Raw genomic sequence first — 61,684 nt, 5'->3', positions numbered from 1 at the left:
GCTGCTATCACTCGCCCTTGAGCTTCAAGTGCCCAGCTTTTGTTGCAGCCGCATGAGCTCAAACAACCCACTATCTATCCTACCTTAACAACTCAATCGCACATAGAAAGGACTTGTAGAGCCTTGCCTGAACACACCGGTCCGTGTGTGCTTTGTTGCGTCTAGGACCTATCGCCCCTATGTCGACACTTGCATGTCTTCTGTGCGCCTCGACCTCAACACCCCCTGAGCTGCCCAGTTTTCTACTTGCATCTCGTTTGGCGCAACCATTTGAGCCCCAGTAAGGCCGCCTCAACTCATCTATAACCACCCATTTGACTCAGTGGCCCATCGCCACATGATAGCTCCAGCCTCCAATGGCTACCCATTTCCCTCAAAACTTCCACCCCTTGTGCGAGCTCTAGATATGCACAATTCTGCATATTCACAAGGCTCCATTTGCCTAGCTTGTGTGGTACAAGAGAGACTTCGATTGGGTTCTGTGTGTGTGTGTGTGTGTGTGTGTGTGTGTGTGTGTGTGTGTGTGTGTGTGTGTCTGTATATCGATATGTTCTGCACAATGAGCCTGCAACCCCCTCTTTGTTCGCTTAAGCACAGAGTAATAGAGCGTGTCTCTTCAAGTGCCCCTTTTGTGTTGGCCTTCAACACTGTAGAGAGTTGGCAATCTACGGTGTGCTTGTCTGACAAAAGGTCACACAACAAAGGGGGTCCATGCAGAGGGAGGCGCAAGTGGGGGGCATGGAACCGGTAGGACTAGATTCCAAATTGGCACTGCATCATTTTCTCGACAACTTTCTTGCCATAGTGAGTGCCCACTAACTTATCCACCAATCAAAAAATTGTCTTTCTTTTCTAAAGAAATCTCTCTTTTTCATTAGCAAAAAGGGGAGGCATCACTAAGGCCTTACCCCTTTGGGCCAGTGTTAGAAAAAACCTGGGTACAATGTTTTTTAGCCGGTTGAAATTGTATAATGTCGGCTAGATTTTAAGCTTTTCCTTTAAGAAAACCAGGTAATCCAAACAAGTTTTAGTGTAGTTACTGGCAACAGCTTCTAATTTTAACATAGAAACCGGGAGAGTTTCAAGTTTGATCTTATTTTCACCGGTTTGGGAAAATGTTTTTTTCTAGCCCTGCTTTGGGAGCCCAAAAAGGGTACTCAAAAATGGCAAAAACTCTCTCTCAAATGCACACAATTGTGATGAAATTCGAAAGCAGCAATTACTGGAGACTCAAGAGTAATCGAGGACTGAGCTGTAAACATGGCTGCATCCGCCGCTCTCAGCTATGTCACCTCGCCTCAACATCATCGTGTTCAGAAGGGCTTCTTGCAGCATGTGGACGTGTATATACACGGGGGAAAGAAAAGCTCCATTCGGTATCACCAGCAGAATGCTCATTCAGGCAGCACCTTCAAGTGTAGAAGCATGCATGCAGAATCTGCAGATGCAAACGACAGTTCTGGTAGATGGGCCTCTGAAAAGGAGGCATGGAGTGCTCTCAAGAATCAAGTCGAGGCTTTTTGTGGTGAATTTCCACATGGAGCGGCTGCCACAGGACTCCAAGTTCTGGTGGACAAGCTCGAGGTTGCTGCTGATCCCACCAATCTGCAAATGCAAATTTTATTGGGGCAAGCCAAGCGATTCCTAAGATGCCCCCGCGCATCGCTTGTGCATTATTTAAATCTGGTTAGAAATGCCGAAAGCTCTGGACACCCTCAACTTGGGGCATGGTATTTGGAAACAGGGCTTGCTTGTAGAGAGGCAGGGGATCTTGAGGGTGCATTGCATTTCTGCTCCAAGGCCCTAGGGGCTTCCATCGAGGGCTTTGGTCCAAGCTCCCTCCGTGTTGCCCAGGCAAGAAGTGCATTATCAAAAGTGTACTTTAACCTTGCAAGGTACCAGGACTCTATTAGTCAAGGGGAGGTGGCTAGGCCTATCCTGAAGGAGTCAGGGGGTCCCGAGGAGGTGGTCTCATTAGAACTGACCATGGCAGATACACTGTTTCACCTTAAAAGATACGACGAGGTTGTGTCCATTCTCGAAAATGCTATCAATAGCACCAGTGGCTTAGTTCATGTCAACGCAAATATCACCACTGCAAGAGCATATGATGCAATGCGAAAGAATGCAGGTGCCAAAGCCCACTGCCAAAAAGCCTTTGATGCATTGGAATTGCTGGAAGCTTCGGCTCAAACTGCGGCACACTATGTAATGCTTGCCTCAGTGTATGAGGTGCAGCAAGACTTTGAGCAAACAGTGCGACTACTTGCAAAGAGCCTAAGAATGTACGAAAAGTTCCCTCAGAACAGCCCGCGGAATTTCATAACAGAGCTCGAAGGCAAGTTGGGGCGCTTACTGCTTCAACTCAGAAAGGCTGAAGAAGCTTTACCGTACTTTGAGAGACAGCTATCAAAGAAGAGAATTGCTGCTGGTCCTTTGTCAGAAGAGAAAAGCGGGGAGGCACAAGAACTTTTGCATGCTCACTACTACCTTGGAGCAGCTTATTCCCAATGTGAGAAGTTCCATAAAGCGTTGGAGCAGTTTGAGGCTTGCGTGGTGCTGCTATCAGATATCTGCAAAGGGGAGAACCCATCTTTTGCAATGACAGTCTACAACAATGCTGCAAGCATGCATTACCATCTTAACAGGTGAGGTGTTTCTTACAAAAGAAAAACCCTTTACGTTCCTGGGATTTCAAGTTGTGGGCAATTACATAGATCAGGGTCTTGTTGAAGGAGGTCAAAATTGGTGTTGTCATTTTCGGAAAAACCTTTTAGGTTTGTGGGATTTCAAGTTGTGGGCAAGTAGTGCTTATGCTTTGGTTTAACCTTCTGAAGCACACACTTCCAACTTCTGATTTTATCCATACAGAACTTCGATGGTATGGTTCTGCATTTTTACCAGAAATTTTTAAGGGCTAAAGCTGGCTGGCTGAAAACACATATAAGCAGGGCCAAATTCAGGCTGAAGTCGCCGCACACGAGCTCCTCCTTGCCGTCAAAGCGCAGCTGCACAAGGGGCCTCTTCCTGGCTGAAAAGAGAGCAGCACTTCTCGCCCACAAAAGAGCAATCGTCTGAGCATTGATCTACAGATAGTGATGAACAAAATAGACTGGAACTTTGCAACAGAACTCAAACCAACTAGAAGGACTACATCTGCACAAGACATAAGAGGGGTGGAGTTCCCCTCTAAGACATACTGACCCTGAGTAGGTGCTGCACCCCTCGGGGGTAGTTCGTTTTTTATTTGATGTGGAACAAGGAGTGCAATCAATCGGTGAGCCCACCACATACATGATTTGACTACAGTAGGCACTCTTGCCTTTAATTTATAGCTCTTGAATAGCTAAAAGCAGCTGTAAAGCAACTACTAAAAACATTGGATACAAAAAGAAACTTGTTATCCATAGACCACATTTGACTCAAAAGCATAGTGTACAGCCTTCCACATCAGCTCGGCGTCCGTCCCATGTATGGCCTGCCACATAAGCATTTGTACAGTTTGTATACCACGTCGTTAATCTATGGATTGTTGGGCACTGCCAGGTCATCACTTTGTGGCACTAACCTTACTCCCACTTTTCTGTGGCAAGGCAATGCAACACAAATGCTTACATATGCAAGACATAGGAACATAAAGTCGTTGATGAACACTCCCCCCGCAAATAACCATCCAAGTCCGGGCCATGAGCTGTTCAACGACTCCCTAATCACTCCTCCAGCATAACCTAAAAAGGTCCGGGCCGGGAGATATAGAGGCCTTTTACAACCAAACGCCCCCCCCCCCCCCCCGACCGCAGCCTACGTCGTTTGGAGGTTCAAGCATACAACCAAATGCTCCGTAGACATCCCGTCTGCGTCATTCAGAGGTTTTTCAGCATAGAGCGAAACGCTCCCCAGACTTCCCATCTGCGTCATTCCGAGGTTACCAAAACAACATTTCTCACTACTTCACCCGGGAGTAAATCACCAAGCATTGAAATTAGAATCAAACAATTCAAATCGGCACCAAGACCGGTTCAAAACCAATACCATCCATTTTAAACAAATTCCAAACAGGATCACCAAACAAGTTTCTCGAACAGATTCAAAAAAATTGCTAAATCAAATTGAAAAAGCATTCCTGACATCAATCGAGCTCGGAAAGACGATTGCTTTGCATCTTGAAATCTGCATTAAAATTAGGGTTAGATATCTTCCATAAGGTCGTAGCCGATTGCAACATGGTCCATAAGCTCTTAAATAGTCTGAACAGGCCTCTACAGACAGTGTTCCTGTGGCGGTGATGATAGCCCCCAGATATAGCAATCGCATTGGACCTCCAAGGTTATCAGCTTGAGAAGAGACACCTATTGCGAGATGTCGAGAAATTCAAGTTATAGTTTGCTACGGTTTTCGTGGCAAGCATTTCAGGATACCCCACTCTGCTAGAAGCTGCACTCCGAAGGAAGATGTCAGAATGCATGTAACTTCGGGCAAAAATTTTCTTGAAAGCTTGCCAAGTCCTTGGAGTGTGTGGCTTGGTAGCTAAAGACTTCCACCACTACATGACATTGCCTCTGAGAAAAACAGTGGCTTGAAAAATCTTTGATCCTTCTCTTGCAAGTGATCCTTATGGCTTATGCCCTGTAAGAGAGAGCGATGCAGACGGGAGCGCGCTCGATGCGTGATGAAGTAAGGGTAGGAGTGGCTAATAGGTTCGAACTTCGGGATCGGCCCATGAAGGCTCTTTAAGAAAAAAAACTTGGAAGCGCCAGTTTTCTCTGTCTGCTCTTTTATAGGACCTGTATGCTTTCAGAAAAGCACATGCTTGAAGCTCTGACACCAATGTCAGGAGGACGGGCTCCATGTGCCAACGAAAAAGAATAGATTGAACAACTTTAAGAACTTCAAATAACACTGAATTGAAAGAGATGCACGACACAAGACGAGGAGTGGCGGAGTTCCACCTCGAGAGAGCACTGGCCCCACGAGAGAGCACTGGCTCCAAACTTTTGGCGCCCCTTCCGGTATTTCTTTTTATTGCTTCACCTCAGTACATCACCGATACTCCATCCTCTGCACCTTCTCCTTGAAGCATGCCAGAGAATGAGCCCTTGGCCTATGAAAAGCAGTTACATGAAAAGCTATAAACTCAAAAGCATTTTGTCCAAAAGCGTTGAGCCCAAAAGCTGTGAGCGCGTTTCACGGAAATCTGTACCACCATGCCAGCAGCCCGTCAATGCGAATTGCGGGTGTTTGTATAGTGCCACGTTAGCATGCCAACGCAAATTGCGGGACGTCTGTAAAGCTGCCACGTCATCATACGCATGGAATTTTTTGTGTGTGGTCTTGTTGTACTTCTAGTGACTTGCGGACTGGGTCCCATAAGTTTGTGGGAACTCTTTAAAAATAGGCCGCTTGGCAAGACTTTGCAAGTTGGTAAAACTTCTTCTGCTGACTCTTCTACTGCTTCTAGGTTTTAGGCCCCTCGACCGAGATCTGCAGGTTGGCTCCGTTCTTCAATGGCTTGACATGTCAGCAGTTTGTGACAATTGTTACAGGCTTGGACACTCCAAGCGAGAAATCGATAGCAACACACGAACGAAAACTACAAAATCATTGATCTTGACGAGAGAGAGAGAGAGAAAGAGAGAGAGAGAGAGAGAGAGAGAGAGAGAGAGAGAGAGAGAGAGAGAGAGAGAGAGAGAGAGAGAGAGAGAGAGAGAGAGAGAGAGTGTATCGGCACAACACGGTGGATTTCTAAGCCAAGATGCACTGGCCCCAAGGACTGGGGTCCCTTTCGGTATTTTTTTGTAAGGTGCAGTGGAAGTGAATGTTGAACTTTGCTCAAGATGAGTGCTTCGAATTGTGTTCAAGGGTTCCTTTGACTTACGGAAGGGAGAGCCTTCCGTTCCTTTAGTGAGAGAGTGCAAATGATCACAAACAAAGTGGTAAACATTGTGAATGAAGGTGTTGAGACTGAGAGTGTTAGGTGCAATGGAATGATTATTTGCGCTTTGCTCAAGATGAGTGCTCCGAACTGTGCTCAAGGTTCCTTTTAGTTCTTATGGAAGGGAGAGCCTTCCGTTCTTAATGGAAAGTGCTACGATCACAAACAAAGTGAATGGACACTGTGCGTGCAAATGTATGAGACTGAGAGATAGAGAGAGAAGAGAGATACGACACCAGAGACGTTGTAAAACCCTCCTCCGAAGGCCCCACTCTTGTCGGCGAGAGTGGTCTACTTATGATTGCACAAACTGGTACAAATGGTATGCATGAGACTGATGCAAGTCTAGGCTATGTCGACGATGACGACGGTGATGACGAAGTCGACCTAAGGGTTGAAATCTGCAATCTTTCTACTGCTGTCCAAAAACGCTATGGGCTGAAATCTGCTAATCTTCTATCTACTGAATTCTGACTCTGTGTCGATGACAATGTCGATGGCGACCATGCGACGACGACGCGCTGAAAACGCAGATGCTGAAATCTGCGTTTTCCGGGCTGAAATTGTTAATCTTGCGGAAATTGACCGTGCGGCGAGGAACTGCTGCGAGAAGGTGAGATCTGCGAGGTTTGGGACTTGATCTGCGATGTCTAACTGCTGAAAACTGAAAACGCTGATGGTATGGCTGATCCTGTCGTGAAGATCTGCAAAAACGCTAAGGTTGATGTGCAAACCAAAAACGCTAGGGTTGGTTCTTGTCTTCTGTTGCTGTCGGTGGCCTGGCAATGCAGAACACTAGGCTGATCTGCTGTGGTCTTGTCGCCAGGGATCTGCAAATGCAAAACGCTGGCTGATCTGCTCTGTCTTGTCCAAAAACGCTAGCCAAGTTGCTGTGGAGCAAAAACGCTAGAAGTCCTTGGGGTCCTGCTGAGAAGGTGCCTGTTGAGCATGTACTCCTGCTGCCTCTTCTGTCAAATAATGCTAACTTGGGTTTGCTTATTTTTTTTCTTAGCAAAATTGCCCTACCTACTTTTGTTGGAAAGTCACTTAAATTAATAAGTGAAAAATGCCAAAAATAGGTAAAATAGGCTAAATGCACTGGAAAATTTCCATGATGGATTCTGATGAATTCTGATGGGAATACTGATGATCATGCTGTGTGCAACCAGAGGATATGCATCTACACTACGTGACTGGGCATGCACGGTCTACGAATAGACTCACAAAAGTGCCAGATCACTTCTAAATCTAGACTGACTGGCTGACTGAACCCTGATCATGCTGTAGCTTGTCCACAGACACATAGGGTTGGATGTGTCACGTGACAGAGAGATAGAGAGAGAAGAATACGACACCAGAATGTTGTCAAACCCTCCTCCAAGGGCCCCACTCTCTATGGCGAGAGAGGTCTATGCTACTGATTGCACAAATCTCCTACAATGGTCTATGAAACCGGCCTGTAGGGCGGTAGGCGTTGGCTTTCACCCGATATTCTTTACTTTAGACACACACACAGAGCACTTTGCAAAGGAGACCTGTAATGGGAATTAACACTTAATCACACACACGGCTCATAAGCTAGAATGCTCCGAGCAGACGCTGACAACCTGTAGGCCCCAAAATTGGCGCCCCTTTCGGTATTTCTTTATTCTTTAGGAGGGTAAATTACAAGGTAAGGTCCTGGGAATCCTTCACGTGTATCCACCTAGATACCATTTGATTTGGCCAAATTTCGGCAGCATAACAGCCCCAAAACTTGCGCGAAACCAATTCCCCTGCTAGAACTCACTTGCACTGGCGTATACCCTCTGATTCCTGCCCAAAAACAGTAAATTCAGCACGTTGTATTTATTGGTTTTTGCCCTGTTTTCAGCCCCAAACAGTCCCCTAGCTGTCCTCTGCTAGTGGGGCACGATTCCCAAGTGTCCTGGCATCCGTATGGCTGAAAAACAGTCAAATTACAGCGCATACACAGCGCTGATTTTGCACTTGTACTGTGAGGTTATAACCCTCACCGGTGCCTGCTTTGGAGTAGCAGTCAGCTACCCCTGTTCCTGCTCAAGGAGGCTCTTGCCTCAGCACAAAAGCATGAACCCAACAACTGTACATCAGTCAAATGAAGAGCCCTCTTGTGGGGCATCACATAACTGCACGTAGGGGAGAGAAAGAGCAGTGTGTAGTGTGCAGGGCATCACTCCTAGCACCACACTGTACATGAGAGGGAAAGGAAGCACTCCATAGCTCTTAACCTGTGACAAATTGCAAATGAAGCCTCTTCCTTCTCTAAATTCAGCGCCAATTCTTCTGGAAGAGGAAAGTCCATGAAAATGTGACACTTGGCGCATTTACAAGCATTTTCCTGTTTCGGGTGTTCGCCGCTTAAAAATATCCTGGCCGGTTGCCCAGTTGACTTAGCGGCAGAGTTGTAAAATGTTCCCCTAGTCATACCGGAGGTAATGACGCGAACACATTTCACGGCCCAAAGTAGCAGTTCCCTAAATTTTAGGAGATGCTTCCGTTGGGCTCCCATCGGTCTTCTGACCATCTATCCTCATTGGGACCGCATCCAAAAGTGCAATGTGGCCCAACTATCGGATACTTTTTGTTGGTAGTCCCACCTTGACTTTACGCCTTAATCGAGTTCACTTCCTAGTATCCACCAACTTGCTAAGTGCGATGGGGGGACCTATATGATCTTGCTCTGAGCCTAGACATCCTCTTACCATACGAATTCCAGTGCCGACCACTTCCCGTCTGCGGGTGAATCTACCGTTCACATTGGCCATACAATGTCCGACCGTTTGCTACTTCAAAAAGAGGGTCTCAAACAAAATAAAATAAACCCCATTGGAAAGAAACCAACAACCAAGGTTAGCTGTTGCCACATCTTTGTGACATGGTTAATAACTGCCACGTCCTCGTGACATACCCCCCTCTTGAAATCGCAAACGTCCTCGATTGCATACCATAAATACACGCCATTGATGATCTTGTGCTATTAACACTCTTTTATCATCGCATGTATCCGCAAGAAAGGTCGTAACATACATAGATACAAATGACTTAATGAGACCTTCATACTTTTGCCATTTCCATCTATGGCACTGAATTCATATGTACATTTGATGTACTAGCTCTATCATTACCCCTCCTTTGCACACGTTGGGTTGGGGCATAAGTAGACTGTAACCCAAAGGCTTCAAGATAAAGCTGCAATACATTTGGTGACTCTGACAGTTCATGCTCTTCCATCCACTTTGCATCCATAGGCAGATAGTTCTTGAACTTTACTAAATAGCGTCTTGCAACTTGTCCTTCAACTTTTCTGTCCTTATGTGCCAAAACTTGCTCAAGTACGAGGATCTCATCAAGTTCCTCAACTTTTGGCTGATCCTCTTCTGGCATATCTTCTGGCACATCACCCACGAAGGGTCTTAGAAGACTCACGTGAAACGCATTATGAATCTTCTATGCATCAGGAAATTTCAGCCTGTAAGCCACATCGCTGATCTTGTCAAGCACTTGAAAAGGCCCATAGTAACGCATGCTGAGCTTAGGAAACAGCCGTTCCTTGCCCTTCATCTTCTTTAACCTTGCCTTTTCGAACCTTAACATAACCCAATCACCAGGTGATAGTAGCAATTCACGACGGTGACGATCAGCAGCCTTTTTCTGCTTTGCCTGAGTCTTCTCCAAGGCAACTTTAATCTTCTTACATCTCATCCATGTTCTCAACATATCGATCTGCCTCAAAGATCTTGTCCCTTGTATGCAAAATGGGAGGAACCTTTTTGCCGCCTTCAACAATCTCAAAAGGTGCTTTGCCAGTAGACGAATGCACCGTATTATTGTACGTATACTCAAGCATAGGCAAATACTGTTCCCACTTGCCCTTATTATCTGACACGTAGCATTTCAGCAGATCTAAGACAGTAGAATTAGCCTCTTCTGACTGTCCATCAGTTTGTGGATGAAACGAAGACGAGAATTTGAGCGTAGTGCCCATGTTCTCAAACAATCCTCTCCAGAACAAACTGGTCATGCGAGGATCACGATCACTGATAATCGATTGTGGCATACCATGGTACTTAAACACATTGTACATGAACAAGCGTGCCATCTGATCAGATTTTATCTTCTTCCTGACAGGGATAAAATGGGCCTGCTTGTTGAACCTGCAGATAATGGTCCATATACCATCATTCCCTGTTGGCGTCCTTGGAAGATCAAAGATAAAGTCCATAGCAATGCTTTCCCATGGCTTATCCGGAATCGGCAGTGGTTGTAACAACCCTGGTGCCTTTTGCCTGTCAAACTTGACCTTTTGGCAAACTATGCATGCTCGCACAAAGGCATCCACATCTCTCCTCAAGGTAGGCCAATAGAAGAATGTCTCTACCGCCTTAACTGTTGCATCAATGCCACGATGCCCTGCATACGGTGGGACATGACTCTCTTCCATGACCTTATGTCGCAGTGGCCTAGTGACACAAAGTCTGCCATGCATCATCATAAAACCATCTCTGAGGAGGTAGTGCTCGTGATGTTGCCCCTCTTGTAACTGTTCAAAGATCCTTGCAAAATCTTCATCAACAGTATACTGTTCCTTGATGTCATCTAACTCATGATGATAAGGAATTGACACAGCTGAAATTTGTGGCTTTCTTGATAACGCATCAGCCACAACATTCTTCTTGCCTTCCACATGCATAATCTGGAAGTGGAACATGGAAAGAATGTTTGCCCATCGCATATGCTTTTCGGATAACTTTGACTGTGTCAAGAAGTATCGCAAGGTCTGGTGATCTGTTTGGACAACAAAATCAGCACCAAAGAGGTAGTGCTTCCAGCTAGGAAGCACATGAATCACGGCCAAGAGCTCTTTCTCATAGACTTGCATAGTCCTCTCTGGCCCTTGCAAAATTCGGCTTTCATAAGCTACCACCCGTCCGTCTTGCATTAGCACTGCTCCGATGCTACTGCCACACGCGTCACACTGGACCACAAATGACTTCCTGAGATCTGGCAAAACAATAACTGGATCTGGAGTCAACTTTTCCTTTAAGAGACTAAAAGTTGAAATCTCTTTTTGGGTCCATCTGAAAGTGACCTCTTTCTTTTGCAAAGCGTGAAGGGCCATGTCTTGATAGCTTCGACCTTTGCGGGATCCATTCTAACACCATCCTTTGAGACTATGTGGCCCAGAAAGTGGATCTCTTCGAGGAAGAATTCACTTTTCTTAGGATTGACAAGTAACCTGTGACTGCGCAGCTCTTCGAACACAATGGTCAAGTGACGCCTATGCTCCTCTTCATTCTTCGAATACACTATCATTTCATCGAAGAACGTTCCAACAAACTGTTGATGTGAGCGGAAAATCCGGTCCATCATTCTGTTGAACGTGGCAGGAGCATTTGTTAGCCCAAACGGCATCACTAGAAACTCATAAAGACCAAATGTCGTTCTAAACGCAGTCTTGTGCACATCCTCTAGCATTATACAAATCTGATGGTACCCACTCTTAAGGTCTATCCTGCTGAAAATTGCAGCACCCTCTAAACGATCGAGAATATCATCAATTCTAGGAATAGGGAATCTATTCTTGATGGTATTCTTATTCAACGCACGGTAATCAATACACATGCGCCATGAGCCATCCTTCTTCTGCACGAGGAGCACTGGGGAGCAAAAGGGTGAAGAACTAGGTTGAATCAGCCCCTTCTCTAATAACTCCTCAACCTGGCCCATAATCTCTTTCTGCTGCGTCACACTAACCCTATAGGGAGGTCTATTTGGTGGGCTACACCCTGGCACCAAATCTATCCGATGGTCCTCAGGTCTCTCTGGCGGCAATTGCGACGGTAATGAATCAGAAAAACAGTCACTAAATGTTAGGGAATAAAGGCCTAAGTGCCTTGTACTTATAACTTATAAGTTAAAAAGACTTATAAGTGAGGGGGCCCAAGTGTGAATGGCCCCCTAGTCACTTACTCATATACTCAAAGGTGAAGCCCAAATGAAAGTGCGTGGCTTTTTCCCAAAAATTCAACGAGCTCTCTCTCTCTCTCTCTCACGTTTTCTTTGCGTGAGCTTCTTCAGCGCCTCTCTTCTCTTCTCCTTCACTCTCATTGCATAGGACAGCAAGTGGGCTCTCTCTCCTGCTCCCCCACACATGGTATCAGAGCTTTAGGGTTTCCAAGAGAGCCATCTTCGCAACACAGATCAGAATTCTTTTTTTGCTCGCTGCGGGAAGGATATTCAACCGTTTTCGATCAACTCTGTCGCGAAGGGATCCTCTCACCGTGTAGAATCGACCTCCGGTGACAGTTTCCCCAAAATTAGGGTTTCAAAAATTGGCGAACAGCAGCCTATTTCTGCTGAAATTGACCAATTTCGGGGTCAATTTGATGCAATTTCATTAGGGCAAGGCTCACAAGTCAATCTTACAGGTGTTTCCACCAACGAGGTTCTGAAAATTCAGCAAAACAGGTGTTTACAGGTCTGATTTTTGCCCTAAAACAGGGAATTTCAGCAAGCAAATGATGTATACACCTTGTGGAAACCTTTGGTAAGGGTTTGGCAGTGAATGTACGCCGTTTTGGGGTGATTTCGCGTGAAATTTGCTCGCTGTTTTTCTGTAACAGCAAGCTGTTTTTTGCCCGATTGCGCACATTTGGGCGTGTTTAGGTCGGCAAAACAGGGTTTCAGTGTTTGCAATCACTCAGAATGGCTTCTAGCAGTGAAAGTGGCAATTTGTTGCACATTCGCAAGCTTGAAGGTGCCCATAACTTTGCTATATGGAAGAAGCAATGTTATAATGTGATGTTGCAGAAGAAACAGGCGAAACCTATTAAGTTACAGGGTGTGAAACCGGTTGATATGGAGGTTGAAGAATGGGAAGAAGTGGACGAGTTGGCTCGCTCTACGATCATGCTTTCGGTGTCTGACAATTTACTCTTCAATGTAGAGAATGAGCAGACAGCATGGGGCATGTGGAAGCGTTTAGACGAGTTGTATGCACAGCAGAGTGCTGCCAGTAAAGTGTATTGGCTTAAGAAGCTTATGGATCTCCGCATGAAGGAGGGTACGCACATGTCAGTGCACCTCAATGAATTCAATTCTATTTTCAGCCAACTGACAGAGCTGAAATTCACGATTGATGAGGAGTTCAAAGCTACTTTTCTGCTATGCACATTGCCCGAGAGTTGGGATGTATTCCGGACAGCTCTTAGTAACTCAAGTGCGTCACTTAAGTATGCAGATGTAGAGAGTTCTCTCTTGATGGAAGAGATGAACAGGAAGAACACCACAGGCGGGTCTTCTAATGCATTGCACTTGAGAGGCAGGTCCCAACAGAGGGAGAAATCTGACAGTAAGGACAGGGCACGCAGCAAATCTCGTAGGAAAGATGTTGTGTGTCATCATTGTGGAAAGAAAGGGCATTATAAACGGGAATGCTATGAGTGGAAGAAAGCGAAGAACAAGGGTGCTGAAATTGATGCAAAGGACAAGGGAAATGCCAAGAAGAGCACTGTGTTGATTGAGGAAATCAATGTTGCTAGTAGTTGTGACAGTGACAGCAGCACTGACGTACTCAATGCCTCTTCTGTGGATGCACATACCCTTGCTATGGGTTCTGATGTGGACATGCATACTTGGATTCTTGATTCAGGTGCCTCCTTTCATGTAACACCTCATAGGGATTGGTTTACACAGTACTCAGGTGAGGTGCAGGGCACTGTTTATTTGGGAGATAACTATGCATGTGACATTGCAGGTATTGGCAGTGTCCAGTTTTCTTTTGCTGATGGTATGACTTTTGTTTTGCACAAAGTGCGTCATGTGCCACAACTCAAGCAGAGTTTGATTAGTACAGGGCAGCTAGATGATGCAGGCTATCACACCACTTTTGGTGCTAGTAAGTGGAAAATTTGTAAAGGGGCCCGGATTGTAGCCAAGGGTTGTAAATCGGACACTTTGTATCCTTTGCATGTATCTAGTGTGCGTGACCATGTTGTCGCCGTAACCGAGCAGCCAAGTGTTTCTTTGTGGCATGGCCGGTTGGGACACATGAGTAAAAGAGGAATGGAAACTCTGTCTCGTTGTGGTTATTTGCCGTGTTTGAGGTATGCTGATTTTTCTCATTGTGAGCACTGTATTTACGGAAAGCACAGTCAAACACCGCACAAAAGGTCACTTTCTTTGAAGTCTAACAGGTTAGACTTAGTGCATTCCGATGTATGTGAAATGCCACAGTTGTCTTTAGGGGGAAAGAAATATTTTGTCTCGTTTATCGATGATGCTACACGTAAGGTGTGGGTGTATCCAATACGTGCTAAAAGCGATGTTTTGGATACTTTCAAGAAGTTTCTTGCGTTTGTTGAGAATCAAACTGACAAGAAGCTTAGGTCTTTGCGCTCAGACAATGGGGGGGAGTATGTATCAAAAGCATTTATTGACTTTTGTGCTACTAAAGGTATTAAAAGAGAGCTCACGGCTCCTTTTAATCCCTCTCAGAATGGAGTTGCAGAGAGATTGAACCGGACTATCCAAGAGAAAGTTCGGAGTATGCTGTCACATGCTGCATTACCTCATGGTTTTTGGGCAGAAGCTGTGCAAACAGCTATTCACTTGATTAATCGCTCACCTAGCAAGGCTTTGGGTGGAAAGGTGCTTGAGGAGGTGTGGTCTGGCAAGCCACCCTCATATGCACATTTAAGAGTGTTTGGTTGTGAGGCCTATGTTCACATCCGGAGTGAACTGCGCACCAAACTAGAACCAAAGTCTCATAAATGCATTTTCCTAGGATATAGTGAGGATGGTGAAATGGGGTATAGATTATGGGATCCCGCATTACGGAAAATCATACGCAGCAATGATGTCATCTTCAATGAGAATTGCATGCACAAACAGCCCACAAAGGTCGAGGAAGTGCGCCGGGTTGTTTTTCGTGAAGATGTTACATATGGACAGCCAAGAAGGCCCAATGTTCAGCAGCCTTTACATGCTGAAAATGGTGCTGAAAATCAGCCATTAGCTGCTGAAAATCAGCCCCAACAAGTTGCCATTGATGCACCACAGGTAGAGGAACAGGTTGATGCTCCTAGACCGCCCGTTGTTGCGATGCAACCGGCTGAACAGCCTGCTGTTTTTGATGGTTTACAGGCTGAAAATCCACCTGTTATGGATCATTGGGTGCGTAGGTCTACTCGGGTAACAAGGCCCCCCGATAGATATGAACCGTCTTTGGACTATGTCATGCTTACTGATTGTGGTGAGCCGTCTTGCTATAAAGAGGCTATGCAACGGGAAGACAGTAAGAAATGGTTCAAAGCAATGGTTTCGGAAATGCAGTCTTTGGAGAAAAACCATACATGGGACTTGGTTGATTTGCCTAAAGGGCATAAGGCTCTGCCATGTAAATGGGTTTACAAGACCAAGGTCACATCTGATGCTTCTTCTAAGTACAAGGCACGTTTGGTTGCTAAAGGGTACAAGCAAAAGCATGGTGTGGATTTTGATGAGATTTTTTCTCCTGTTGTAAAGCTTGCCACATTACGTCTTGTTTTAGGCCTGGTTGCTTCTGAAGATATGGAGTTAAAGCAAATGGATGTCAAAACAGCGTTTTTGCATGGCGATTTGCTTGAGATGATCTACATGATGCAGCCAGAAGGTTTTGTGTCAAAGGGGCAGGAGAAGAAAGTATGTAGACTCTTGAAGAGCTTGTATGGTTTGAAACAGTCTCCCCGTGCATGGTATCACAAGTTTGATACATTCATGAGGTCTCAAGGATACAAAAGAAGTAATTCTGATCACTGTTTGTATATAAAAACGGCAAGTGATGGATCTCTTCTATTGCTGATTTTGTATGTTGATGACATGCTTATTGCGGGTAACAATGTCACGGAGTTGGATGCATTACAACAAAGCTTAAAGAATCGCTTTGACATGAAGGATCTTGGTGATGCTAATCATATTTTGGGCATGCGTATCTCTCGAGATAGACCTAACAGGCGTCTGTATCTATCTCAACGAGATTATGTTAATAAGGTGCTACATCGTTTTCATATGGATGGGGGAAAGGCACTTGGTACTCCGCTGCCTCCATATGTAAAACTGACTGCACATGACTGCCCAAACACAGATGATATGCGGGCTGAAATGGCCAAGATTCCTTCTGCATCAGCCGTTGGCAGTTTGATGTATGCTATGGTTGCTACACGTCCGGACATTGCATTTGCGGTGGGAGTAGTAAGCAGGTACATGAGCAATCCTGGCAAAAAGCATTGGGAAGCAGTGAAGTGTATCTTGAGATACTTGAAAGGCACTAAAGACTTGTGCATTTGTTTTGGGAAGAGTGAGACATCTGTGCATGGCTTTACAGATGCAGATTTTGCTGGACATCCAGATTGCAGGAAGTCTACCTCTGGATATGTGTTTACTTTCACAGGAGGTGCAGTTTCTTGGATTTCCAGACTGCAAAAAATGTGTTGCTTTGTCTACCACTGAGGCTGAGTATGTGGCTGCCACTGAGGCATGCAAAGAAGCTTTGTGGCTCATGCGTTTGGTAGAAGAGCTTGGCATTAAGTCACCGGTTCCTGTGCTACACTGTGATAGTCAGAGTGCTATTATGCTTGCAAGGAATCCTGTTTTTCATGCCAAGACAAAGCACATAGAGGTGAAGTATCATTTTATCAGAAGTGTGCTTGATGACAAGAGCATTACACTTGTCAAGGTGCACACAGATGACAACCCTGCAGATCTTTTGACCAAGAGTCTTCCAGCAGAGCGGTTTGCATATTGCCGTCAGATGATGGGTGTTGGATGAGTAAGTGCATGATCAGCTGTTGTATCATAGTTAGCTGATTCTTTGATCTCCCAAGGTACATTGCCTTTAGGTGGGAGGTTGTTAGGGAATAAAGGCCTAAGTGCCTTGTACTTATAACTTATAAGTTAAAAAGACTTATAAGTGAGGGGGCCTAAGTGTGAATGGCCCCCTAGTCACTTACTCATATACTCAAAGGTGAAGCCCAAATGAAAGTGCGTGGCTTTTTCCCAAAAATTCAACGAGCGCTCTCTCTCTCTCTCACGTTTTCTCTGCGTGAGCTTCTTCAGCGCCTCTCTTCTCTTCTCCTTCACTCTCATTGCATAGGACAGCAAGTGGGCTCTCTCTCCTGCTCCCCCACACTAAACTCTTGCAAAAATGCTGACCTTTCTTTATCTAACACAGATAAATTTGACTGATCACTATCTGAGACATCACGTGCAAAAATCAAGTACACAAAAAGATGATTCTTTATTACATAAGTGATAGCAGAAGCAGATACAATAGGGACTGACTCTCCTTTAAGCTTTACATCCAAGATGTGAGTTTTGTCCCTATGCTGTACAATGATCTTTTTGTTGTAGGCATCCAAGACTCCATGTACTCGGAACATCCATGGGATCCCCAACAAGGCGTCACAACCTTCCAGCGGTATGATGTAAAACTCTTCAGTGTCCACATACGACTGAATATGCAGACGCAGGTTTCCAATGATGGGAGTAACACACTCTGAGTGGCTAGGACATGCCAACCCTGCCTCTGTTGTGTACCCCATCTCTTCAGCTCGGATGCCCAGCTTCACAGCTAACTCTGGTGAGATAAAGTTGGCTTTGGCACTTGGATCAAGGAAGATGAGTGCCGTGTGATCCCTAACTTTACCCCATGCCCTGCATAACTCACCGACATCTGTGCTGGGCCTGTCACCCACCATGTGTCGTGGGTTTTGGCTTCTTGCCTTTCTGGTCTTCTTTATCCTTTGAGCAGCCATGCCAAAATGACCCTGTGGCACCCCAAACTGGCCCTGGTTGCAGTGGAAACCTTGCTGCATGCCGATACTACCATACATGGGGTTTGGCATGATGCCTTGCATACCCCCGAACACTGTTCCTGGCATGTACGGCTGATTTCCAGGCGCATAACCAGCCATACTTTGGAACACTGATCCACCCCCGAAATACCCAAGATGTACCGTGGGTGGTGGAAAAACCGAGTGCATTGCCTGGTATCCAGCTCCCTGTCCATTCAAGACAGCATGCTGGCTCTGAAAGGTGGCGGGCTGAACTGGCATAACCTGTGGAATAGGCGTTCTAGCCACCTGTTCAAGCACGGGAGGAACCTGCTTTGGAGCCCTCGACTCCGCAACATGCGAGTGTTCCCTTTCCTCCTGCGCCACATGAAGTACCTGGGCTTGAGCATCAACAAGCTCCGTACGCGGCGTAGGTTGCCTATTTTGCTGTTACACTGGTGGCGCTTGCAAGAATTCCATAAACCTTGGATTCTGCACCGGCTGCGAAAAGATATTCACCGCGGCAACTAACTGAGTCTTGAACGCATCATCCTCAAGTTGCCGAGTCATAAAGCCGTGTACTATTGGAGGGACATTCACGTTGACAGGAGGTACAGACTGACGTGACCGTGAGCTCTCGCCAATCTCAAAAACCATAGGAATCTCCTGCCTGTCCTTTGAAGAGGAACCCTCTTCCATAATTCCCTTCCCCTTGTCGGCCATAGTGTAATCCCCGCGTTCCTGCACTCTGTGTCTTTATCCCAAACAATCCAGGCTCACTCTTTAAGGAAAAAGTGATTGATGTCCCGGCAACGGAACCATGAAACCGGCCTGTAGGGCGGTAGGCGTTGGCTTTCACCCGATATTCTTTACTTTAGACACACACACAGAGCACTTTGCAAAGGAGACCTGTAATGGGAATTAACACTTAATCACACACACGGCTCGGAAGCTAGAATGCTCCGAGCAGACGCTGACAACCTGTAGGCCCCAAAATTGGCGCCCCTTTCGGTATTTCTTTATTCTTTAGGAGGGTAAATTACAAGGTAAGGTCCTGGGAATCCTTCACGTGTATCCACCTAGATACCATTTGATTTGGCCAAATTTCGGCAGCATAACAGCCCCAAAACTTACGCGAAACCAATTCCCCTGCTAGAACTCACTTGCACTGGCATATACCCTCTGATTCCTGCCCAAAAACAGTAAATTCAGCACGTTGTATTTACTGGTTTTTGCCCTGTTTTCAGCCCCAAACAGTCCCCTAGCTGTCCTCTGCCAGTGGGGCACGATTCCCAAGTGTCCTGGCGTCCGTATGGCTGAAAAACAGTCAAATTACAGCGCATACACAGCGCTGATTTTGCTGTACGGTGAGGTTATAACCCTCACCGGTGCCTGCTTTGGAGTAGCAATCAGCTACCCCTGTTCCTGCTCAAGGAGGCTCTTGCCTCAGCACAAAAGCATGAACCCACACAACTGTACATCAGTCAAATGAAGAGCCCTCTTGTGGGGCATCACATAACTGCACGTAGGGGAGAGAGAGAGCAGTGTGTAGTGTGTAGGGCATCACTCCTAGCACCACACTGTACATGAGAGGGAAAGGAAGCACTCCATAGCTCTTAACCTATGACAAATTGCAAATGAAGCCTCTTCCTTCTCTAAATTCAGCGCCAATTCTTCTGCAAGAGGAAAGTCCATGAAAATGTGACACTTGGCGTATTTACAAGCATTTTCCCGTTTCGGGTTCGCCGCTTAAAAATATCCTGACCGGTTGCCCAGTTGACTTCGCGGCAGAGTTGTAAAATGTTCCCCTAGTCATACCGGAGGTAATGACGCGAACACATTTCACGGCCCAAAATAGCAGTTCCCTAAATTTTAGGAGATGCTTCCGTTGGGCTCCCATCGGTCTTCTGACCATCTATCCTCATTGGGACCGCATCCAAAAGTGCAATGTGGCCCAACTATCGGATACTTTTTGTTGGTAGTCCCACCTTGACTTTACGCCTTAATCGAGTTCACTTCCTAGTATCCACCAACTTGCTAAGTGTAATGGGGGGACCTATATGATCTTGCTCTGAGCCTAGACATCCTCTTACCATACGAATTCCAGTGCCGACCACTTCCCGTCTGCGGGTGAATCTACCGTTCACATTGGCCATACAATGTCCGACCGTTTGCTACTTCAAAAAGAGGGTCTCAAACAAAATAAAATAAACCCCATTGGAAAGAAACCAACAACCAAGGTTAGCAGTTGCCACATCTTTGTGACATGGTTAATAACTGCCACGTCCTCGTGACAGTCTAAATGCAATGGACTTGCCGATGATGTCGACGACGATGAGGACGGCGATGAGACGGGCTGAAATCTGAAAACGCTAAAGGCTGAAATCTGCAAATCTTATATTTGCTGAATTCTGAATCTATGCCGGTGACGACGGTGACGACGACGCGACGACGATGCCCTGCAAACTCACATGCTGAAATCTGCGCATAGCGGGCTGAATCAGCAAACGCTGGCTGATCTGACCGTGCGGCGAGGATCTGTTGCGGGAAGATGAGATGTGCGCGGCTTGGGGGTTGCGGTACGGAGTCTAAATGCTGAAAACTGAAAACGCTGATGCAATGAATGGTTCTGTCAGAATCGGCAAACGCTGATGGTAGTCTGCAAATGCAAAAACTCTAGGCTGATTTGCTGTTTGCTGCAAAAACCTGGGGATTATTGTAAAATGCTAACGCCAGGCTGATTTGCAATCTGCAAAACGCTGGGGCTGATCTGTAGTTGCTAAGAACACTAGGCTGTCTTGATGGATGAAAAACACTAGGTTGTCCTCTCGGGGGTCTTGCTGAGAAGGTGCACTGTCAGATAGTGGGTCCCTGCTGCCTCCTCTACCAGAAAGTGCTAGCGCTAGCTTTTCTTATGTATTGCCTTAGTCAATTTGCCCTATCCAGTTTCCCAACAAAGTAACTTATTAATAATAAGCGAAAAATGGCTAAAATAGGGAAAATGGGTCCTGTGCTATGCTCATGATGGCTACTGACTGAAATACTGATGATCATGCTCTGTGAAACCAGAGGAAATCCAACAACTCTAAGTGCCTGGACATGCACGGCCTGCGAATAGACTCACAAGGTGAGGTCTATGCTATTGATTGCACAAATCTCATACAATGGTCTAAATGCAATGGGCTTGTTGACGATGTCGATGATGATGAGGACGGCGACAAGACGGGCTGAAATCTGAAAATGCTAAGGGCTGAAATCTGCAAATTTTCCATCTGCTGACTTCTGACTCTATGCCGGTGACGATGGCGACGACGACCACACTATGACGATGCGCTAAAAACGTAGATGCTGAAATCTGTGAATAGCGGGCTGAATCCGCAAACGTTGGCTGATCTGACCGTGCGGCGAGGATCTGCTGCGGGAATGTGCGATCTGCGAGGTTTGGGGGTTGCGTTACGGAGTCTAATTGCTGAAAACTGAAAACGCTGATGCAATGAATGGTTCTGTCGCCGGGAATCTGCAAACACCGATGGTAGTCTGCAAATGCAAAAACGCTAGGCTGATTTGCTGTTTGTTGCAAAAACGTTGGGGACTCTGTTGCAAAATGCCAACGCTAGGCTGATTTGCAATCTGCAAAATGTTGGGGCTGATCTGCAGTTGTGGAAAACGCTAGGCTGTCTTGATGCTTGAAAAACGCTAGGTTGTCCTGCCGGGGGTCTTACTGAGAAGGTGCACTGCCAGACACTCGGTCCCTGCTGCCTCTTCTGCCAGAAAGTGCTAGCGCTACCTTTTCTTATATATTGCCTTAGTCAATTTACCCTAACCAGTTTCCCAACAGAGTCACTTTTTAATATTAATAATAAGTGAAAAATGGCTAAAATAGGGAAAATGGGTTGTGTGCACTATAAAATGCTCATGATGGCTACTGACTGTAATACTGATGATCATATGCTGTGTGCAACCAGAGGAAATGCAACTACTCTAAGTACCTGGACATGTACGGCCTACGAACAGACTCACAAGGTGCCATAACACTTCCTAAGAGAGGTCTATTCATTGATGCACAAATCTCGTACAATGGTCTAAATGCAATAGACTTGCCGACGGTGTCGACGACGATGAGGACTGTGACGAGACGGGCTGAAATCCGAAAACGCTAAGGGCTGAAATCTGGAAATCTTCTGTCTCTGACTCTATGCCATTGATGACGGCGACGATGACGACGCGACGACGATGCACTGAAAACGTAGATACTGAAATCTGCGAATAGCGGGTTGAATCTGCAAACGCTGGCTGATCTGATCGTGCGGCGAGGATCTGCTGTGGAAAGGTGAGATCTGCAAGGTTTGGGGGCTGCGGTACGGAGTCTAAATGCTGAAAACTGAAAACGTTGATGCAATGAATGGTTATGTTGCCGGGAATCTACAAACGCTGATGGTAGTCTGCAAATGCCAAAACGCTAGGCTGATCTACTGTCTGCTTTAAAAATGCTAGGGACTCTGCTGCAAAATGCTAACGCCACGTTGATCTGCAATCTGCAAAACATTGGGGTTGAACTGTAGTTGTTGAAAACGCTAGGCTGTCTTGATGGCTGAAAAGCGCTAGGTTGTCATGTCGAGGGTCTTGCTAAGAAGGTGCACCGCCAAACACTGGGTCCGTGCTGCATCTTCTACCAGAGAGTGCTAGCGCTAGCTTTTCTTATATATTGCTTTAGTCAATTTGCCCTACCCAGTTTCTCAACAAAGTCACTTATTAATAATAAGTGAAAAATGGCTAAGATAGGGAAATTGGGTCCTGTGCACTGTAAAATGCTAATGATGGCTACTGACTGAAATACTGATGATCATGCTCTGTGCAACCAGAGGAAATGCAACTACTCTAAGTGCCTGGACATGCACGGCCTGCGAACAGACTCACAAGGTGCAAGAACACTTCCTAAGAGAGGTCTATGCTATTGATTGCACAAATCTCGTACAATGGTCTAAATGCAACAGACTTGTCGACGATGTCAACGACGATGAAGACAGCGAGGAGACGAGCTGAAATCTAAAAATGCCAAGGGCTGAAATGTGCAAATCTTCTATCTGCTGAATTCTGACTCTTATGTCGGTGACGATGGCGATGACGACGACGCGACAACAATGCGCTGAGAACGTAGATGCTTAAATCTGCGAATAGCGGGCTGAATCTCCAAACGCTGGCTGATCTGACCGTGCAGCTAGGATCTTCTAACGGGAAGGTGAGATTTGCGAGCTTTTGGGGCTGCGGTACGGAGTCTAAATGCTGGAAACTGGAAACCTTGATGCAATGAATGGTTCTGTCACCGGGAATCTGCAAAAGCTGATGGTCATTTGCAAATATAAAAACGCTAGGCTGATTTGCTGTATGCTGCAGAAACGTTGGGGACTCTGTATGCTAACGCCAGGCTGATCTGCAATCTGCAAAACGCTGGGGCTGATGTGCAGTTGCTGAAAACGCTAGGCTGTCTAGATGGCTGAAAAACGCTAGGTTGTCTTGTCGGGGATCTTGCTGAGACCGCCAGACACTGGGTCCTTGCTGCATCTTCTGCCAGAAAGTGCTAGCTGAAACCGGCCTGTTCAATCCAAAAAGGGCGGTAGACTTTACGTCAAACCTTGATTTAGCTTTCACCCATTATTAGTCGTCTATTTTACCTGTACTTTCAAGACACAACAAAGGGGAGAGGGATACAGGCTGCTAGATTGCACCTGTATGAGTAGACGGACACCAGATTGGCCCCTAACTTAGGCGTCATCTGTCTGTGGTGGTCTTGAGGACTCACCCACTTCATGTGTCTGTTGACCCTGTGAAGAGGAGACCTCTTCAGTCACATCATCTGGTCTGTCAGCCATAATTGCAATTTCCTGTGTCTGGTCTATGATCCCCTGTGTCTTCAAGCCCAAAACTGACCAAGGCTCACTTCTATGGGAAAAAGTGATTTAATCCCGTCGATGGAACCATGAAACCGGCCTGTTCAATCCAAAAAGGGCGGTAGACTTTACGTCAAACCTTGATTTAGCTTTCACCCATTATTAGTCGTCTATTTTACCTGTACTTTCAAGACACAACAAAGGGGAGAGGGATACAGGCTGCTAGATTGCACCTGTATGAGTAGACGGACACTAGATTGGCCCCTAACTTAGGCGCCCCTTTCGGTATTTCTTTATTGTTAAAAAGAGGGAATAAACGTTGAGGTTCCCTACAAGCTGCCCCGCACAAACTCGGCTGAATTTCCACTGTTCCAGCCCGATTTCGGCAGCATAACTGTACTAGAACCCTTCACAGTCAGTATTCCCACGCATTGAATGACTTTCCCGACGCATACGGGCACTTTGCAAAACCTGGCGAGAATCTGCAGCACGCTGAATTCTCTGTTTTCAGCCCTGAAAATGCGCCAGATCCCCTGTACAGCGGTCCCCTTGCGTCCCCGAACCTCCTGGGGGTATTAGGGTCCGTTTAGGGCCAAAACCCTAAACCTGCAAAAATACACAGCAAGCTGTAATTCACTGTTTCGAGCTCCGTTTCGCGTGCCGGTCGCATCCGTAGCAAGCCCTCGAGCTCCCGCACCTGTAGGGCTACTTGCCCTTTGAATCGGACGAGATTTCTGGCGTGAAACCTCTCCGAATTCACCTGTACCTGCGGGGGGATTAGCCGCTAGCTAATCCAGTACCTGTGCAAGAGGCTCTTGCCTCGGCAATCGCGCATGAACCCACACAACTGTACATTGGTCAAATGAAGAGTCCACTAGTGGGGCATAACATACTGCCAAAGGGGAGAGAGAGGGCAGTGCGTAGCATGCAGGGCATCACTCCTGGCACCGCACTGTACATAGGAGGGAAAGCAAGCACTCCATAGCTCTTAACCTGTGACAAAAACTGAAAATGAGGCTCTCCCCCTCCTAAATTCAGCGCCACTTCTTGATGCATGAGGCAAATGCACCAGAAGGTGCCACTTGGCACATTTATAAGCATTTTCCCATTTCGGGGTTGCCGTCTAAAAATATCCCAACCGGTTGCCCAGTTGACTTCACGGCAGAGTAAGAAAATGTTCCCCTTGTCATTCCGGAGGTAATGACGCCAACACCTTTTCAGGTCCCAAAATAGCAGTTCCCTAAATTTTAGGAGATGCTGCCATTGTATCTTTCTAGGTCATCCGACCCTCTTTGTACACTGTGGCCACATCCAGAACTCAAATGTAGCCTCTGTAGCAAAGGATTCCACTTTGGCTAGTCAATGACCCCACTTGGCTAACCATAGTCCTTGTCCAACCTTAGTGCTCTCTTGCCCTCAGGCCTGGACTCCCTCTGGACAGTTCCACACTAGCTATGCAATGCAAGGCAGTTAGATTTCCCGAGGGGTGTTTCCAAAAAGTGAAAGTAAATAGATAATAAGAAAGAAATCAACAAAAAGGATAGATAGTAGTCACACGCTGGTGACATACCCCGCTCTTGAAATCTCAAACGTCCTCGTTTGCATCTATGTCGTACATGCTTACTGTCAACACTGATGTATTCAACACCTGTCGGCACATATACGACACATACATGCTCATTGTCAACCCTGGTGTATTCAACACCTCGTCGACTCATGTATTGCCTGCGTGTGAACCCTGTCCCAATGACATAGTGGTAGCTGCGCACTCTGCCATTGCTTTGAGTCACTAACTTTCCAATGACAAAATGGTAGGTGCACATTTTGCCACTGTCTTATAGTACACGTTGGATCTCGTAACACTTTCGAGCATACCCAAACCGACAGTTTAAGAATGCAGTTACACATGTACTCCTCAATAGAAGCAATCACTGTATCCTTGACAAACTGACAAGAAATACTCACTTCTATAGCACTAACCAAACTTTTGGACATTCCATAAGAGCCATTGCCAAACTGACATTCTGTAGAGCTCTAACATTCATGTAACAGGTATTTGATTTGAGCTCACTTTAAATACCATGTACATCATTTGTTTCAGAAGCCATTGTCACACTGACAATCCATGTAGCTTTGAAACTCAAGGGGTCAAGGTAGGTTGCAAATCGAAGGCTTCCAGGTAAAGTGATAACACAGTTGGTGACTCTGCAAGTTCACCTTCTTCCATCCACTTAGCATCCATTGGTGGATAGTTTCTGAACTTTACCAAGTATCGCCTAGCAACCTTGCCTTTCACTTTCCTTTCTTTGTGTGCCAAAATCTGTTCCGGGACCAAGATCTCGTCAAGTTCCTCGACTTCCTGCTGATCTTCAGCTGGCATATCTTCTGGCACATCACCCACATAGGGTCTGAGAAGACTCACATGAAATGCATTGTGAATCTTCCAACTGTCAGGCAATTTCAGCCTATATGCAACATCACTGATTATGTCGCATACTTGAAAAGGCCCATAGTAACGCATGCTGAGCTTTGGAAACAGTCTTTCCTTGCCCTTCATCTTCTTTAACCTTGCCTTTTCAAAGCGTAAAAGCACCCAATCACCAAGTGAATATACCACTTCACGACGGTGACGATCAGCTGCTTTCTTTTGCTTTGCCTGAGTCCTTTCTAAGGCCACTTTGACCTTCTTGTACATTTCATCCATGTCCTGAACATACTTATCTGCTTCAAATATCTTGTCCTTTGTATGCAGTATGGGAGGAACTTTCTTGCCACCTTCAACTATCTCAAAGGGTGCCTTGCCAGTTGATGAATGCACTGTATTATTGTATGCATACTCCACCAATGGCAAATACTGCTCCCACTTTCCTTTATGCTCTGACACATAACACTTCAGCAGATCTAGGACAGTAGAATTTGCCTCTTCTGACTGCCCATCTGTTTGAGGATGAAATGACGAAGAGAATTTGAGCGTGGTGCCCATATTCTCAAACAAGCCTCTCCAGAACAAACTTGTCATGCGTGGATCACGGTCGCTAACAATCGACTGTGGCATGCCATGATACTTGAAAATATTTCTCATAAACAAGCGTGCCATCCGATCTGGCTTTATCTTCTTCCTGACAGGAATAAAATGAGCCTGTTTGCTGAATCTGCAAATAATGGTCCAAATACCATCGTTTCCTGTCTGCGTTCTCGGAAGATCAAAGATAAAATCCATAGCAATACTTTCCCATGGTTTATCTGGAATAGGTAGTGGTTGCAATAACCCTGGTGCCTTTTGCCTGTCAAACTTGACCTTTTGGCATACTAGGCATTCTCGCACAAAGGCATCCACATCCCTTCTCAATGTAGGCCAATAGAAGAATGTCTCAACCGCTTTAACTGTAGCATCGATACCACGATGCCCTGCATACGGTGGGACATGACTCTCTTCCATAACTTTGCGTCGCAATGGCTTTGTGACACACAATCTGCCATGCATCATCATGAATCCGTCTTTAAGAAGATAGTGTTCATGACGTTGTTCTTGCATTAGCTGCTCAAAGACCCTTGCAAAATCTTCATCATTTTCATACTGTTCTCTCATATCATCAAGTTCATGATGATAAGGAATTGACACAGCTGAAATTTGTGGCTTCCTAGACAAGGCATCAGCCACAACATTCTTCTTGCCTTCCACATGCACAATCTGAAAATGGAACATGGACAAGATATTTGCCCATCGCATATGCTTCTCAGATAACTTTGTCTGTGTCAAGAAGTATCGCAAGGTCTGATGGTCCGTTTGGACAACAAAGTCTGCACCTAGCAGGTAGTGTTTCCAACTTAAGAGCGCATGAATCACAGCCAGTAACTCTTTCTCATAGACCTGCATGGTCATCTCTGGCCCTTGCAAAATTCTGCTCTCATAGGCTACTACCCTGCCATCTTGCATTAGCACTGCACCAATGCTACTACCACAGGCATCACACTGGACCACAAATGACTTCCTAAGATCTGGCAACACAATGACTGGATCTGAAGTCATCTTTTCCTTTAAGAGATTAAAAGCTGAAATCTCTTTCTGTGTCCATCTGAAGGTGACTGCCTTCTTTTGAAGAGCATGTAAAGGTGAAGCAATCTCAGCGAAATTTCGGATAAACCTTCTGTAATAGGAGCATAGTCCCAAAAAGCTTCGGACATCATGCACCGTCTTCAAATTTGGCCATGACTTGATCGCTTCAACTTTTGCAGGATCCATTCTGACACCATCCTTTGAGACAATGTGTCCCAGAAAGTGAATCTCTTCCAGAAAAAACTCACTTTTCTTTGCATTGATGAGCAAACCTATGACTGCGTAGCTCTTTGAACACAATGGCCAAGTGATGCCTATGCTCCTCTTCATTCTTTGAGTAGACTATCATGTCATCAAAGAATGTACCAACAAACTGCTGGTGTGGACGGAAAATTCTGTCCATCATCCTATTGAACGTAGCAGGAGCATTTGTGAGACCAAAGGGCATCACTAAAAATTCGTAAAGGCCAAACGTTGTTCTAAAAGCAGTCTTGTGCACATCCTCTGATCTAATGCGAATCTGATGGTACCCACTCTTTAGATCTATCCTGCTAAACATAGCTGCTCCTTCTAATTTGTCCATAATATCATCAATTCTAGGTATAGGGAACCTATTCTTGATGGTATTCTTGTTCAGTGCATGGTAGTCGATGCACATACGCCATGAGCCATCCTTTTTCTGCACCAACAACACTGGAGAACAGAATGGAGATGGAGATGAACTGGTCTGAATCAGCCCCTTTTCTAACAACTCCTGTACTTGGCTCATTATCTCTTTCTGCTGAGCCGCACTAACCCTGTACGGAGGCTTATTTGGTGGGCTACTGCCTGGCACCAAATCTATCGCATGGTCCTCGGGTCTCTCTGGCGGTAATTGAGACGGTAATGAATCGGAAAAACAATCACTATACTGTTGTAAAAACATTGACCTTTCTTTATCTAGCACAGATAAATTTGATTCATCACAATCTGACACTTCACGTGCAAAAACCAAGTACGCAGAAAGATGCTTTTTCATTACAGAAGTAATAGCAGAAGCTGATACAGTAGGAATAGACTCTCCTTTAAGCTTTACATCCAGAATGTGAGTCTTTCCCCTGCTCTGTACAGTGATCTTTTTGTTGTAGGCATCCATGATTCCCTGTACACGAAACAACCAAGGAATACCTAACAACACATCACATCCGTCCAGTGGCATGATGTAAAATTCTTCAGCATCTACATAGGACTGGATATGTAGACGCAACTTTCCAATGATGGGTGTCACAGCCTCTGTATGGCCAGGACATGCCAAACCTGCCTCTGCTGTATACCCCATCTCTTCAGGTATGATTCCCAACTTTGAAGCCAATTCTGGGGAAATAAAGTTGGCTTTGGCACCTGGATCAAAGAAGATAAGCACTGCTTGATCCCTGACCTTTCCCCATGCTCTGCAAAGCTCACTTGCATCTGAATTTGGCTTGTCGCCCACCATATCTGGCACTAGACCAGCCATGGGCTTCTTTCCTTTCCTGTCCTCCTTGTCTTCAGAATCAGCTGGCCTTTTCTTTGTAGGACAGTTGTAAGCAATGTGGCCAGGCTGCTCACATATAAAGCATTTGTTCTTTGTCCTAAGGACCTTCTTTTGCTCTTCTGACTTGCGAGGAAAACGTCTTTTCCATTTCTTTGCTGGTCCCTTTTCTGATTCAGCCGTAGCTTTATCTTTCCCTGCGTTGGCTGACTCCTGAGTTGCTTTAGGAGCCTCATTGGGAACGTGCTTCTTGGCTGAATTTTTCTTGCCTGATCCTGCCTTGACGCCAGTGTTAAATTCACAATCTTCTCCCTTGAGCAAACCATTGCCAGTGTTTGCTACCTCGATGAGCTGCGTCAAAGTAGTGACTTTTGTCTTCGTACAGTACTTTCTCAATCCTTTAGGTAGGCCACAACAGTATTTTTCAATCTGTTCTGTCAATGGCACAAACCTATAGGAAGTTACTGGAAGTAGAGCTTTCCAAAACTTCCGATTGTAATCATCCAGATTTCTGCAAGTGGCAGCATTTAGCTGGTGCCATTCTGTCATGACATCTGCTTCAAAGTCATCAGATAACCATGCTGCTGCAAAAATCTGCTTGAAGTAAATCCATGTGGACGGAGCTTTCCCTTGAAGCAATAAAGTTGTCCACCATTGTCCCGCATTCCCTGTCAAGAAAGTGGCTGCCTTGCGGACCTTTGAAGCCTGTGTAAAGTTTCCCCCTGCATAGGCCTTGTCAAACTGCTGGAGGAATGAAAGAGCCTTCTTCCTGTCATCAAACCCTGTAAAGGTTGTGAATGACACACCTTTGCCACCTTCTTTGTACGGAGTTGGTCTCTCGAGCGGCGTTAAATTGTCATATGGAAGTGACTGAAACATGGGAACACTATTAGGGTTCATCTGTGTTCCTTGGCCGCTATTAACTTGACTTGGAAACGCCATATTTGGCTGCTGATTTGTAATTCCAGCCATACCAAAATTTGCCTGTGGCATCCCAAATTGGCCCTGAGTGCTCTGAAAACCTGGTAGCATGCCCGTGACACCATACATGGGGTTAGGCATCATCGTTTGAGCACCCCCAAACATTGTTCCTGGCGTGTAAAACTGATTTCCAGGTGCATGACCAGCCATGCTCTGGAATACCGATCCACCTCCAAAATAGCCAGGGTGTACTGAAGGTGGTGGGAAGACCTGTTGCATAGCCTGTAGGTTGCTTCCCTGCCCATTAAAACCAGCTATAGGCTGCTGAAAGGTGGCGGGCTGAACTGGTACAGCTTGAAAGACTGGCATCTCAGCCACCTGTTCTTGCACCTTAGGCATAGGTTGTGGAGATTGCATGTTCTCCGTCAAGTGTACAGGTGTTTCCATTGACTGTGCAGTATGAATCACCCGTGCTCGAGCCTTAACAGGCTTTTGAATATGATCCAGTGACCCAACTTGCTGAGACGGAACAGGAGGTTGCAGAAAGGCTAAAAACCTCGGGTTCTGCATTACTTGTGTGAACATAGCCACAGCAGTAGCCAACTGGGTCCTGAATATATCGTCATCTGTCTGTGGTGGTCTTGAGGACTCACCCACTTCATGTGTCTGTTGACCCTGTGAAGAGGAGACCTCTTCAGTCACATCATCTGGTCTGTCAGCCATAATTGCAATTTCCTGTGTCTGGTCTATGATCCCCTGTGTCTTCAAGCCCAAAACTGACCAAGGCTCACTTCTATGGGAAAAAGTGATTTAATCCCGTCGATGGAACCATGAAACCGGCCTGTTCAATCCAAAAAGGGCGGTAGACTTTACGTCAAACCTTGATTTAGCTTTCACCCATTATTAGTCGTCTATTTTACCTGTACTTTCAAGACACAACAAAGGGGAGAGGGATACAGGCTGCTAGATTGCACCTGTATGAGTAGACGGACACTAGATTGGCCCCTAACTTAGGCGCCCCTTTCGGTATTTCTTTATTGTTAAAAAGAGGGAATAAACGTTGAGGTTCCCTACAAGCTGCCCCGCACAAACTCGGCTGAATTTCCACTGTTCCAGCCCGATTTCGGCAGCATAACTGTACTAGAACCCTTCACAGTCAGTATTCCCACGCATTGAATGACTTTCCCGACGCATACGGGCACTTTGCAAAACCTGGCGAGAATCTGCAGCACGCTGAATTCTCTGTTTTCAGCCCTGAAAATGCGCCAGATCACCTGTACAGCGGTCCCCTTGCGTCCCCGAACCTCCTGGGGGTATTAGGGTCCGTTTAGGGCCAAAACCCTAAACCTGCAAAAATACACAGCAAGCTGTAATTCACTGTTTCGAGCTCCGTTTCGCGTGCCGGTCGCATCCGTAGCAAGCCCTTGAGCTCCCGCACCTGTAGGGCTACTTGCCCTTTGAATCGGACGAGATTTCTGGCGTGAAACCTCTCCGAATTCACCTGTACCTGCGGGGGGATTAGCCGCTAGCTAATCCAGTACCTGTGCAAGAGGCTCTTGCCTCGGCAATCGCGCATGAACCCACACAACTGTACATTGGTCAAATGAAGAGCCCACTAGTGGGGCATAACATACTGCCAAAGGGGAGAGAGAGGGCAGTGCGTAGCGTGCAGGGCATCACTCCTGGCACCGCACTATACATAGGAGGGAAAGCAAGCACTCCATAGCTCTTAACCTGTGACAAAAACTGAAAATGAGGCTCCACCCCTCCTAAATTCAGCGCCACTTCTTGATGCATGAGGCAAGTGCACCAGAAGGTGCCACTTGGCACATTTATAAGCATTTTCCCGTTTCGGGGTTGCCGTCTAAAAATATCCCAACCGGTTGCCCAGTTGACTTCACGGCAGAGTAAGAAAATGTTCCCCTTGTCATTCCGGAGGTAATGACGCCAACACCTTTTCTGGTCCCAAAATAGCAGTTCCCTAAATTTTAGGAGATGCTGCCATTGTATCTTTCTAGGTCATCCGACCCTCTTTGTACACTGTGGCCACATCCAGAACTCAAATGTAGCCTCTGTAGCAAAGGATTCCACTTTGGCTAGTCAATGACCCCACTTGGCTAACCATAGTCCTTGTCCAACCTTAGTGCTCTTTTGCCCTCAGGCCTGGACTCCCTCTGGACAGTTCCACACTAGCTATGCAATGCAGGGCAGTTAGATTTCCCGAGGGGTGTTTCCAAAAAGTGAAAGTAAATAGATAATAAGAAAGAAATCAACAAAAAGGATAGATAGTAGTCACACGCTGGTGACACTAGCGCTAGCTTTTCTTATATATTGCCTTAGTCAATTTGCCCTACCCAGTTTCCCAACAAAGTCACTTATTAATAATAAGTGAAAAATGGCTAAAGTAGTGAAAATAGGTCTTGTGCACTATAAAATGCTCATGATGGCTACTGACTAAAATATTGATGATCATGCTGTGTGCAACCAAACGAAATGCAGCTATTGCATGGACGTGCATGAATTGCGAACAGACTCACAAGGTGCCAGAACACTTCGTAAGAGAGGTCTATGCTATGCTATTGATTGCACAAATCTCGTACAATGGTCTAAATGCAATGGACTTGCTGACGATGTCGACGACGATGAGGACTACGACGAGACGGGCTTAAATTTGGAAACGCTAAGGGTTGAAATCTGCAAATCTTCTATTTGTTGAATTCTGACTCAATGCAGGTGACGACGGCGATAATGACGACGCGTTAAAAATGCACATGATGATATCTACGAATACGGGGCCGAATCCGCAAACGCTCGCTGATCTGACCGTGCGGCGAGGATCTGCTGCGGGAAGGTGAGATTTGCGAGGTTTGGGGGCTGCGGTACGGAGTCTAAATGCTGAAAACTGAAAACGTTGATGCAATGAATGGTTTTGTCGCCAAGAATCTGCAAACGCTGATGGTACTCTGGAAATGCAACAACACTAGGCTGATCTGCTGTCTGCTGCAAATACGCTGGAGACTCTACTACAAAATGCTAAGGGCTGAAATCTGAAAACGCTAAGGGCTGAAATCTGCAAATCTTCTATCTGGTGAATTCCGACTCTATGTCAGTGACGACGGCAATGACGACGACGCGACGACGATGCGCTGAAAACGCAGATGCTGAAATCTGTGAGAACCGGGTTGAATCTGCAAACGCTGGCTGATCTGACCATGCGGCGAGGATCTGCTGTCGGAAGGTGAGATCGGCGAGGTTTGGGGCCTGCGGTAGGAGTCTCAATGATGAAAACTAAAAACTCTGATGCAATGAATGGTTCTGTTGCCGGGAATATGCAAAGGCTGATGGTAGTTTGCAAATGTAAAAACGCTAGGCTGATCTGCTGTCTGTTGCAAAAACATTGGGGACTTTGCTGCAAAATGCTAACGGTAGGCTGATCGGCAATCAACAAAACACTGGGGCTTATCTGCAGTTGCTGAAAACGCTAGGCTATCTTGATGGCTGAAAAACGCTAGGTTGTCCTGCCGGGGGTCTTGCTGAGAAGGTGTACCGCCAGACACTGGGTCCCTGCTGCATCTTCTGCCAGAAAGTACTAGTGCTAGGTTTTCTTATATATTGCCTTAGTCAATTTGCCTACCCAGTTTCCCAACAAAGTCACTTATTAATAATAAGCGAAAATGGCCAAAGTAGGGAAAATGGGTCCTATGCACTGTAAAATGCTCATGATGGCTACTGATTGAAATACTGATGATCATGATGTGTGCAACCAGAGGAAATGCAACTATTCTAAGTGAAATCTTTTATCTGCTGAATTTTGACTCTATGTCGGTGACGACGGCGATCACGACGACGAGACGATGATGCGCTGAAAATGCAGATGCTGAAATCTGCGAATAGTGGGCTGAATCTGCAAACTCTGGTGGCTGAACTGACCGTGCGGCGAGGATCTGTTGCGAGAAGGTGAGATCTGCGAGGTTTGGGGACTGCGGTACGGAGTCTAAATGCTGAAAACTGAAAACGCTGATGCAATGAATGGTTCTCTCGCCAGGAATCTGCAAACGCTGATGGTGGTTTGGAAATGCAAAAACGCTCGGTTGATCTATTGTCTGCTACAAAAATGTTGGGGTCTCTGTTGAAAATTGTTGATGCCAGGTTGATCTGCAATCTGCAAAGCACTGGGGTTGATCTGCAGTTGCTGAAAACGCTAGGTTATCTTAATGGCTGAAAAACACTAGGTTGTTCTGCCTGGGGTCTTGCTGAGAAAGTGCACCGCCAGACACTGGGTCCCTGCTGCTTCTTCTACCGGAAAGTGCTAGTGCGAGCTTTTGTTATATATTGCCTTAGTCAATTTGCCCTACCCAGTTTCCCAACAAAGTCACTTATTAATAATAAGTAAAAATGGCTAAAATAGGGAAAATGGGTCCTGTGCACTGTAAAATGCTCATGATGGCTACTAACTGAAATCTTGATGATCATGTTGTGTGCAACCAGAGGAAATTCAACTACTCAGTGAAATCTTCTATTTGCTGAATTCTAACTCTATGTCGTTGACGACGGCGATCACGACGACGCGACGACGATGCGCTGAAAACGCAGATGCTGAAATTTGCGAATAGCGGGCTGAATCTTCAAACGCTGGCTGATCTGACCGTGCGGCGAGGATATTCTGCGAGAAGGTGAGGTCTGCGAGGTTTGGGGGCTGCGGAGTCTAAATGCTGAAAATTGAAAACGTTGATGCAATGAATGGTTTTGTGGCCGGGGATCTGCAAACGCTGATGGTCGTTTGTAAATGCAAAAACGCTAGGCTGATCTGCTGTGTGCTGCAAAAACGTTGGGGACTCTGCTGCAAAATGCTAACGCCAGGCTGATCTGCAATCTGTAAAACGCTGGGGCTGATTTGCAATTGTTGAAAACGCTAGGCTGTGTGGATGGCTGAAAAATGCTAGGTTGTCCTACCGGGGGTCTTGCTGAGAAGGTGGACCGCCAGACATTGGGTCCCTATTGCATTTGCTACCAGAAAGTGCTAGTGCTAGCTCTACTTATATATTACCTTAGTCAATTTGCCTACCCAATTTTCCAACAAAGTCACTTATTAATAATAAGTGAAAAATGGCTAAAATAGGGAAAATGGGTCCTATGCACTGTAAAATGCTCATGATGGCTACTGATTGAAATACTGATGATCATGCTGTGTGCAACCAAAGGAAATGCAACTAGTCTAAGTGCCTGGACATGCACGGCTTGCGAATAGCATAGTTACCCGGAACGCGGAACGGGAACGGCGATGAGATCCTCGCGGAACGGGGGAATGGCTAGGGGTCCGGAATGGGAACGGCGCGGAACGGGAGGTATAAAAAACACCCAAATAGTGCATTTTTTAGCTCCTTGTGTTCAAATACAAGGAGTATTAGAGTGCTTTGACTCTAATACTCACAAAAAACTCGTTTTGAAGACTATTTAACCTTGCTATGACTAGATGATGAGAGAGAGAGAGAGAGAGAGAGAGAGAGAGGGAGAGACGAGAGAGAGTGAGAGGGAGAGGTAGAGATTTGAGAGAGTGGGAGGGAGAGGAAGAGAGCTTGAAGGCTTGAAGCCTTGAGCCTTGAGAGAGTGAGTCTTGAGAGAAAGAGATCTTGAGAGTGTGAGAGGGAGAGAGCTTGAGCCTTGAGGATTAGCTTGTGGAGAGAAAGGGGGAGGGGGGTGCATTTTATGAGTCCTTGAGGCCTTGCACACTTCAAAAAGAAGCCCAAACATTTACTTCAATTTTTTCAATTTTTGCCAAATTTGTTTGTAGCCGTTGGCCGTTCCAGGGGCATTCCGGAACGTTTCCGGGGCGTTCCGGAACGGCTGTTCCGGTTTGCACTGGCCACTCGGAACGTCAGACGTTCCAGGATGTTTCGGAACGTTCGGGAAGGGAACTGCCCCCCGGAACGTCAGATCGGGGGCTAGGGGGCGTTCCCTTGTAACTCTGGCGAATAGACTCACAAAGGTGCCAAAAATCTTCCTAAGAGACGTCTAGGCTATTGATTGCACAAATCTCGTACAATGGACTTGTCGATGATGTCGACGACGATGAGGACGGTGACGAGACGGACTGAAATCTGAAAATGCCAAGGGCTGAAATCTGCAAATCTTCTATTTGGTGAATTCCGACTCTATGTCAGTGACGATGGCAATGACGACGACGCGACGACGATGCGTTGAAAACGCAGATGCTGAAATCTGCGAATAGCGAGCTGAATCTGCAAACGCTGGCTGATCTGACCGTGCGGCGAGGATCTGCTGCGGGAAGGTAAGATCTGCGAGGTTTGGGGGTTGTGGTACGGAGTGTAACTGCTGAAAACTGAAAACGCTGATGTAATGAATGGTTCTGTCACCGGGAATCTGCAAACGCTGATGGTACTCTGCAAATGCAAAAACACTAGGCTGATCTGCTGTCTGCTTCAAAAACACTGGGGACAGGTTGCAAAATGCTAACGCCAAGTTGATCTGCAATCTGCAAAACGCTGGGGCTGATCTGCAGTTGTTGAAAACGCTAGGCTGACTTGATGGCTGAAAAACTCTAGGTTGTCCTGCTGGGGGTCTTGCTAACATGGTGCACTGCCAGACACTGGGTCCATGCTGCCTCTTCTGCCTGGAAGTACTAGCACTAGCTTTTCTTTTAGATTGCCTTAGTGAATTTGCCCTACCAAGTTTCCCAACAAAGTCACTTATTAATAATAAGTGAAAAATGGCTAAAATAGGGAAAATGGGTCCTGTGCACTGTAAAATGCTCATGATGGCTACTGACTGAAATATTGATGATTATGTTGTGTGTAACCAGAGGAAATGCAATTACTCTTAAGTGCCTGGACATGCACGGCCTGCGAACAGACTAACAAAGGTGCCAGAACACTTCCTAAGCTGACTTGAACCCGGACATGAAGTAGCTTGATCCACAAGCATGTAGGGTTGGATGTGCACGTGACATTCTTTATTATTGCTCTTCGCAAAGTACAACTCCCGAGGGTCCAACTCTCTTCGAGACTGTGTCGAGATGCTCTTTAACTAGTGACCCTCAAGGCACTCATAAACTTATAAGGGATGCCCAAAAGCAGAGCCCCAAAAGCACTTAATGCAAAAGCACTGTACCCCAAAAGCATCTTCTAGCAAAAGCTCATGTAAAACTGCCGAAATCTGCCCGCAGGACAAAACGCAGAAATGCGTACAACCTGCCACGTGTCTGGTCGGTGCAATTTACGAGCAGCTGAGCCAGATATCAAGCTTTTGATTTTAGGGTTTTAGGCCCTTGGCCGGTGCTCTATAAGTTGGATAGGGTTATGATTATTAAAAAATCATAATCCCCTTCAGTTTAGGCCCCTCGCCCACATTTTCTAGGTTCAGTTCCTTGGGTCCATTCGCCCATTTCTCTTGCAGTTGGGCACACGACATCATCACTTTGTGACATTTTCTTGCCTTGAACTAACTTTAGGGCATTTTCAAAATTTGAAGCATAAGTTTTGCATGCGAAAGATGGGAGTTGGGCCATTTTAAGAGCTCTTTAACGGAGGTGCTTGGCTTAATGGTCATTTAGGGCATACTGATCTTAAGAGCTCTTTAATGGAGGTGCTTGGCATAATGGTCATTTATGGGAAATTTAGTATTTTCTTATAAGAGATCAGAGTAGAGGGTTGGGTTGACAAGTATGCTGTCTATGACAGACCATTAATTTTTCCTGCAATGCAAGTGTCGTTGGTGACATCTTAGTAACATGATTATGACTTTGTGCTGCAGGCTTGACAAGGCTATAGAATGTCAACGAGCAGCTGTTGATGTGCTGAAGAAGAACAAGCTTCAAGAGACCAATGCTACTAAGAGAGTTGAGGCACTACTTGAGGAGTACTTGCAAAAAGCAAATTCTTTTTAGTACATTATGTGGAAAAGTCTCTAAATCAGTCCATTCAGTTTTGGTTTGCTGATGTCCCTCCCTTGTGTCCCCCTCCCACCTTGTACAGATTCAGCGCACGCCCCCCCATGTGCTTCACATCATGCGTTCCGAGCACGGCACTTCTAGAGGGATGAGCACAATATAGAGAATGGTGATTTTGTATCATTGTAGATCTAGTACCAAGCCCTTCTGGTGACTTGTAGCTGAGCATTTTCTAATTATAAGCATTGCCCATGTTTTATAGAGTCAAAAGACCTTATTTTGATTATGTACATCTTCTAAGCTCTGGGCAAAAACTGGTTGCAGTCGTTTTATTAGACTGCTTGTACCTTGTTGCATCATTACATGTATGATGTAGGTGCCAGATATGAGCAAATGGTATTGTTAATTGTTTTATAAACTGATTGTACTTTAGTGTGCCTTACAATGCAAGTGTCTCACCTGGGGCTACTGATGGTTATGTTGGGTATTTGGTAGTCAATTTTTTAGTGACAGAAGGTCTTGGCCCCATTATTCATCCATGTACATAATGTTTCCCCTTGCATTAGCAGGAAGAGGAGGATGATTGGTTTCTTTACATTGAAAAGCAAGCTAGTTAGGTATGTTAGGTACCATGCATTAGGTACGGCTATGGTACATGTGTCGTTCGTCGTGTTATGTATTGTATCAACACGAAAACTTATTTTATTTCTAGCATTTGTTATCGAAGATAAAAGTTCATACTGATTACATACATAAGACATATTTCAAGTGAGCCTTCAATGATGCTATTAAACTGTAAGAAAGAACTTGAAAGTGTGAAGTATTGCTCATGTGTCATTGTTACAGTTTTGTTCGATTTATGATTGGGCACACAATGGCCAGACACTTCTGTATCATGCAAAACATAATCTTAGGAGATAATGAATTTGAAGATGAAGTAATAGAGAAGAAAGAGTTTAAGTACATGGAAACTGGTAAATGTGTGTTGATCTCTAAGCGCATGTTGTGTGTGTGGGCTACTCCCACCTTTCCTGTAGCTTCTGCACTCCCCGCAATGATATCAGAACTTAATTTAGAGAGCTACAGTCTGATGGCAGCAAGTGAGCAGTCAAAGCTGATGTTTTAGGGTGTTCCAAATGCATCTGTGCTACTAGATTTGCAAAATTCTTATTATTATTATTTTTTTTCCGGGCGATACGGTCACATTGCTTCTTTGCAAAGGTGAAAAAATTATAAATTTAATAGGTTTTTATTGTCATCGATAATCACTACTTTATCCTTGTTGTTTCGTTTGTCGATTAGCTCAGTTTGAGCTTATCTTCATTGTCGTCATTGCTTTAGTTTCAAGTACACAGGTTATATGCTAACAAGTTAAACTGTAAGACATCTCACTTCTTCACATGCATTAGAGAGCAATAACTTGCTCTCACAATGTGTAGCTTTATAGACATAGATAGTGTATAAATGGATGTAGGTCCTTATGGACGAGTGCCTATGTGTGCATAGTGTGGGTTGTATTTGAGGTGGTCACTTTGACAAATTTGGAAATTTGCGATTTATGTATAGTTTTGTGGAAGGTGTATAGTGAAAAATCGTAGCCTTTGTGACGATCGAGTGAGGTTTTTTGAAGCCTTGCCTTGAGAGCTTTGGTACCTTGGCAAAGTGGACTATCTTACTGAAGCATGTCCCGGCTAGCCTTGACAAAGAATTCATATGCCTTTTAGAGCTATTGGGTGGCAGATGCATTATTATGTGGTGTAGGACACTATATGGATTGCATCATAAGGCTTTGTTGGATATTGTTATAGTGATGTGTTGATGTCCAATTTGATACAATTGTGGCAATTGTTGACAATATTTGTCTCCACTTTGATCACAATGGTTTCATCAACTTTTGGATAGTTTGATTGATACATTTGGATGCTTTAGTGGTTGAGATTTTATTGGAAATTTAGGGGAACTTTGTCAAAATTTCTCAAAACTAGTATGGTTGAACGTTCATCACATATTACGCAAATTATGGGGTAGAAAATGACAAGAGAGAATTACTATGTATAGTCTTAGAGGATGGAGAACTTTATTAAGAGCAAGGGATTATGGGTCTATGTTATAAGTGACAGTGTATCCCAAAGGTGGAGATGAGCCATACATAGATAATGTTGAAGCTCACATCACATGGCAAGCGCAAGTGGGCGTGCATATAAAGTGGATAGAGAATTCTCGAAGGGTCATGCATTGGATTTCATTATGTGTGACAACTTTTTCATACCACATTTAAAGAAGGCTCAATCAACAAAAGAAGCATGGGAGATTCTTGCAAGCATGAACAGTTTGAATACAAAGCCATGGAAAGTACACTTGAAACAAAGACCACATTGTGTTTAGAGAGGAAATAGATTGATTTCAAATTATGTGACATAGATGAACCAGATCATTGAGGAATTGGCAAGCATATATGTTAAAGTTTTGTAAACTTGCTTTTTGTTATTTTGAATGGTTTGGATTCACAGTATAGATCATTAGATATATCCATTTCTATTAAAGAAAATATACAAGACTTTGAAGAGTTGATCAGTTTATGCATTAAAAAGGTAAAATCGAGCAAACTTGGGTCATCTACATCCCAAAGTAATTCCATGTATCATGTTTTCTTACTCTCTTGGACGTGGAAACAATAGAGGTGGAAGAGGCAATCATGGTCGTGGAAACTAAAGTGAAATGTGACTACATCCATAGAGACAGAAGGAGAGTCCAACCCCATGGATCTGATGGTAGGTTTACACATACAAACAAAGATAGTTATAAGAATTGGTGTGGTATTTATGGACTCTTTGAGAGGGAGTGTTATACATAACTAAACAAAATCATGGCCGAGAGGTGGAAGATATGGTGAAAGTTACATTGGATATATTGGACATAACTTATACAGTGGTAGGTCTAGTGTCAATTATTTTCAATGGAGCACATAGTTGGCACTTCGATACAACTACATCATGCTGATGATTTGTACTTGGACAGTGGTGCTACAAATGATATGATTTATCATGAGAAGAGTGGTTTGATAGAAGGGATGGATGAAGATGAATTTGTTAGCTATGGGTGATAACACTAGGCATATGATCACTCATGTTAGTACCATGTTAGAGAAACATGGAACTTACAATACCTTGGAAGATGTGTTATATGTGTCCATTGTCACAAGGAATTTGCCTTTGGTTGGTCATATGACAGCATATTAGGGCTCAAAGGTTAGATTCAATCGTTATATGGCTCTTTCATAGAAGAGTTTAATGATGGAAAACCATAAAACAATTTGTACATGGCAATAAGAAAGGCCGTATTTTCTCTTGGAGATCCATGTTAACATAGTGGAAAGCATGCAAACAAGTCAATGATATAGGGTACTTGGGCTAAGTTATGCCACAATAGCATAAGTCATGCCCATTTTAGAAGATTGGATCATATGCACGACTACCAAAGTTTGGAAGATTAAATTTTCATAATGGTTGTGAGGCTTTTCAATTTGGCAAGCAAAAGAGGCTACCATTTCTCAAGAGGGGGAGACTTTGTAGGATCCCTTAGAGAATTATTTATTCGGATATTTGGAGACCTTGTGATCGTTACACCATATGGCTCACTGTATGTTATCACATTTACATATGACCTTAGCATAATGATATGGGTTTACTTTTTAAACTCAAATTCAAAAGCATTTGAAGTGTTTTTGAAATTCAAAGCAATGGTAGAGAAGGAACTCAGATGATACGCATAAGATTCCTATGCACAGATGGAGGAGAGTATATGTCAGATAACTTTGATGACTACTTGTGTGAACAAGGCATAAGGAGGAAGATTGCTTGCAAATACACACCATAACAAAATGGAATTGATGAAAGAAAGAATAGGATTATGACAGAGATTGAAAGAGCTATGATAAATGAGGAATATGCCATTGACATATTGGACATATGTAGTACATATGGGAGCACATATTGTAAAAAGGACACCTACAGTAGCCATTCATGAGATATCGCCTTATGAGAAGCTTCATGGGATCAAGCCACCAATCACTAACATGAATGATTTTGGATGTGTATGTTATGCTCATGTGCTAGATGAAACAAAGAAAAAGATGGAGCCAAAGGCAATGAAGTACATTTTTTGTGCTAGCTAGTTGATAAGAAAGGATACAAGTGGTGCAATCCCACCACAAGGGAAGTATATGTGAGTAGGGTAGTTAGCTTTAGTGAGCATGAGCCATGATGCAAAGCCAAATCCAATTATGGTAGAAGATGTTTATGAGGAAAAAAGGTATCAAGGATATTAATGAACAATTCATTTCTACAGGCGAAGTCATTTCACATAGTTCCCTTGTAGACTATTCTTGATGCATTGCCAGATTCCTATCAGACTTTTGCTAGTGCTTGGAGACTTATGACCCAAGGAAATCCTGATATTGTCAAGTTGGATACGTTATGCACATTGCTACTGCAGGAGTCACTTTCAAGGAAGATTAGGGCTAAACAATGTGTGGTTGAACATGATTTTATTGCTGCTCAAAGAAAAGGTGGTAAGAGCAATGTAGACACTTCTCATGGTTCTTTGGCGAGTGGAAAATCAACTGTTCCTAATGCTTCTGCTGGCAACACCTCATTTGACAATTCTTGTGAGAAGGGTAAAAAGAAGACGTTTTGCCATTATTGCAAAGCTAATGATCACTTGATCAAGCAATGTCCCAAATTAAAGGCAAAAGAGGCCAAGAAGAAAGAGGTTGGTTCCACTACAAGTGCAACTATTGTAGAATCTTCATTGAAAGGAGATAGTGATGCTGATATAGATGCAAAGTGGGCATTTAGTGCAAGTGAACTTATGAACCTTTTGTCCATGATGCATGTATGTCAGTTGCTGCAGATTCTCATGTGTGGTACTTTGAAAATGGTGTTACAAAGCACATTACCTCACATCGTGACTTGTTTACCTCTCTGAAGTCTTCAACAAGGAACCTTTAAGCCGGCCATCCAAAAAGCACCCCCCGAAGAAATCTTCCGCGGCTAAGCATAAAAAAGGCCTTCATCAAGCAAGCATTCAAAGGCCACACTCAAATTTTTTGTGAAGAGGAGCTTTACTCTGGTGAAGAGGAGCTTCACAAAAAAGGGAATCTCCCTCTCTCTCTCTCTCTCTCTCTCTCTCTCTCTCTCTCCACCAATTAAGACTCTAATATAATTGCAGCTAAGCACAATAACTTGCCAATAAATTTTTTCGTTTCCTAAGAGCTATTTGCACTCGTGTAAAGAGGTAGACACTGGCTATGAGAGTCTCCTTAGCTAAGACCCCTCTATTAGCACAAATGGGGGAGAAGGGAATAGAAAAAGTCAACGAGGAGGGGTTTCACACCTGGCAAACAAAGTTAAGAGGATACCTTATGAAAAAATGTTTGTGGTTTGTCATTAGCACTACCTTAGAGCAACAAGCCAAACCCGATGGAGTGCACACTAGGGCATCTACACTCATAGCAAGCGCACAGAATTTGGCCAAGGACGAACAAGCATTAGGAATTATCATCACTTCCTTGCATGATAACTATGTGCATTTCATAGACGTTTGTAAGCATGCACATGAATCCTGGCATAACCTAGAAAGTAATTTTGGAGCCAGGGCCAAAAGAAGTAAAGTTAGTCTCAAAAGAAAACCTTACAAGATTGGCATGATTGAAGGGGAGGACATTGCTGGCTTAGTAAATAGGCTTAACAGAAGACGACAAAGTGGTCATACTATTAAGTTCACTTCCACCTTCTTAAGACCACTTAGTCACAATTCTTGAAGAAAGGGGAAGATATTCGCCATCGACATCATCAACTGGAAGAAAGTGTTATGAATGTGGAAGGATGGGACACATAACAAAGGATTGCTACACAAACAATCTTTGCAACAAATGCAGTAAGAAGGGGCACCCTCCTTCTTGATGCTACTCAAATGGAGGCAGTAGCAGTGGAGAAAGCAGCAGTAGTAGAAGCATCAACAGAAGCTACGAAGGGAAGAGACCTATAAAAGGGTCAGCTCACATGGTAGAAGACGGAGAAGATGAAGGCGAGAACAACCTTGTCTTTTATGAAGACGTACTTTGAAGATGCAACCTCTCTACTTGTAGGGGAAGACTTTTATTTTCTTGAGTGGATATCATCATCCTGTGTGGATTTTGTCAGCCTGTGTGGATATTACCATCCTGTGTGGATACCAACTTATCATCCTGTGTGGAGATTTCATCTTCAATATTTTGTCTTAGTCCAAACCTCAAGGGGAGGATTGTAAAGTGTGAGCTTTGTCCTAAAGTGTGAGTCAAGGAGAGAAGAGTGGAAATATCCCACATGCTATGGAGCAAAGCTGTAGAGCTACTTAAAGCTCATTTTATGAATGAATAAACACAACTCTATTTTGCACTACATGCTTGTCTATGGTGAGCCTATGCTAAGCTAAGTCAATACTCAAGATTGTGTTTATGAGTCCAAGCTAATTCTATCTTGGAACCTAATTCACTTGAGTGATAATCTTGCTTACACACTCACACTCACACACTTGCACTACGTTTCTCTTTCATCCACCCTAGCTATCACAATCCCATTCGCAACACGGCCGACCCCTTCGGTGCACAAAAATTGTCTCCTAATTTAACCTCCAAGAAAATCACCCCTTGGCACTAACTTTGCCCTCCCTCTGTCTCTTCCTCACTTGTCAGCCCAGCACTTTACAGAAGCCCATCGATAGGCCACAAATCCAGCTTTGATCCCCTTGAACCGCACTGCATTTTGAGACCTTTTCAATCACAAACAGCTGCCCCAAAAATCGAGAAAAACCATCTTGCACTAGACATCCGCAATTTCCACCACCTTCAACCTGCTATATCTCGTCGCTCAAGGTTTTGATTGATGAGCCATCAACTCCAGTAGGCTCCTTATGATGCATATCACTTAGCCAAACCTTCACAAGCCCAAAAAAACACCTATTGGCACACCTATCAAGTTGGTCACACTGACACATAACTAGCCCCTGTGACAAAACTTCAACTACTGATAGCTTGGTTGTTTGAACTATGCTTGTTGCTAATCCAAAAAGACTGACATGCACCATGAGTCAAGAACTTCAAGTCTTTCCACTTGAATCAACTCTAAAAGTCCATCTACACCCACCCAATCCTACAAGGATCTTGCCAACCACTTTGAACTTCAAACTGCCATAACTTGCACTCTATAGCTCTGTTTCAGGAGCCGTCTCGACCATCTTAGAGAACACATGGAGGGCCACCTGTGGCACTTCTATTCTTGAACTTTGCTCACTTTGATCAGCCACCTTTGATAGGCACCTTGGCAATGCACATTGGTCCAAGAAACCACATTCGGCATACATATCCGATGTCCCTTGACCTTCATATATGCCTGTCTACTTTGGCATGCCCCTGTGAGCACACGTAGCCTTGTGTTGCACTCCTCATAAGAATGACCAAGTTTAGCAGCACGACCATTGCCCAAGCAGCACGATCATTGCCCAACTCCCTTGTTGAACATTCATGTTCAACCCAAAACATGGTTATTGAAATTGAGAAAGTACAAAACTAAAAAAAATTGTGAGAAAACCAAAAAACTGCTACCATATGTACAAAATTTTATTCTTGCTTCCTATCCCACTTCTCAAGCGGGTTGTCCAACCCCCTTCATAGACAAACTACCTGGATCAAACACCTGCAATTAAGCACATCCATCCATCTGCAAAAACTTCCAATACTGCTGAAAAATTGCCATCCAACATTTGCTTCAAACCTTCCAACTTTTGCGTCACTTCATCCAGTTTCACATTAGCCACAAATTTTCTTCAAAAGACCACTTCCAAAGCCACCTAATTCATCTTATCTTCATCGCATAACCCATCGTCCTATTTCTTTCCTTTGTCACCAACCAAGAGTGGAAAACCTTGAATCCTACCTTCTTCTCATGACAATCTGCTCTGGAAGAAACAATAAGTATTCTTGTAGCCACGTTTTCACATATTCAATCCGAGTGAAGATTAGAAAACCCGACCATATCTTTCTTCGTCAACACTTTCTCTTCAAAAATTGCACATCCATCATCTCCGAAATCACAACTTCACCTTCAAATAGGAGAAATTGCATGCTCCTCAATGGGGGCATCAGAAGATAGAAGGGGGGACTGCAAACACACCCAAAAACACTCACAGACTGCATCCCTATTGTCTAGCATGATCACAATACCCCAATCCACTTAGCACGTCAAAAACAACATAATTTTGCACGACACGCCCTTTATATTGCTTACCAACAAGCTTGCACACACTTTAGAGAATCTGAAACCTGCACAATGCCTACCTTGCTTCAATCTCATCTGCAAACTTTACTTTTTGATCTCTAGCACAAACTTCACTTCACCTGACCAACCATAATTGAGCTTGCCAGTACATCTTCCATCTCATTTAGAACTATTAGCACTTCTTCCATGGCTTGAACCCCTTTAACTGGTATCTTGGGCATAGAAACAACTCCATCTTTCTAAACCAAAGAACCCTCGGCTCTTCATGCACCGATAGACTCTTTTGCATTGGCTTCATCTTTCCTTCTACCACATCAATTTGTCTTGGCACCGCCACATTTGACAAACCCTGCTTTGCTTGATGCTTCTTCAATTTTTTTTTGGTCTGACCTCTTGCATAAGCCATCGCTTTTGCATATGACATAGCTCCATCCACTTCTACTTTATTTCAAACATCCTCATCCAACAATCCATAAATTTTCTCGACTTTAAAAAGTCAACATTTTTTGCAATAGTTACCTTGATAAGATGTCCCCAAAGAGCCTCAAACTCCCACCTAAATTCTCAAAACTCGCTGGAGAGGGGGAATGGGGGAACACACCCGGCACAAAAACAAAGGCTTCTCTATAGCTCTGTTACCATATACATGTGGTAGTGATGTGTGTGAACACACTAGGACCGTCGGGGCATTTTTTCCCTCTTTAGGAGGTTTTTTCTCCCGTGCATTGTATATACGCCCATCACTCTAGGGCTAACTATCTTTCCATTGCACACTAAGTAACATACTCTCTATTGTGTGCCTTGAGCTTCCTTCGTCTTCTCCAAGCTGTGTGTGTTTCTCTGCAACCCTAATTCCAACAATTGGTATCAGAGCAGGTCACGTCCTCCCGGGCTTAGTCTCCAGCTGCTCCAGCACACTCCTGCTCACTTTCTCCGATTTCAGTGAGCTTTGGCGAGCGTTCGCAGGTTGATAAATATTTTGGGCGAGCTCTAGGAGCTCGGTCTGCTCAGAATTTTGATTTGGGCTCATTTCGGCCTCCGTTTCCACTACAGGCAGTACTGCACAGGCTATTTCGTCATTTTGTGCAGATTTTTTGTCAGTGCCGTTTTCTGCATAACAGGTGCCTTATAGTCTTCTACGGTTTGTGCTATATAGCACAAGTTGTTCCCGCTCCATTTCTCCTATTTTCGGGCAGTTTTCACATCAGGTGCAGCATTTACCATGGCTGACAACAACAACACAGATGTGTTCAAGATGTTTGCTGCTGAGGACAGGTTGGATGGGGACAACTACCCTATGTGGGCTTATATGATGCAACATGTTCTTGTGTCAAAAGGTGTCTGGAACATTGTGCAGGGCATTGATGTACGTCCTGGTTCTGAAGATGTAGGCGATGTTGAGGATGTTGCAGGTCTTGCTGCAAGGATTGCAGCTGTTAGAGTTGTTTTGCCTACGGCAGAACAAGCTCGTTGGGATGTTAAGGATGCGCAAGCTCATGCATTGATTGCGTTGTCTATGAAGCGCACCATTATTCCTCACATCCGTTTAGCAAAATCTGCAAAACAGGCTTGGGATATTCTAGCAGGTCTTTATGCAAGCCGCAATGAGGCTAAAATTGCTTTGCTGCGTAAACAGCTAGAGTCGAAGATTATGCATGAGGAAGATGATATGGACACTTTCCTTGCTAGTGTCAAGGATATCAATGAGCAACTCATTTCTGCAGGTGAAGTCATTTCGAACAGTTCCCTTGTGCAGACTGTTCTTGATGCCTTACCAGATTCCTACCAGACGTTTGCTAGTACTTGGAGACTCATGACCCAAGGAAATCCTGAAGTTGTCAAGTTTGATGCATTATGCACATTGCTGTTGCAAGAGTCACTTTCTAGAAAAAACAGGACTAGGCAGCGTGCAGTTGAACAGGCTTTTATTGCTTCTCAAAGAAAGGGTGGTAACAGTAATGCAGCCACTTCTTATGGTTCTGCTGTGAGTGGCAAAAATTCTGTTCCTAATGCTTCTGGTGGCAGCACTTCGTCTGGCAATTCTGGTGATAAGGGCAAAAAGAAGATGCATTGCCATTATTGTAAAGCCAATGATCACTTGATCAAGTCGTGTCCTAAGTTGAAGGCCAAAGAGGCTAAGAAGAAAGAGGGTGGTTCCACTGCAAATGCTGGTTCCACTACAAATGCAGCCATTGTTGAGTCTTCTGTGAAAGGAGATTGTGATGCTGATGTTGATGCAGAATGGGCTTTTAGCGCAGAGTGCACTTACAATCCTGCTGTCCATGATGCATGCTTGTCAGTTGCTGCAGATTCACATGTGTGGTATTTCGACAGTGGTGCTACAAAGCACATTACCTCACATCGTGAATTGTTTACCTCTCTCGAGTCTGTCCCTCATGGGAATTCAGTCACTTGTGCCAACAACGCCTCTTATCCAGTTCAGGGAGTTGGAAAGATTGTGCTCACTGCTGCTAATGGCAGTTCCTTCACACTTGTTGATGCACTTTATGTACCTGGGATCAAGAAGAATCTCTTGTCTGTATCCGCACTTGCTAGACTTGGACTTGTAGTCAAATTTGTGGATGGTTCATGATCTCAGTTTTGGTGATGAAATTGTTGCATCTGGGCTTTTGTGCCGTGGGCTGTATAAGCTCACTTTGTATGACAAGTGTGGACAAAATTTTGCAAATGCTGTTGCAGATTCAAGGGCTATTTCAGATGCAAAACTTTGGCATGCACGTTTTGGTCATCTGAATTTTGCCAGTTTGCTGCGTTTGCAGAAATCTGATATGGTTGCTTCTTTGCCGCCTCTTGAAGCACCTGTCAAACATGTTTGTGAAGGCTGTATTCTGGGTAAAATGCAGCGTTCTAAGTTTCCAAAGGATGGTTCAGTTAGGGCCACATGCAGGTTGCAGCTTGTGCATAGTGATGTTTGTGGGCCCATGCAAACTCCGTCCTTGGGCAATTACCCGTACTTCGTGACTTTCATTGATGATTACTCCAGGCATGCATGGGTATTTCCGCTTAAAGCGAAGTCCGAAGTTTTTATGTGCTTCAAACAAATTTTGGCTATGGCTGAAAATGTCTCAAAATGTACTATGGGCACCCTCCGTTCCGATCGAGGGGGGGAGTATATGTCTCATGAATTTAATGCATTTCTGGCTAGTCGTGGGATAAAACACCAATGTACAGTGCCTTATACACCTCAGCAAAATGGTGTTGCTGAGAGGAAAAACAGGTCACTAACGGAAATGGCACGATGTATAGTCAAAAGTCAAGCTTTGCTGCATTCTTTTTGGCTTGAGGCCATCATGTGTGCCACTTATGTACTTAACAGGTGTCCTACGAAAGCTTTGTAGTCTATTACTCCATATGAAGCATGGCATGATAGAAAACCTTCTATTGAGCACATGCGTGTTTTTGGCTGTTTGGCATATGCTTTGGTGCCACAAGTGCAGCGCAGAAAATTGGATGATAAGGCTGTCAAATGTATTTTTGTTGGTTATAGTGCTGAAAGCAAAGGTTACAGGTTGTATCATCCGCAAACAAAACGTATTCTGGTTTCACGGGATGTAGTGTTTGTGGAAGACTCTGTTCAGCCCTTGCTGTCATGTACTAGAGACAGTAATGTAAGCTCACAGGACATTTATGACACTTTGTTGCCTCTTTTCAGTGGTGGAAATATGAATGTAAGTTCCAATGAGGCAAATGTACAGCCTATGGGGGTTTCTGAAAATGTTTTAGAACAGCCTATTACTGATGCAGATGTACATGATGTACTTGATGAGGAAAGGGCTGAAAATGAGCAGGCTAGAGGTATGCCAAAATGGCTGGTGCACACTTTGCGTGACAGTAAATTGGATGCACCTTTATCTAGTCGTACTCGTTCAGGCTCTCGCCATGCATCTTATGCATCAGATTGTTATGCTTTGGCTGTGTCTAGTTTACATGATGTTGAGAAGCCTCTGTCTTTTGATTGTTGGAATTAGGGTTGCAGAGAAACACACACAGCTTGGAGAAGACGAAGGAAGCTCAAGGTACACAATAGAGAGTGTATTCCTTAGTGTGCAATGGAAAGATAGATAGCCCTAGAGTGATGGGCGTATATACAATGCACGGGGGAAAAAACCTCCTAAAGAGGGAAAAAATGCCCCGGCGGTCCTAGTGTGTTCACACACATCACTACCACATGTATATGGTAACAAATCCCCCCTGGAGTGATGCGGTGAACGAGAGCTGGCACATGAGTAAAGGGAAGTGCCATGCCCTGAGGACAGGATCAGTCCACAAAGGGGAGTAAGCCCAAAGCTTTGCGGAAAGCTTCAAGCTTCTCACGAGACAATGCCTTTGTGAAAAGATCTGCAAGGTTGTCCTGTGTTGGCACATAAGCCAAGCTGATCTCTCCTGCTGAGAGCCTCTCCCTGACATAGTGGTAATGCACCTCAATGTGCTTTGTGCGAGCATGAAAAACTGGGTTCCTCGCAACTGCCAATGCGCTCTGACTGTCAGTGTAGATAGTGTTGGCAGTGTCCTGTCCAACACCCAAGTCAGCCATAAGGCGTCTGAGCCATACACACTCAACCGTAGCTGTGAAGACTGCCCTGTACTCAGCCTCACAACTCGAAGTGGCCACAGTAGGTTGCTTCTTGCTCAACCATGATATACATGAACTGCCAAGCATGAAACAAAAACCACTTGTGGACACTCGCGTGTCAAAACAACCAGCCCAATCTGAGTCCGAAAAAGCATGTAAGTCTGGCGGCAATGATCCCCCCTTGGGATAAAACAAGCCAAGATGTAAAGTGCCACTAAGGTAGCGGAAAATCCTCTTGACAGCCTGCCAATGCTTAGACCCTGGGCTATGCATAAATCTGCTGACCTGCGAGACTGCAAACTGAATATCTGGCCTCGTGTTGCATACATAAATGAGGCAGCCAACAGCAGTTTGGTAAAGAGTGACATCAGCAGGATCGCCAGCATCATGTAGACTCAACTTCAAACCTGTTTCCATGGGAGTGGCAATAGGTTTGCAATCCTCAAGTCCAAACTTACATAGCAATGTCTCTATGTAACTTTTCTGACACAAGGCAATACCACCATCACACTGCTTAAACTGTATACCCAAGTAATGATGCAACAGCCCCAAATCTTTCATCTTGAAAGTAGCATTCAAATCAGCCTTAAATTTAGCAATATGTCTCTCATTTGGTCCAGTGATCAGCAAATCATCAACATAAAGAACCACAATGAGAAATACATCATCCTCACGCTTTACATACAATGTGCTTTCTGTTGGACTGTTACAAAAGCCTCGTTTAACCAAATGAGTGTCAGCTTTCTCATACCAAGCACGAGGAGATTGCTTCAACCCATACAAAGCCTTCTTACATTTGCACACTTTGTCCTCTTGTCCTTTTATGACAAAACCGCGAGGCTGCGTTACATAAACTTCCTCAAATATGTCACCATTCAAGAAAGCAGTAACAATGTCTGATTGATGTACATCCCAACCAAAATGAGCTGCCAATGCACATAGAAAACGCACAGTAGTCATACGACAAGTGGGAGCAAAAGTCTCTTCATAATCTATGCCTTTTTGTTGTGCATAACCCTTTGCAACAAGTCGAGCCTTATGGCGATCGATCTCACCATCCGGCTTGCGTTTCAACTTGTAAACCCACTTCGTACCAATGGCCTTTTTGCCAGGAGGCAATTCACATAAAGTCCATGTGTCATTCTCTATAAGTGCATCATATTCTGATTTCATGGCAGCAATCCAATTTTCTGAATTCTGTGCTTCATCAAAAGACAGAGGCTCCTCAACATCATGTAAACTAGACACAGCCAAAGCATAACAATCTGATGCATAAGATGCATGGTGAGAGCCTGAACGAGTACGACTAGATAAAGGTGCATCCAATTTACTGTCACGCAAAGTGTGCACCAGCCATTTTGGCATACCTCTAGCCTGCTCATTTTCAGCCCTTTCCTCATCAAGTACATCATGTACATCTGCATCAGTAATAGGTTGTTCTAAAACATTTTCAGAAACCCCCATAGGCTGTACATTTGCCTCATTGGAACTTACATTCGTATTTCCACCACTGAAAAGAGGCAACAAAGTGTCATAAATGTCCTGTGAGCTTACATTACTGTCTCTAGTACATGACAGCAAGGGTTGAACAGAATCTTCCACAAACACTACATCCCGTGAAACCAAAATACGTTTTGTTTGCGGATGATACAACCTGTAACCTTTGCTTTCAGCACTATAACCAACAAAAATACATTTGACAGCCTTATCATCCAATTTTCTGCGCTGCACTTGTGGCACCAAAGCATATGCCAAACAGCCAAAAACACGCATGTGCTCAATAGAAGGTTTTCTATCATGCCATGCTTCATATGGAGTAATAGACTGCAAAGCTTTCGTAGGACACCTGTTAAGTACATAAGTGGCACACATGATGGCCTCAAGCCAAAAAGAATGCGGTAAAGCTTGACTTTTGACCATACATCGTGCCATTTCCGTTAGTGACCTGTTTTTCCTCTCAGCAACACCATTTTGCTGAGGTGTATAAGGCACTGTACATTGGTGTTTTATCCCGCGACTAGCCAGAAATGCATTAAATTCATGAGACATATACTCCCCCCCTCTATCGGAACGGAGGGTGCCCATAGTACATTTTGAGACATTTTCAGCCATAGCCAAAAATTGTTTGAAGCACATAAAAACTTCGGACTTTGCTTTAAGCGGAAATACCCATGCATGCCTGGAGTAATCATCAATGAAAGTCACGAAGTACAGGTAATTGCCCAAGGACGGAGTTTGCATGGGCCCACAAACATCACTATGCACAAGCTGCAACCTGCATGTGGCCCTAACTGAACCATCCTTTGGAAACTTAGAACGCTGCATTTTACCCAGAATACAGCCTTCACAAACATGTTTGATAGGTGCTTCAAGAGGCGGCAAAGAAGCAACCATATCAGATTTCTGCAAACGCAGCAAACTGGCAAAATTCAGATGACCAAAACGTGCATGCCAAAGTTTTGCATCTGAAATAGCCCTTGAATCTGCAACAGCATTTGCAAAATTTTGTCCACACTTGTCATACAAAGTGAGCTTATACAGCCCACGGCACAAAAGCCCAGATGCAACAATTTCATCACCAAAACTGAGATCATGAACTGTACATCTGTCATCCACAAATTTGACTACAAGTCCAAGTCTAGCAAGTGCGGATACAGACAATAGATTCTTCTTGATCCCAGGTACATAAAGTGCATCAACAAGTGTGAAGGAACTGCCATTAGCAGCAGTGAGCACAATCTTTCCAACTCCCTGAACTGGATAAGAGGCGTTGTTGGCACAAGTGACTGAATTCCCATGAGGGACAGACTCGAGAGAGGTAAACAATTCACGATGTGAGGTAATGTGCTTTGTAGCACCACTGTCGAAATACCACACATGTGAATCTGCAGCAACTGACAAGCATGCATCATGGACAGCAGGATTGTAAGTGCACTCTGCGCTAAAAGCCCATTCTGCATCAACATCAGCATCAAAATCTCCTTTCACAGAAGACTCAACAATGGCTGCATTTGTAGTGGAACCAGCATTTGCAGTGGAACCACCCTCTTTCTTCTTAGCCTCTTTGGCCTTCAACTTAGGACACGACTTGATCAAGTGATCATTGGCTTTACAATAATGGCAACGCATCTTCTTTTTGCCCTTATCACCAGAATTTCCAGACGAAGTGCTGCCAGCAGAAGCATTAGGAACAGAATTTTTGCCACTCGCAGCAGAACCATAAGAAGTGGCTGCATTACTGTTACCACCCTTTCTTTGAGAAGCAATAAAAGCCTGTTCAACTGCACGCTGCCTAGTCCTGTTTTTTCTAGAAAGTGACTCTTGCAACAGCAATGTGCATAATGCATCAAACTTGACAACTTCAGGATTTCCTTGGGTCATCAGTCTCCAAGTACTAGCAAAAGTCTGGTAGGAATCTGGTAAGGCATCAAGAACAGTCTGCACAAGGGAACTGTCAGAAATGACTTCACCTGCAGAAATGAGTTGCTCATTGATATCCTTGACACTAGCAAGGAAAGTGTCCATATCATCCTCCTCATGCATAATCTTCGACTCTAGCTCTTTACGCAGCAAAGCAATTTTAGCCTCATTGCGGCTTGCATAAAGACCTGCTAGAATATCCCAAGCCTGTTTTGCAGATTTTGCTGAACGGATGTGAGGAATAATGGTGCGCTTCACAGACAACGCAATCAATGCATGAGCCTGCGCATCCTTAACATCCCAACGAGCTTGTTCTGCTGTAGGCAAAACAACTCTAACAGCTGCAATCCTTGCAGCAAGACCTGCAACATCCTCAATATCGCCTACATCTTCAGAACCAGGACGTACATCAATGCCCTGCACAATGTTCCAGACACCTTTTGACACAAGAACGTGTTGCATCATATAAGCCCACATAGGGTAGTTGTCCCCATCCAACCTGTCCTCAGCAGCAAACATCTTGAACACATCTGTGTTGTTGTTGTCAGCCATGGTAAATGCTGCACCTGATGTGAAAACTGCCCGAAAATAGGAGAAATGGAGCGGGAACAACTTGTGCTATATAGCACAAACCGTAGAAGACTATAAGGCACCTGTTATGCAGAAAACGGCACTGACAGAAAATCTGCACAAAATGACGAAATAGCCTGTGCAGTACTGCCCGTAGTGGAAACGGAGGCCGAAATGAGCCCAAATCAAAATTCTGAGCAGACAAAGCTCTTCGAGCTTTCCCAAAATATTTGTCGACCTGCGAACGCTTGCCAAAGCTCACTGAAATCGGAGAAAGTGAGCAGGCGTGTGCTGGAGCAGCTGGCGACTAAGCCCGGGAGGACGTGACCTGCTCTGATACCAATTGTTGGAATTAGGGTTGCAGAGAAACACACACAGCTTGGAGAAGACGAAGGAAGCTCAAGGTACACAATAGAGAGTGTATTCCTTAGTGTGCAATGGAAAGATAGATAGCCCTAGAGTGATGGGCGTATATACAATGCACGGGGGAAAAAACCTCCTAAAGAGGGAAAAAATGCCCCGGCGGTCCTAGTGTGTTCACACACATCACTACCACATGTATATGGTAACATTGATGAAGCACAGAATTCAGAAAATTGGATTGCTGCCATGAAATCAGAATATGATGCACTTATAGAGAATGACACATGGACTTTATGTGATTTGCCTCCTGGCAAAAAGGCCATTGGTACGAAGTGGGTTTACAAGTTGAAACGCAAGCCGGATGGTGAGATCGATCGCCATAAGGCTCGACTTGTTGCAAAGGGTTATGCACAACAAAAAGGCATAGATTATGAAGAGACTTTTGCTCCCACTTGTCGTATGACTACTGTGCGTTTTCTATGTGCATTGGCAGCTCATTTTGGTTGGGATGTACATCAATCAGACATTGTTACTGCTTTCTTGAATGGTGACATATTTGAGGAAGTTTATGTAACGCAGCCTCGCGGTTTTGTCATAAAAGGACAAGAGGACAAAGTGTGCAAATGTAAGAAGGCTTTGTATGGGTTGAAGCAATCTCCTCATGCTTGGTATGAGAAAGCTGACACTCATTTGGTTAAACGGGGCTTTCGTAACAGTCCAACAGAAAGCACATTGTATGTAAAGCGTGAGGATGATGTATTTCTCATTGTGGTTCTTTATGTTGATGATTTGCTGATCACTGGACCAAATGAGAGACATATTGCTGAATTTAAGGCTGATTTGAATGCTACTTTCAAGATGAAAGATTTGGGGCTGTTGCATCATTACTTGGGTATACAGTTTAAACAGTGTGATGGTGGTATTGCCTTGTGTCAGAAAAGTTACATAGAGACATTGCTATGTAAGTTTGGACTTGAGGATTGCAAACCTATTGCCACTCCCATGGAAACAGGTTTGAAGTTGAGTCTACATGATGCTGGCGATCCTGCTGATGTCACTCTTTACCAAACTGTTGTTGGCTGCCTCATTTGTGTATGCAACACGAGGCCAGATATTCAGTTTGCAGTCTCGCAGGTCAGCAGATTTATGCATAGCCCAGGGTCTAAGCATTGGCAGGCTGTCAAGAGGATTTTCCGCTACCTTAGTGGCACTTTACATCTTGGCTTGTTTTATCCCAAGGGGGGATCATTGCCGCCAGACTTACATGCTTTTTCGGACTCAGATTGGGCTGGTTGTTTTGACACGCGAGTGTCCACAAGTGGTTTTTGTTTCATGCTTGGCAGTTCATGTATATCATGGTTGAGCAAGAAGCAACCTATTGTGGCCACTTCGAGTTGTGAGGCTGAGTACAGGGCAGTCTTCACAGCTACGGTTGAGTGTGTATGGCTCAGACGCCTTATGGCTGACTTGGGTGTTGGACAGGACACTGCCAACACTATCTACACTGACAGTCAGAGCGCATTGGCAGTTGCGAGGAACCCAGTTTTTCATGCTCGCACAAAGCACATTGAGGTGCATTACCACTATGTCAGGGAGAGGCTCTCAACAGGAGAGATCAGCTTGGCTTATGTGACAACACAAGACAACCTCGCAGACCTTTTCACAAAGGCATTGTCTCGTGAGAAGCTTGAAGCTTTCCGCAAAGCTTTGGGCTTACTCCCCTTTGTGGACTGATCCTGTCCTCAGGGCATGGCACTTCCCTTTACTCATGTGCCAGCTCTCGTTCACCGCATCACTCCAAGGGGGATTTGTTACCATATACATGTGGTAGTGATGTGTGTGAACACACTAGACCGCCGAGGCATTTTTTCCCTCTTTAGGAGGTTTTTTCCCCCGTGCATTGTATATACGCCCATCACTCTAGGGCTAACTATCTTTCCATTGCACACTAAGTAACATACTCTCTATTGTGTGCCTTGAGCTTCCTTCGTCTTCTCCAAGCTGTGTGTGTTTCTCTGCAACCCTAATTCCAACAAGCTCCCCTATAGCTCAGGGTATCCACAACACCCATATCCTCTTAGAAAACACCTTCAAAAAACACACTTTACACTAGCAGACCACCACCTACCCATGCTTACACACTCCACAAGACCACCACATAATGCACACCTACTGCCACAGCATGTCTCCACCCTTGCAAACACACACAATAGCTCAATCTCACTCTCTCACACAAAGCACCATCGGTCTAGGGGAGCACATACATCCACACTACCGGCACCGTGGGGAAACACAAGAGCAGGAGAAAGAGAAGGGGGGAAGGGGAAACGACAGCAAAACAGGGAAATAATGGCTTGATTATACTTCAGAAGGCACGTACAAGGCTTGCACGACCATCACGACGGCCATTTTCAAGAAAAATTACAAAGGGGGTTAACCGGCACGCTTCTCTGTCAAGAAACTCCACTTTGTAGGCTTCAAACGGCACCAAAAAAGCCCCTCATTTGATTAAAAAAATGGCTTTTATAGTGGGGGGTCTTCACCTTTGGAAGCTGCTCCCTACTTGGTCCATCTAGCGTCTTAATTTGGCATCTTTAGGAAGAGGGGAGCCGCCTTCTTTTCATTTGCTCTCTGTCTTGCACTCTACTCTTTGCACTTGAGGGGGTGCATTAGCGATGTTGCTAGTGCCCCTTGGCATTTCTTATTTTATATTTTGCTCTCTCCTTTTCACCTTGGAGCTTACCCTTTGACCTTATCCGGATGGCCTCTTGTGCTTGTTCTCCCTCTTTGAATAACCCTTAGCTTGCCCACTTAACTATCACCTTGTCCGGCTACATGAACTACCTCCCTTGGGGAGGCCACTTTGTTCGCTCGGCCTTTGACCGGCCCTTTGACTCCCCTTCTTTGTTTGGCCTTGGAATGGCCCCACCTCGGATTGTCCATTTTCCCCATTCCCAGCTTAGCCTTGACCACCTTTGAACACCTCCTTATTGACCTTTGTGTCGGACCTGATTTAGGGCCCTTTGACCTCTTTGCCTTGCCATCTCCTCTCTCTCACTCACATATGAAACCTCCCCCTTACCCTGAGCACTAGCGAGGTCGCTAGTGGGAGGGGGTTATCTTACTCTCAAAAGGGAGCCCTTAAGTGGGTGTGGGAATCTCTGCCTATCGGACGCATGCCACATCATCAGCGTGCTATCGCTCAAAACCATTGGTGTCGGCCGCCCCTAGTGAGCTTCGCCGTTCGTCCCCACCTATCTCACAAAACCGCCGTCTGTTTCACCATTCCGAGCGCCAACAACGCCACCCAAAGCCACACCATAGCCACGCAAGGAGCAACTCTCTCTCTCCCAGATCGTCAACCCAAATGAGGCCCTCATCTTGGACTTATACCCCATACTAAGGAGTCCACCTTGTGCATGTGGGCTTAGTACCCTTGCCACATGGCGGTCACTCGTGAGCTGCCTCCAAGGACACCCTTTTCCCTTTGAAAATCCTTAGAAAAAACCCCCAAATTAGCCAACTTTTGGCCCCTTTTTGTTCTGCTTGCCAAATGTTGCTCAATGACCCAGCCGCCAAGCCGGAAACTCCAACCGGAACTCCCGACCATTTTTCTTGAATTATTTGAAGAGTTTTGAAAATGAATTTCTAGGTGCTATAAATCCACAAAGTTGCCTTATGAGCGGAAAAAACTCATTTTTTTGGAATATTGATCTCACCATTAACCTTAGTCTTGCACAACATTTTGAAACCTAAACTGTGTGAAAAAACGGGTTCTATTTTTGGCTTGTTTTTCAAAGTTTTGCAACTATACCACTCTAAAATTCATGTTTGGGACGTTTAGATTGCTAGAGGATTAGCTTTAGTAGTTCTCAACATGTTTTGATGCTTCTAGGGAGAATTAGGTGTTAAAGTTGAAAGTTATGACCAATTTAGAAGAATTGCCTAATCCTATTTTTTGGCCAAATTTAGAACTTTTATGATTTTCTAGTGGCTTTCTTGATATCCAAATGCAAATTTGATTGTGTAAGTGGCATGTGTAACATAAAGCTAATCTTCCTTGAGTTTTGGGGCACCTAATACCCTATATAGCATAATATACCATGATGGTTGAGTTTTTCAATTGTAAAAGAATATGAGATATTCTAGTATAGCAAGTATAGCTTTTTCAATATTGCTAGTTTCTTCGGCCAATTGTGTGCATTTTGTAGGTAGTAACCATATCTAATCATAAACTTCAAATTTGGCTAGATATTGAGTAGTTTCTATGGGATTGTAGAGGTCATAATGCTAAACCCATTTTTTTCATGATTGCTGTATTTAGACTTCATCAATCCCCAAGGTTCCACTTGTTAAGATATCCATTATTCCTTTGACATGCTCCATGGCTCCTTTTGAATCCAAAGGTTGAAAGGGAACTAAGAAAACATGTATATAGTATCTGTAAGAGAGAGGCAAAAGCAACCATATATTTTGATCACTAACCCATTGAAGTTAACGGGGAATTTTATCTGATGTCCTACAAAAATCCCCAGTCTCATTAAATGCAAGAAATGGTTTTTTTGGGTGAAATGGATTGGTCTATCAACTTTGGAGGCTTGTTGTGACCAAAGATGAGAAATTTTACAAGTTTCTCATTTTGCCATTTGTAGCAATTCTTGAACTATAAGCTCACAAAAGGATTTTCCAAAATGATTGGATTTACTATGGTTTTGGAAAATTTTTCCAAAATCCTGAAAGGACACTTTTATGTTCTGTTAGGTTACCAAACTAGTGCTAATTAGAATCCCATTGCAGAGGGTCCAACCCACACTTTTGGGGATTGGCTACAATTTATAGTATTTCGTGGTGATTTAGAGCATTCAGTTGTGAGACATGAGGGGAGTGTATGTGGCGACATATTGTAGAGGCTCTGCATGTAGAGTGGCACACCCCTCTTGAGACAACAGCTCCTTTGTAGATGGAGACTTTCACGTGACTAGAGGTCCTCATCTCAGTTTTGGCAAGGGAAATTGCATGTGGCAAGGCCAATTGCATCCCATAGCTTGCATTCTTCATCAGTGCTTCAATTGAAGCAAGTAGAACATTCAAGCTTGAAATTTGAAGCTCAATTCGAGCTGCATCATGCAAAGGCTACGAACCGACATGAAGGCGCAAGGGCGGCAAAATAGCGGACAGGAAGAGATCAAGTCTAGGAATTCAAGCACGGCCAAATTCAAACAACACCGGCACAGAAAGGATTGAACAAGGTTTCAAGGAATAGAATGTGGATTTTCCCATGGGAGACAACACATGGGCTTATGCACGACAAAGGTCAATGAGTCAAAGTCCGACACATGCGGTCGCAAACCTCGTGGGTCAACCAGGGTTACCAAAACAACGAGTTTGGGTATGGGCTGAGGTAGTTGGACATTTTTATAGATTGCAGAGTCGATTAGTGATGCTAACGGAATTAAAGTTACTTAGTCCTGCTAATGGCCTATCATACATTATTTTCTTATGCGGGCCAATCAAAATGGCACAAATTGATGTGCTTTGTAGAAGCTGGCAAAATTATTGAACAATTGTTGGATTCTTTTATGAATCTCAATTTTTTTTGCAATGATTATCGATCACAGTCTCTAAGGCGGTACACACAGGATGTCGCAAAATTGGTACACATGATTTCTTTGTTTTCTTTTTTTGATTTGATCAAATTATGCAACTATCAGTTGCTACCATGGAGCAAGTCTTAGCAAGAATCCTTGGTGATTCCAACTCTTCGTTCATTTATGCATGCTGCATACTTGATGGATGCAAATATAATTGTTGTTTACCATAGCCGTACAAGGCTTAAAAACCAATCGGGGTAATTGCCACATTGCCTTTACCCCAACATATTACTTGTCCTTCGTGGCTCTTTTTTTCTATAGTTGAAATCAAGTATGTTGAGATTCAGCTTCCCAAGCTTGCCTTGGGCAATGGGTCTACCCATCAAGCTATTCCCTAGTAGCCTCCCAAATTTACTATTAGCACCATGAGATGTGGAAGGGGTGGGAAACCAACCTTGGCCACTTAAAGGCCAAAAGGATTTATGTTTTGGGTGTGAAAAGAATGCTCCAAATCTATGGAGCAACACAAAATAGTGCAGGTGAGAGAGAAGAAGCAGCACCATGGCATGCTACAAAGCCCAATCTTGTGTGCTGCAGAAACGAGAAGAAGCAGTGCCATGGCATGCTACAAAGCCCAATCTTGCATGCTGCAAAAACAAGAAGTGCTCCCCTAGCCGGTGCGATTTTGTAGATGGCTACCTTGCCCAATTTTATGTAGGTTGAAGGTGGAGCTTGTGTGTGTGTGTGTGTGTGGGAACTTCCCATGGCCACGAGCTCTCGACTATT

General features: G+C 44.6%; 1 protein-coding gene across 1 annotated transcript; it reads left to right on the top strand.

Annotated features, from left to right (window-relative positions):
* The first annotated feature begins 1,190 nt into the window (after positions 1–1,190).
* Positions 1,191–38,513, top strand: LOC147423893 (protein KINESIN LIGHT CHAIN-RELATED 3-like). Its single transcript, XM_086501910.1, has 2 exons — positions 1,191–2,648; positions 37,910–38,513. The coding sequence occupies exons 1-2, from the start codon at positions 1,261–1,263 to the stop codon at positions 38,040–38,042; spliced, it is 1,521 nt and encodes a 506-aa protein (XP_086358036.1). The 5' UTR covers positions 1,191–1,260; the 3' UTR covers positions 38,043–38,513.
* The last annotated feature ends 23,171 nt before the right edge of the window (positions 38,514–61,684 follow it).

This window comes from Adiantum capillus-veneris, chromosome 26, assembly GCF_014529385.1.
Source record: "Adiantum capillus-veneris isolate H3 chromosome 26, ASM1452938v2, whole genome shotgun sequence".
Classification (NCBI taxonomy): Eukaryota; Viridiplantae; Streptophyta; class Polypodiopsida; order Polypodiales; family Pteridaceae; genus Adiantum; species Adiantum capillus-veneris.
The sequence above is the reverse complement of the archived record's forward strand: the minus strand, read 5'-3'. Positions and strand labels throughout refer to the sequence as shown.

Bases quoted from the DNA above. Each gene is read 5' to 3' on its own strand.
- LOC147423893 (XM_086501910.1), top strand. From the start codon at position 1,261: ATGGCTGCATCCGCCGCTCTCAGCTATGTCACCTCGCCTCAACATCAT. The intron at 2,649-37,909 runs GTGAGGTGTTTC...TTTGTGCTGCAG, and splicing joins ATGCATTACCATCTTAACAG to GCTTGACAAGGCTATAGAAT.